The 71,515-nt window shown below is 44.5% G+C and overlaps 2 protein-coding genes across 3 annotated transcripts; both read right to left on the bottom strand.

The window, feature by feature from the left end:
* Nucleotides 1-13,553: 13,553 nt before the first annotated feature.
* Nucleotides 13,554-30,314, bottom strand: LOC150058416 (Golgi-associated RAB2 interactor protein 4-like). 2 transcript variants are annotated; one of them, XM_090341223.1, is made up of 3 exons: nucleotides 29,055-30,314; nucleotides 27,355-27,420; nucleotides 13,554-13,690 (listed from the first exon to the last, which is right to left on the bottom strand). In XM_090341223.1, exons 1-2 carry the CDS (start codon nucleotides 29,928-29,930, stop codon nucleotides 27,388-27,390), a joined length of 909 nt encoding a protein of 302 aa, XP_090197349.1. In that variant the 5' UTR covers nucleotides 29,931-30,314; the 3' UTR covers nucleotides 13,554-13,690; nucleotides 27,355-27,387. The 2 variants fall into 2 exon arrangements, with proteins under 2 accessions (XP_090197349.1, XP_090197348.1); XM_090341222.1 differs by lacking the exons at nucleotides 13,554-13,690; nucleotides 27,355-27,420 and having other exon boundaries at nucleotides 28,091-30,314.
* Nucleotides 30,315-35,799: 5,485 nt separating this feature from the next.
* Nucleotides 35,800-49,790, bottom strand: LOC150058417 (cyclic AMP-dependent transcription factor ATF-3). The gene is made up of 4 exons (XM_090341225.1): nucleotides 49,535-49,790; nucleotides 41,911-42,154; nucleotides 37,306-37,413; nucleotides 35,800-36,254 (listed from the first exon to the last, which is right to left on the bottom strand). Exons 2-4 carry the CDS (start codon nucleotides 42,148-42,150, stop codon nucleotides 36,057-36,059), a joined length of 546 nt encoding a protein of 181 aa, XP_090197351.1. The 5' UTR covers nucleotides 42,151-42,154; nucleotides 49,535-49,790; the 3' UTR covers nucleotides 35,800-36,056.
* Between the last annotated feature and the right edge of the window lie 21,725 nt (nucleotides 49,791-71,515).

Raw genomic sequence — 71,515 nt, forward strand, 5'->3', positions numbered from 1 at the left:
GTGGCATACAGGGGAAGTTTGGGGGATAATGGAAAGGTTCTGTATTTTGATTGTGATAAGTTCTATGGAAGAACAAGTTTGTCAAATTTGTCTTTCAAATATGCACCTCAAATGGGCTTAGTTTTATGTTTTAAACTATATGTCCAATCAAGTTCATTTTTGTACTTATGGAAATTGCAATACTGTAATAAAATGCTTAAACCTTATTCATTTTCTTCCACGCTGCTGTTGCTCTTCTTTCTCATCCTCTCCATCTTCTTCTTCTTCTCCAACTCATTATCTGCCTGCCTCAGACTTGTGAGTGCTAGAGTCTCAACCTGCTCCCCCTCCCCCTCCCGCCAGTCCTCTTTTACTTAGTTATCTTTACATAGTTGAAATCTGAGTTTGATTCTTATCAAACGGTAGATTATAAAATTAAGTCTCCCACCCAACTCCAGCACTTCAGATCTCTTACTTAGAAGCCATAGATAGTCCCATTTTCAGAACATGTAGGCAGCAATATGGAATGCACGTAAAGATCTGTCCTTTTCCATCTCTATACATATAGTAGATACCTCCCTTTTCACGGAAGACAACATAGCCTCTCACATTCACGCATTCCTTCTTTTTGTGCCAATATGAGGGCCTAAGCACAGAGGCTTCACTTTTTTTTTTTTTTACCGATTTAAATTATCTGAATTCATTCGCTCGTAAATTAGGCCTCTAGTATTGAGCTTAAGTGACAGACACCTGTAATCCCAGTACTCACAAGTCTAAAGCAGAAAGATGGAGAGTTTATGGCTACCTTGCTCAAGGAGAAAAAAAACACGAATCAAAATGAAAACAGCAACAACACCCCCACTAAATTAGAGCCCTAATTTGTCACAAAGGCTTAGCATTGTCCCAACTAATGACATTTCTTCAGACCTAAGGCAGTCTTGGCACTGGTATCCTGAGGCCTTTCATGCCTAAGATTTTCCCAGGCTGGACAAGTGTGCTCTCCTGAGTAAGCAGAGCTGGCCACAGCTGTTCATGATCACCTTTTTCAGCTCCCACAAGGTCAGGGAAGGGATGGGGCTTCTCAGGAGAGGGATGCTGTGGTTTGGGAAGAAAGCAGAGTAATTATTATCATTAATCAAATGAAAGTATGGACAAACCAAGTTCTTCTCCAGTATATTCAGCTTTCTAGCTACATTTCCCACTGTAAGGAAGACCTGTCTTGGACACAGCTCTACAGAGCTCAAGGTGCTACCTTGTTAGTCTTCTGCATGACTGAGTGGAATTCTTCCCACAACCACTAGCCAGAAGGCTATCAGGAGGTGGCAGATTAAGAGGTTGAATGACAGAGTAGGAGACCAGAGTCAAACTCAGTTTAAATGTCAGCCATGCAACCAGTGGTAGAACCTTGAACAAATTATTTAACAACTCTGAGCTTCTGGGTCTGGATTTGCCAAATAGAAGTACTTGAAACAAGTAGTACTTGTTTCATAGAGTCATTGTGAGAATCAAAGGAGCTAACGCATATACTTATAACAGTGTCTGATACAGAGTAAACACAACGTCTATGTAAACCATTCTAAATAGTTGAAATCTTAGAGAGTGAAATTTTGGCTTGTCACTCTGATAATTTTTTTTTTGCCAGTCCTGGGCTTGAGCTCAGGGCCTGGGCACTGTCCCTGGACTTTCTACCACTTGAGCCTCAGCACCACTTCCAGCTTTTTTTGTATGTATGGGGTACCAAGGAATCGAACCCGGTCTTCATGCATGCTAGGCAAGCACTCTACCACTAGGCCAAACTCCCAGCCCTATTTTTATTGTTATTATAAAGGTGATGTACAGAGGGGTTACAGTTGTATAAGTCAGGCAAAAAATACATAGTTTGGTTGAAAATGTCCCATGCCTTCCCTTGTTTTCTCCCAATTTTTCCCTCCCACCCCCACCCTCAAATTGAATAGTTCCTTTTCAACATAAGGTCCAGTGATTAACATTACTGCACTAATTCATCCTCGTTCCATCCATTTCTGTGCCTCCCCGTACACTCCCAAAGACATAGAAATGAGCAATAACAACAAAGGCAGGAAAAAGGGAAAGAATAATCTTGTTTTCATTTCCTGGAGTTTATTTCAATAAATATTATTTCGTATGATTAGATGCACAATGGCATCGTGCCTTTGTGTTCTTAGAGTATCCTTTGTTTCTTTTTTTTTTTTTTTGCCAGTCCTGGGCTTGAGCTCAGGGCCTGAGCACTGTCCTTGGACTTTCTCAAGGCTAGAGCTCTACCACTTGAGCCTCAGCACCACTTTCGGCTTTTTTCTATGTATGTGGTACCGAGGAATCGAACCCGGGTCTTCATGCATGCTAGGCAAGCACTTTAACCACTAGGCCAAACTCCCGGTCCCTAGAGTATCCTTTGTTTCTTGATGTTTTTAATGACAAAAACTATAACTGTGTTATCCTCATCTTTCCCCTGCTACCAGAGGGTCCCTTTTCTTTGCTTCTTGAGACATCTTTTGTGGGCCCCAACTCTAGGAGCCCTGTTTGTGTACTAACAGTCCATTCCATGGAAATGGCATTGCATTGCTTGGTGTATTGTTTTGAGGTGAAAATAGGGAAGTGAGATGGTTTCCTTTGACCTTTTGGACATTTTTATTATTTTCTTAAACATAAACCACTAATGAATGAGTATTAATTGCCGGCAGAAAAGATAAATGAACAAATGAAAGTCCTGTCCACTCTTCTATTTATTATATAAGATAAGCACATGTGAGTTGAAGCAACCAGTGGACATGAATTGCTCCTGATGGGACGGAAACAAAATTAATTCAATGTGAGTCTTTGATGTGAAATAAAGTATACAAGTAGTTTTGAGTTCTAACTATCTTCCCCCAATCAGTGAATTCATAATTCTCCATAATTCTCCATGATTTTGTTTCCATATTATGATCTCTCTCTTCATATTTAACCCTCTTTCTCCTCGAAGCCTCTTCTGATCTACCTGGTCCAGACCCTGACACACTTTGTTAAGCACAGGTTGCTCAGTAGCAGTGTGAGGGCCTGGCTCCTTGATGATGGGGCCGCTGGGAATCTGAGTCACCATTGCAGTCAGTGTTCAGTCTCCCCAAGGGCGGTGGGTACCCAATGCCTGCCACTGCTATAGTCTTTGTAATTTCCTCTGTTCTCTAACACAGTGCCTGCTTCTCAAGAATTGTAATTTATGAAGACATAAGTAGGCTTGGTATAGATGGGGTGGGGAGAGAATGACAGGAAAGGTGACAGCGATTGAGACACATTGTATTCATAAATTGACTAGTGGAATTGAAATCCCCATTGTGTAACTACTTAAAGACAATTTAAAAATAGAAATTAAAAATTATGTTATGGTGGTGTATTATGAGAAAGATAAATTTATTAGTGTTACATAATAGAAGAATTCCTTTTGACATAAAATTCCTATTTTCTTTTCAATTTAATTTTATTGTCAGGGTGATGTACAGATGGGTTAAAGTTACACACGTTAAGATAGTGAGTAAATTTATTGTTGAACGTTGTTACCCCCTCCCATTTTTTGCTCCCAAGTTTCCTCTCCCCAAATTCATGTTTTCTGCTAATTATAAAAGAAAAATAGAGCCTGTTGCTGGTAGTTGATGCCTGTAATTATAGCTACTCAAGAGGTTGAGATCTGAGAATTTCAGTTTGAAGCCAACTGAGGCAGAAAAGTCCCCATGATACTCTTATCTCCAATTAGCCACTCAAAAACCAGAAGCAGAGCTAGGTTCAAGTGGTAGAGCACTACTAGTTGAGCAAAAGCACCCAAGTACAGCACCTCAGCCCTGAGTTCAAGCCCCACAACAGAAAGAAAAGAAAAGAAAAAAAAAGAAAAAAAGAGCATGGTGGCTCACCATTATAATTCTAGCTACCTGGGGAGGCAGATACAGTATTGTCAAAACAAACAAACACAAAGGATAAATTCTTGTTGATTTCTTCTTCAAGTCTGATCCCAAAACAGACATTCTAGTTCAGAGGAAAAGGACTACAAGAAACAAATGAAAGTAAACCAAGAGCTCTTCCAAGACATAGGAGGACTCTGGCCAAACATCAATTTGGTAAGCACAGAGTAAATGAGTCAGAGACATGTGCTTTAGATTCCCTTCTCCGAGTCCCTAGAGGGAAAACAGGGAGGCAGTGCCAGTGTGCAGTGGAGCAGAGGCGAGGTCATCCCACAGCTATCTCCCACCGTCCCACCACCGTCTCCCACCATCTCCCACCATCTGGCCTCTGCTCACATCCTTTGATTGCGTCTTCCCTCAGAGAGCAGATGCCACCAGGGGGCCCAGACTGGAAGGCAGATAGTAATCAGGACTCTCCTGTCTCATATTTCATTACTGTTTACTCCTTGACCTCCAGTCCCCTCATTCCCAGCTGCATGAAAGTCGGATTTCTAAGAAAGATGGGGGTGGTTCTACTCTCTGTGGACGATGTTTTCCAGGAACTCAGCTTGTTTCCTGAGAGATATCACACCCTGGAATGCTCTCAGTGACCGGCGGGGGAACTTCGGAAGGACTCAAGTGAGAGCCAGAAGCAGGAAAGGGTGAGCTATGGTTTAAAGTCACCCCTCCTCCAAGTGTCGGAAGGCATTGGCCCCTCTCACCACCGCCAGGAAGCCTTCCTGGGTGAAACCAGAAGCACGGTCTACCCTGCATCGGCCTCACACCTCCAACGCTCATTTGCATATGTGGTTAGCTTTTTAATGACAGCCAGTGATCTGTGTACAGCTTCATCAGGGCCCTTTGAAGAATGGCATGGGTTGCACCGCCCCTTCTTTAAAGATCTGATTGAGATTCGACTTGATAAAGTCTGAGGGCCAGGAGGACTGCTCTGTAGTAAATTCCCACACGTGGCTTTATCATGCACTGTGAACAAAACCTTTGGCCGGGTCCTGGAAGCCTCAAGATGGAGAGTATGCTGAGGAGAGACCCCGGGCTGTGAGGTGAAGGCAGGAAAGGCATAAATAACTCCCCTAAGAAGTCTGGATCCAAAGCCAGGAACCGAATCATACCTGCGCCTAGCTACTCTCTCCTAGCTGAGATCTGAAGAGCGAGGTTTAAGGTCAGCCTGGGCAGAAAAGTCCCTGGGATTTTTTTTTTTCAGCCTCAAAAAAACAAAAAACAAAAAACAAGGGTTGGGAGTTTGGCCTAGTGGTTAAAGTGCTTGCCTAGCATGCATGAAGACCCGGGTTCGATTCCTCGGTACCACATACATAGAAAAAAGCCAGAAGTGGTGCTGAGGCTCAAGGCTCTAGCCTTGACAAAATCCAAGGACAGTGCTCAGGCCCTGAGCTCAAGCCCAGGACTGGCAAAAAAACAAAACAAAACAAAAAAAACAAAAAACAAAAACAAAAAACCAGAAGTGGGGGTGTGGCACAAGTGGTAGAGCACCAGCCTTGAGCAAAAAATAAAAAAGCTAAGCGACAGTGCCTGGCTCGGGTCCCAGCAGAGGCACACACACGAAAGTAGTTTGGAAACACAGATATCTGCAGAGTGACCTATCACCTGGTTCAAAGCTGCCGCCTCTGCCGGGGCACAGAAGGGAAATGCAGACACACTGTACTTGCAGATCTCTGCCCTGGAGCCAGCCCAAGAAGCAGGCAGCACTGTGGCAGAGTTTGGGGTGCAGCCGCTAGGGCTCCACTCTCATTCCCATGCACGAGGGGTGGCCGCGTGGGGACCACAAACAAACGACCCCCTTCACGGCGCCCAAAGGACCCTGGAAACACTCGTGGAGCGTTCTTCCAAACCCTAAGTGTGCGCTCCGTTCTCTCCACGACTCACGTGGCACGCTTGAGTATGGCGCTCACTTTGTGAATGGGAAAAGTAAGGTGCAAACCAGGAGGTCGAATGACCCAGCGGTCGTGGTTTTACGGGCACAGCTGCGGTTTGAAACCCACCTCCTGGCGCCGAGTCACTTGTGCGCACGCGCACTGTGAGGGATGGGTGGAGGGGGTGGGGGCAGCCCGGCTCTAACTGTCCGTTCTTCGTGATCGAAGGCAGGTAATTCCGAGGCACGTGTTTCCAAGCGGCAGGCATGCCTTCTTAGCTGTGTAACTGTGCAAACTGCACCGAGGTGGGTGGAGCGCGCGGTGGGCTGGGCCTGGCCGACCGACAGGCCGGGGAGGAGCCCGGGGGCAGGGGGAAGGGGCGGGGCCGAGAGGCGAGGTCCGGCTCCCCGGCGGGCCCAGGGCCTCCACGTCCGTCCTGGCGCGCGCCCTGGCCTCCCATCCACTGGGCCCCGAGGCCGGGGAAAGGAAAAAAGGGATTCCGTCTTTGCCTGTCCCCGGCTGGCCCTTCACTAGGCGTCAGGGTCCTCGTGGGTCCCCGGGCCTGGGTCCTCGGTCCTCGCGGGACTCGGAGTCTCCTGGGTTACGGCGCCACCTGGCGGCCGCGGGCGAGCACGTCGGGGCCCCGCGGCTCTGAGCGCTGGGCGCGTCTGCCTGCGGTGGGGTCCAGTCGGCTTTCTCCGTGGGCTCCAGGGACCCAGCCGGGAAGTAGACACCGGTACTCGGCTCAAGGCCAGGGCTGCATTGGTGTGGCTTAGAAGATTCAGCTCTCCCACACCCTCCTACAAAACGGAACCATATACTTTTGGAATAGGCCCCAGTAGGCCTCCAACTGATGAGATTCTGCGAACAGGACACCCAGTGGGGGACCTACTTCCAAGCCTAGTTTAGAACAGACCCTTCAGATGATCGGAGCTCAATCCATGGTTGGTTTACAACGGGTCTCAAATGTTAAAGGTAGATAACAGCCAGGCACTGGTGGTTCACACCTGTCAACATAGCTACTTAGGAGCAAAACCATTCAGTTATCAGAGCATGGCCGCAGTGAGCAGGAAAGGGCAGTAGAGTGGGGTCACGGAGTGTGTGTGTCTTGTGAAACTATAGGGCCAGCCACCGACTTTACACCTTATATTCCCACCACCTTAGGCCTTTGTGGAATGAATGAGGTTTTTCTGGTAGAGCATCAGCATGAACTCATTCAAATACGAGCTGCTAGGCCCTTAGCTGAAATCCTGAGATACTGCATCTAAAGTGGGGCTGAAGTATTTCATGTCTAATTTGCCCGTTGGGAGATGTAAATATAATCTGTGTAGGGACCTAACTTTCAAATGAACGAATCAAACAAACACTAAATCTTCAACAAATATCCTTCCCTAGCAAACCAAGTCAAAAGGAAGAATGAGAAGTTGCAAGGGAAGATGGACCAAATTCAGTGACGTGAAAGCTGCCACCCCAGCATCAAGCCTGTCAAAGGACAAATTCAATTCATAAATGTTGATCAAATGTCTTCTTTCCATTTCTTCCATCTACTGCTTTGAGTTGTGAGGCAATCATTGATATCATTTCTTGATTATAAACATCCTGTAATAAAGAGTGATCCCTATATTTAACAACTGAGAAGGGAGTGTTCAGGAAAGCAAGTGATTTTCTGAAAACCACAGGCCTCAGCCCTGCCTGCAATCAGCTACCTCTAAAATGACCTTACTGATGGTCTCCAGACCATCCCAGCATGCCTTGGGGCTGAAGGTCCACTGTGACACTGCCTCAAGCCTTGCCCTCTGTGGGGCTTCCATCGTGACTTCATTCCCTGCCCAAACACAGCTTCTTCACCAGCTCACCAGGCAGGCCTGGGGTCCTGTGTGGATTAGTCTCTCCTTGCCATGGCCACTACCAGTGTATCTCTTCTCATCCATTGGAGACCTGGGCCTTGCTGAGCATGGCTGTGTCCTGACCTCTGAAGGGCAGGCACTGGGCGCTCTGTAGCAGTGGTTGTCCAGCCAGTCCCGCTCACCACCTTTGAGCCTGTGCCATCTTTGCTAATTGGAAAGACCCTGTCCCAGACCACACAAGAGTGTGGGTCCACCTATTCGATTTCTCTCTTCCCTTGAGTGGTGATGCTCCCGAGCCAGGTGTGTAGAGGAGTGCAGGCCTGTGAGGGCGGGGTGCCTTATCCTCCACAAACTTGGTTGTGGTTCATTGCGTGCACAGGACCTGGGAGTAAGTAATGCTTTTGTAGGGCTCAAATCTCCCAGCAAAGATGAGATCCTCAGGGTCTGGAGTAACAGGATTCATAATCAGTAACCAAGCCCTATTCAGACCCTGCAGGTCTCAGAGCAGTGTTCATCTTCCCTATCTTGACTACAAGAGGACACACACACACACACACACACAGAGCTTTGGCCATGCCTGGATAGTGAGTTACCAGGAAGCCTGAAGGGAGCTATCTCTTGCTCCACCCAGAGCCTCCCAGTGCCTCTCTGCGGGGAAGGAGTGACACTAACTCTACATGGGCTCAGGAAGGCCAGCTTTCCCTCTCCAGAACCCAGATGGGTGTGGGATTCTATAGCTGGTGAACAAACGTGGCCTTCAGAGCAAGAAAATCTAATTTCAACTAACATCAGGTCTCTGCTACTGAAACGTTGCATGACCTTAGGAAGTCTTTTACATATTTGGAAAAATCTGCAGAGGAGGATCTGCACCCCAGATTGCTATTTGACTTGAGCGACATCTGCATTTTAGAGACAGTACTATCTTGGGAACAATGTCTTTGTCCATTCCAGCTGCTATAATAAAATACCAGAGACTGAGACTGGTCACTTACAAGCAAGAGATTTTATTCCTGTAGTTCTAGAGGATGGAAAGCCTAAGATCACAGTGTCAGAAAATTTGGAGTCAGATAAGGACCACACATTTTTTCCATGTATTTTTTATTGTAATTGTAATTGATAGAAGGGTTACATTATGTTCACCAGCTAGAAGGTGCATTACTTCACACACATTGATAGGCTTTCTTATGTCTTGGTCCCCATTTCCCTCTCCCCAACCCCACCCCTCATCTTGTTTTCCCTCTTCCCTATCGTATTTAAAATAACCCAAAACACATATGTACAATATATCAGATAACAAGGTGAAATACTGTAACAATATGAGATAACCAAGGGACAGAAAAAGAGATGAGAGATAACAGTACATTAAAGACAACAATCACTCATTATATGGCTTTTTGTTTCAATATCCTGGAGGTCCTTTCATTTAGCTTCATACTATATGGCCTTATGTATCTAGGTTTTGCTCTATTGTAAATCTCTGCTAGGAGAGCCCAAGGATTCTACTGATTATGACAAATGAGGAAAACCATTGAGCCTATGTTCCTTTGAGTCTGGCTTGCTTCATTTAATATGATCTTTTCTAAGTCTTTCCATTTCCTAACAAATGGGGCGATGTTTTTTCTGACAGCAGCACAGAATTCCATTGTGTATAAATACCACATCTTGTTGATCCACTCATCAACTGAGGGGCATCTGAGTTGCTTCAATATCTTTGCTATGCTAAGTAGTGCTGCAATGAACATTATTGTGCTAGTGAATTTAGTATAGGACCACACATTTTAAGACCCATTGCTTGGATTAATGCCTTTTAAAAAGTACTAATCTCATTTAAGAGGTCTCACCCTTAATTTCTCCAAAGCCAAACCTACTAATATGTCATCTTGGGGAAATATTTCAACGAATGGGGTGTGGAACACCAGTCTTCAGATCACATTATTAATAACTTCATTTTCCTCCGATACTAGAATAGGAACCTGTCCCTGGAGGTGTGCAGTTGGATGGACTAAAGTTCCACCTCCTGAAAGTGTCTACGCTTCCCCTTGCAGTATTTGGACCATAGAGGAAGGCCTGAGGCTGCATCCACCCAAACAGGATCCAGGATCCCCACTGGTCCCAGAGGAAACTGATTCCACACAGGCTGGGATTAAGCTTTGCCTTGGAGGTGTGGAGAGCTCTGAGCACACTGATGAACCAGCCTCGTCTCCTCTTCGTGTGGAAGGAGACACAGGCTCCTCCATCCTGTAGCCTTCATTCTTGGGCCACATTTTGTTAGAGGACTATTAATTCATTCAGTCCATAAACATTTCCCAGGAACCCGGGGTATGCCAGGCTCTGGGAAATAATGCCCAGAGTGAGGAAGAACTGAAGGCAGAATTCCTACCTTCCACCCTAGGCCCTCCCTCGTTCAGAGTAGGGATTTGGAGCTCTCCAACAAGTCTCCAAGACTCCTGCTCTTTGCCTGGGGTAGAAGGAAAGGTGAATTCGGTTGGCTGCGCTGTGTTGAAAGTGACTTCTGAATACATGAAGAGGGAGAAGTACCAACCTTGGGAGACCAGAAAGGGGTGCCACTGAGTTGACCTGGGAGGGGGGCGGTGGGGTGACTGGGTCAGGAGAATAAGTTGATTTCAGTTTAAGGGTTTTTCTTGAGTATTTCCTTCCATTTAGGAGATGAAGAGAGAGTCAAGAGATCCAGGCTCTTCCATTGTCTCTCTGCCTTTTTCAAAGCTACCATTCACATCTCTCACTGTAGCAAAATGGCTGCAGTGACACCCACCTTCCCTCTTCCTGTGACAGTTTCTCAAGCACAGGGAATAAGGGCCAGAGCCAATTTTTCAGGGCAATCTTTTCTAGAAGGTCCAGTAGCTTCCCCTTGGGTCTCTGGCCATTGGATGGATTACTAGACAAGAGGATGGATCTGTCCACTTATGATCTGTCTACTGGTCCAGGGTAGATGAATAAACAAATGAAAACTTAGGGGTGTTAGGAAGAAAAGGAAGAGGGTGTCAGGAAGAATGCTTTCAGAATCAGAAAGCCAGACTGTGCCTCGTTACAGGAAGCAAATCTTTTGAAAGGAAGGAATGGGGTGAGTCTGGAGGAAACAGGAAGGAAGCATGATGAATGCCTTTTAACCAGAACAGCCTGATTGGATTTCTCATCACTGGGACAAATTCCAGCCCCTCTAGGCTTCCAGATTTAATTCTATGCAGTCCTGGCTCATCCAGGCCTATGACCTGGATGCCTGGGTCCAGACAGGACTTGGCCATTTTAGTCTCCAAATCGCCCTTAAGATCTTACACAGGACTGGGGACATGGCTCATGCTTTGATGCCCGAGTTCAAATCTTATACAGCTCTACAGTAATTGCTTCATTTCTTATAGGATGCTGCAGACAGAGATAAGACTAGGCCAGGCACCTCCGCTATTATCCAGGAATTGGGGAAACTTGTGTTGAGCCCATGGCATAGAAAAAGCAGTCCTTGAGAAAGCTGGGGTTGGGCTTGTCTGTTGCCACCATAATGAATTATCAGGAAGCAATAGCAAAGCAATGACTGTGTGCTTCCTCTCAGCGTGTAAGACTCATTAAGCACTGAGTAAGTGCAAGGTGATTACAACATGAACTTGTTTTTGCCAGCCAAGTTTATTGCATGGTTAAGCTATTTACAATGTCAAGAAATTGTAAGGATAGAGATTAAAAAGAGAGAAAGGAAAAAAGGGGGTGAATTGGAGGGAATATTGCCTTCAGGAAGCTAGGTAGAGGAGCCCATCCTCAGACTCCTATCCCCAAGGGAGGCCTCCAGGGAAGTCTGGGACAGGAGCAGAGGCGCCTAAAAGCACTGACGACATCTCCAGTGATCTGGGCATAAGTTGAATTGGTGAAGCAAGAAAAGTAGATTGTCTTGGATCCTTCCTTCCCTCCCTTCCTCCCCCTGTCTCTTCCTTCCTTCCCCCTCTCTCTTTCATGTTGGTACTGGGGCTTGAACTCAAGACCTGACCGCTTCAGCTCAAGGTTAGCACTCTACCATTTTGAGTCACAGCTCTGCATACAGCTTTCTGTGGATAGGGATATGAGTCTCACTGACTCTTCCTGCCCAGGATGACTAAACCACAATCCTCAGGGCTCAGCCTCCTGAGTAGCTAGGATTATAGGCATGAGCACCATGGCATCCAGCTTGTCTTGGATTTTGAGCCTCAGTTGGGTTGAGGCAAAACTTTTGGTGGTCCACATATCTCTAGTTAAGACGAGCTCAGCGCTTGCTCGTAATTCCACCATATTTCCACCATCTTGGTGTCAGAGGACTAAGGAGGGGCAGGACTAGAGGATGTAATGACAGGACAGTTCTTGGCCAGTAACGCAGCACGTGCTCACACATTCACACACCTGCACATGGCCCAAACAAGTTGTGTGTGCAGAGTGCTCACTTCCTGAATGACAGCTGGGGATGGGAAGTGAGAGGACACCCAGGCCTGATGCCAGGCTCGTGAGCTCTTCTAAGCCAGCTGCTCCTGCCTATCCAAGGACAAGGCCACTAAGTCTGTTGGAATAACAGCCTGGGTTTTAATTGGTGCAAGGTGATGTCATCAGTGGAAGTTGAAGGGCACAGCCTAAGCCTTAGTGACAGGCAAGACTTCCACCAGGAAGCTGGGAGGAGCATCAAATGTCCTCACATGCAACCAGCGTAATTCAGACACTTCAGATGTTTATGTTCTCTTTGGAGTACACTCAGTCTTGACAAAGGACCTAACTGTGGCCAAGTTTCACCTAAAAGGAAAGTTTACTATTAGCCACGTGTGGTGACACAAGTCTGTAACTCCAGCACACAAGAGGCTGAGGAATGAGGGCTGTGAGTGGAAGACAGCTGAGCCGTTGCAGGCTAACATGAAGTATATAGTGGAGATTCTCCGCCAAAACAAAGCAAAAGGTTTCTTGTGTACAATATTCATCATTTTTTAAAAAAATAAGTAAGCAAACAATAGTATTTCCCCCCAGATCATCAAGTCCACTGAATAATTTCCTAAAGCAATTTCCTGAGCAAGCAATGTAGTGGCTCCTGCCAGGACTTTGAACCTTAATCCCTAGATCTCAGCCTTCTGAATTAGCTAGGACTATAGGCGAAAGTTACCAGTGCCTGGCTAAACCTCATAATTCATCTTTGGGTGGGTTGTGACGATTAGCTATTTCAGCCCAAGGAGAAGTTTATTGAGGGCCTCTAGGAAATAGACTTCCTTTCCCATCAGAGCACTCGGGAAAGCACCTTGGGTCTCTTGGTCTCTTGGAAACCTTGGGTTTCCCACAGTGACTGGACTCTAGAAGGAAGTTTGAAAGAGGGACAGCATGGAAGAGCCACCTATTTGGCAGTGCCCATTGGGTTGGGGGTGGGAACACCTTGTAGCATTTCAAGCTTGGGGCCTGGCACGCTCAGAAGCTGCTGGAAATCTGTGCAGCTATAGGGCTGGGTGAGACGTGTCAGGTCTGTGTATCATCAACAATTGTTTGGTTTATCCTTCCCTCTGTGGGGTGAGTTTGTTTCTTCTCCCCTTGATGTGGACCTCCCTTGTGGCTTTGTTTGGACCAATGGAATGTGAGAGTGACAGGAGCAGGAGCTTTAAATGTGCTTCTTGGACTTGGCTCAGTCTCCTGAGCTATATCCTAAGGAGGAGGAGAGCATGTCCCAGAATAAAGGGATCTATCGGACAGACAGGAACATGACCCGCAATCTGAAGCAGAGCCATGCCCAGCCCACGTGAAGCCCCCCCAGAGGTAAATACAATGTCCTTTGAGAACTTAGAATGTTTTTTTTTCTTTAAGCTGCACAGTGAGAGAAAATGGCAAATACAAATTCTTTTGAGAGTGAAAGAAAAATACAAGTGCTCATGACTTGAAGTGACAAGATTTAATCTGTCATGTAAAAAAAAAAAGCCAGAGGCTAAACCACTCAGGGAGTTATGAAGAGCCAACATCCTTTCACCTTTTCTGATTCATTCTCTCCAGGATGTGTTTCTCACCTCCATGATCCCAAGTAGACTAGATGCACAGTGTCCAGCCATCACGTCTGCATTCCCGCCAGCAGCAATGAGGATAGAGAGAAGAGATTAGCTCACTACATCCCTTTGAAAGAGTCTTCCCAGAGAGTGCACACCTGAAGTCATTTTCCACACTATTTTACAATCAGGAAAGCCTGTGAGTCAGCTTTCTGTTACTATAACAAACATAAGGTATGTAACTTATAAACAGAAAAGAGTTATTTTAGCCCACAACTTGGGAAGTTCAAGTCCATGAGCTGGCTCCATAGCAACAGTACGTCAGGGTGGAAGTATGCAGTATGGCAAAAATGTTCTCTCATGGCTAGGGAGCAAAAAGGGAAGAAGAGAAGCAGTGGTCCTATAACCTCCATCAAGGGGAATGTCCCAGTGATCTAAAGACCTCTCTCTAGGCCTTACCTCCTAACATTTCTACCAGCTTCTCATAGCCCTCCAGGGACAAGGACTTTCCAAGGACAATGAAAACACAAGCTATAGCGTCATGGGTATGAGGAAGTGCAAAAGGAATCAAAAATGAAGGATGAGATTGAGGTCTCTGAGAAAAAACAAAAACAAACAAAAAAAACTAGTGTAATTAAACTTCCCAGCTCGCAGGTGACCTGTGGACTGGACCTAGGAATAGGAATTTCTTACTGGCCACCTCAATAAGCATTGAAATCCCACAAGCAAATGCTGACTACTGAAAACATATTTGCAACAGGGACTTAAACTGGTTTTGCCTGGCATCTCTGCCTTCATTTTGGGTTTGTTAGCATTCTAAGCCATTCTCTCCATAGTCACTTTGCAATTTCCTTGGGTGCTTGGAAAGACAGGACTGATCAATAATACCTTTATGATAAAGGACTACCCCTTAAGGAAAAGCAGAGCCTTGCAGGATAGGTCACCCCCAAATGAAGATAATCACCAACAATGACCAAGCTGCACCTTCGAGCTGGGGGAACCATGTCATGGGAGCCAGATAGCTTTCCTCTAGTGATAGAGATGCCAACGGCTCCACGATTCCGGAGAACCTAAACTGAGACGACCACCAGCCAGAACACACCTGTGACTAGGAATCTTAAATCAGGCATAACTCTGTCCCCTTTCCCTAATTCTTCCTCTAATCAAACCTTATACTCATCCCTGTACTGTGAGGATGGTCAGAGAGTAGCTCAAGTGCCATCTTCCCACGATATCACATCATACAATCTCCTTTCTCTACCATATTCCTTTCCAAATAAGATTGCCTATCACTTTGTGTCTTGCCTGAATCCTTCTCCTGCCAGTCATAAAGATTTAGGACAGGCCAAGGTGTTGCCAGAGCAACACACTCACCCTCATTTGGCTCCCCTAGGTCTCAGCACAGTAAGGCAACAAGCTTCATCCCAGCCGCTCCAGATGCTCCAGGGAGAGAGAGCACTGCAGAGTGAGCACCAAATCCACCCAAGCAGGAAATTAGTGCATTCTCTATTTGGACAGGCTTTTTATCTGTGGTGAATTTATACATGGGGCTGGAGATACCATTTTACCTTTCCCTTTTTCTTTTTTATTTCCTCTTTTATTTCCCCCCCTTCATTTTTGGACAGGATTACATTAATGTAGCCCAGGCTGACTTCAGACTCAAGATGTGCTCACTACAATTTCCTGAGTCCTGGCTGGTAGTACAGGTGTGTATTACATTCCTGGCTTGGAGACACTGAAAATTAATCTTGCAAGATCTCCCAGCTCAACAAAAAATTATATAATTCTCCATCCCCTTTCTTTCTTTTCTGCAAGTCAGAGCAAGAATTCCTTTTAGTATGACAGGAGAAAGTAAGGAGATATGGGGTGAAAAAAATCATTTCCTGCTCCCCATGCAAGAAAAGGAAGTTAAAGACTCCAACTGACAGCTCCTATCTGTAGTTTCTATACTTTCTGGACTAAGCAAATACATGTGCTTCTTTTCCCTTCCTATAGATAATTCTTGCATTCTCTTTGACAAGTCACCTGATTCTATCATGCCCTAACTCCAGGCTAATCTTAGCTTACAGCTGGTAGGATGGCAGCTGTGGGATCTTGAACAAATGACTTTATAGCTCTTACGTAGCCTTCATTCCTCACAATTATATACATGTAATGGGACCACTGTGGAACTTAATGGAGCAGACATACACAACATGCTTCATACACTGTATGCCCTTCCCATTTAAATATACAAAAGAGTACTGCTTCCTACCTCCAGACAGCCTCAAATACTGAGTGCTTAACCTTGGTGCTTGACAACCTTTCCTTTAGGTCAGAAGAACAGACCAGCACCCACACCACCTCCATTGCTTTTGAGAGGAAGGTTTGAGCTATCTTTCAAGGAAGTTGGCAGGTAATCCCTAAGTCTTGGAAATTTGACATAAGGTCCTTCCACTGCACACATTAAAAGTTTGTTTGCAGATTGTCTTAATAGGAGCAGCTGTTTTCTAGTTACTGGAAAGGAAGTATCAGAATAAAATGATTGCCATGGTAGCACCACACATTTGTGTTAATATAAGCAAAAACTTTCTGATGGAACCAACAGGCTGTTGAAAACATTCTGGAAGAATCTGCTCTTCCCTTGAGATCTTTAACAAAAGCTCAGTTTCTACCTTTTGTGGTTAATTCAGCATCTCTCTGTTATTAGGGTCAGAAGAATGGTGTGTGACTTCTGGGATCACCTGACTTTCTCCTGTCCTTTCTTGCAACCAATCCTTCATTTCCAGCTTCAAGAACTTAAGTGCTTAACCGTTTGCAACTAAGTTGATCTGCTCAGAAATGGTTTCTGAGAACTTCTTTATAGATACATCCGGAGCATTCACAGTCCTGGTTCCAGAACCTTCTGTTCACTTGGTCACCCACACCCAGTGAGGGCCAAGTACAAGAGGGTTAGTGTAGGCAATGAAAGGGAAAAGGGAGTACCTGAGTGTCATCATGGGAGCTAGGATGTAACTGTAACACCCTATTTTCAAGGAGACAGGAATGTTGGTTGCTCTACTTCTTCATGAGCACTGTTGGGTAGATGTGAAAGGCTTTGCAGCTGAAGCCAGAACCAGAATCAGGAGAGGAGAATAAGGTAAGGCTTGGCAACCAAAGGCTTTTTCCTCTTCTGTTTTTTGTTGGATAGTTTAGAGACAGACATGGAACTCAAGTGTGTGGGCCTTCCTCTAATATTCAGCCTCCCAGCTGAAAGCTACTCTATTTTAAATTTTTCTTGGGAAGTAGATTCCAAAATTTCCCTAAATCTTCCTGGCATGGGAACCTCTGATTTCCAGTAAATTCCGGGTCACATAGATTTCTCTGTTCATTTGCATAAATTAGCATGCCACTAAGTCCTAGAGTCTGAGTCAAGACAAGGCAGGGAATGAATGCAAATAAGCTCAAGCTCTGTGGCCCTGAGAAGTGGCCCAGGAAGCAGCCTCAGAGACAGCTATAGCCCTTGACTTGTCAACAAGAGTTTCTTCATCCCTTTGGCCTGTGGGTTCTCTCCAGGGGTCTGCTAGGAAGCCAGCTAGGGAGGATCTGTTATCTGGGCTCTGAGGCTTCAACCCCAAGGTGTTTCAACCTTAACAGAGGGACTCACGTGGTGGGTGGGTATAAGCTGTGTTTGGTGGGACAGGAATTGGTAGGAAGAAGAATCTTCAGATCTGATCTGAAGTCATGGGAAAAGAAAAGATCAAGAAAGTGTAATAAAGAAGCTGAGTGCAGTAGCTCACGCCTGTAACCCTAGCTACTCAGGAGGCTGAGATTTGAGGATCGTGGTTCAAAGCCAGCCTGGGCACTAAAGACCATGAGACTCTTATCTCCAATTAACCACTAGAAAATGGGGAAGTGGGGCTATGGCTCCAGGACTAGGACAGTAGCCTTGAACTGAAGAGCTCAGGGGCAGCATCCAGGCCCAGAGTCCAAGCCCCATGAACGACCAAAAGAAAAAGAAAAAGACGAAAAAGAAACAGTGTGGAAGAAAGGGAAAGAGCTGGGGACAGAGGTGAGAACAGATGTGCAAAGAGGGAGAAAAAATGTTTGATGTTAGGAGAGGAGCTCTGGACTAGGAGACTAGAGAGGCAAAAAGATGCAAGTGTGGGGGTATTAGAGGCAAGATCAGGTGGGAAAGCATTGCATGACTGCTTGAGAATAGTTGTCTAGGAAGCTAATAAAGTTAGAGTGTGTGTGGCAAGCTGTTTTCCCCACTGGCTATTCTCATCCTCTCTTGCCAAAATAGTGTTTGGGATTTCTTACTGGGGCCTGGAAAGTCAACTACTGGGTTCTGAGACCATCTGTGGTTGTTTAGAAGTAGCAGAAGACAGCAGATGAGACTGTGGTGGGCTTTCCAGAAGGAACACACTGTTCCATCCACAAATGCAACTCACCTTTCAGTACATTCCATGTACATGCTTAAATGCAGGACAGAGCCTATGGCAAAAGTTGAGTGACTCTCCTAGCCAAGGAAGAAAGTGGTCTAGTATGGCATCCAGGGCTCAGAGCTAGGGCATTTATCCATGGCTAGGCCAGCCACCTGGTCCCAAGAAGGACTCTGACTCCTCTCTATAAAATCAGTCATGTCTTGGGCAGTCCTTTGAGACTTCATGCTGGCTTTACCACTGGTGATGTTGGGGAATGTTTTAAAACTCTTTAATGCCTTTGCTTTCTCATCTGGAAAGGGGGGAATAATAACGCCTACTTCACAGAGTTATCTTGATGGAATTGGTAGAGGAGTGGCTGACCAAGGGGAAGAATTCAACAGATGCTCCAGTTATTACACTCAGCAGTCCCGAATACGATGTGATGAAAAACTTACAGAGCTTGAAGAGAAACACAGATGGGGATCCCCATTTCTTGGCCCTGGGCCCAGTACGGCAGCTGTTCTTACCATTTCAGCTTATGTTGCTGAAGCCACAGCGGCAGTTAGTGTGGATGGGGCCAGGCACAGGCTCTGGTCAACCACAGATTGGGAAATGACAGTATGCACTGATGATATTTTTTCTAATGTAATGGTTTTTCTTCCCTTTAGAAAATTTTTCCTCTCTCTCTCTCTCCCTCCCCCTCTTGGCTTCTCCCTTCCCTTTCCCCCTCCCCTTCCTCTCTCTCTTAGGAAGAGAAGGAAACTGACAGGAAAGGCTGCAAGGAAGGACCCTAGTAAAAGACATAGGGCTCTCCATGACTGAATTTCCACCTCTCTATAGAGGGCATCTGGGGATGGGAGAATGAAAAATTCTTAGCAGTATCTCTGCATGTTCTGGGCCTCCTCACTGGTTAGAAATGGTAGAGAGGGTGCATGGAAGAATGGACCATAGCAGAGCTTAGATTCCCTCAAGTAGGTTTTCGCAACACACGTTTATAGGACCCCTAATATGTAATGTGTGCCAAAGTCTGACTTAGACTGGAGGGGCCCCAGAAACAAGAAGACATGGCACTCTAGGAGTTGACAGCAGCATTTCTTATGCACTGAGTCTCAGCTAAAACTAATTCTCCGAGCTGCTTTTTGGTCTGTGGCTGGAAGCAAAGAGCTGATGAGAACTAGGAGTTTGGCCTAGTGTTAGAGTGCTTGCCTAGCATGCACGAAGACCTAGGTTCAATTCCTCAGTACCGCATACATAGAAAAAGTTTGAAGTGGTGCTGTGGTTCAAGTGGTAGAGTCCCACTCCCCACTGTGGGCCTACCTTGTCCCTGTTTGCGGGGATTGTCACAGGAGACAGACTAGCGTAACAGAATTCCCGTCTCTTGGCTAAGACACAGAATTAGGTCCTCATCCCAGATTTTTCCTCAGCCAGCTTCACTCATTATGAACAAAATTTGCCATTCCTGGATATCTAGAAATGTTCAATATCTGCTCTGTAGACTGCTAATTAAAACTGAAGAGTTCAGAGACTCTTTGGACACTAGAATCACAACAAAAACAATAGCTTCACTGGGGACCATGGGTGCCTCGAGGACTGGTTCCTCACCCACTCCGTCTACAATCACTATCCATCCATCCACAATCACCACCCACCCCATCCACAATCACCACCCACCCCATCCACAAGCACCACCCACCCCATCCACAAGCACTACCCACTGCATCTATTTCTGGAAACCAGGACAGGGAAGGAGAGTGGGACAGGCCTGCTGGGCAGAAATTCCAGCTGGCCTCGGTACCACTCCTTGACCAAGAGGTTAAGGATACTGAAATGGTGAGGCAATGACTATGAAACTGAAACAAGTGGGTTTAGTTCCAGGCAGTCAGAAATGGAAAGGAAGCTGTGAATGTTCTTTGCAATACACGATTGGCTATTTTCTTATGCTTTGTTAGCCAAAACTCTGCTACTTACTTGCAGTAGGACTCCGGGAAAGTCCCTTCTCTAGCCTCAGCTTCCTCATATGTAAAAGTGCATTTGGGATTACTTGAGGCTCTTTCGGGCATGACATGCTATGGTCTAGGTATCCATGTAATCTAACACCAGGGACAAGCAGGGAGGGGACCAAGAAGGAAAAGGAGATGAAGAGAAAGGGACTATGAAATTTCTAGGAGTTTCCCTGGCTGTCAGCACCTTTTGAGTACATGAGACACAGAGAGGTCCACCAAGACTAAGTGAGCAAATTTGCTTGAATGATTTTACTCATTAAAATTTTAGTGTATGTGTGGGTCCTGGGCCTTGAGCATAGGACCTGGGAAATGTCCCTGAGCTTTTTAACTCAAGGCTAGAAAAACATTTATAAACGTAGATCAAAGAAATTCCCAACAGGGGGAGGTGGCTCACTCCTGTAATCCTAGCTACTCAGGAGGCTGAGATCTGAGGATCAAAGTTCAAAGTCAGCCCGGACACAAAAGGACCTTTAGAAAACAGGAAGTGGGGCCTGGCTCAAGGGTAGAGCAGTAGCCTTGAGCTGAAAAGCTCAGGGACAGTGCCCAGGCTGAGTTCAAACCCCATGACTCACCAAAAAAAAAGAAAGAAAGAAAGAAAGAAAGAAAGAAAGAAAGAAAGAAAGAAAGAAAGAAAGAAAGAAAGAAAGAAAGAAATTCATTCTTGGGGCTGGGAATTTGGCCTAGTGGTAGAGTGCTTGCCTAGCATGCACGAAGACCTGGGTTTGATTCCTAGGTACCACATACAAGTAAAAAAGCTGGAAGTGGTACTATGGCTCAAGTGCTAGAGCTCTAGCCTTGAGAAAACCCAAGTCCCAGGACTGGCCAAAAAAAGAAAAAGAAAAGAAAGAAATTTCCTGTGGGAGTTCTTGTGAGTTTAAGATACCTGGAGGGGTAAAGGAAAGAGAGCGGAGTGATGAGATACAGTGAAAAGATAAATACAAGAAAGGGGCTGCATGCCGGTGGCTCACATCTGCAATCCCCGCTATTCAGGAGATCTGAGGATCTGAGAATCTGAGGATCCTGGTTGGAAGCCAGCCCGGGCAAGAGTGTCTGTAAGACTCATCTCCAGAAGTGGTGCTGTGGCAAGGAGGCTCAGGGATAGTGCCCATGTCTGGAATTCAAGCCTCAGGACCAGAAAAAAAAAGTACAAGCAAAGGAGATAGGGACAGGGAAAGTACAAAAGATATAGTCCTCATAATGGGCTCCGCATTCTTCGGGTACATCCTGTCCTGGTTTTGTTAGGGATTTTTTTTCTTGGGATAGCATCCGTAACTGGAGGTATGGTAAGTTTTCCAGAGTCACAATCTTCGCCAATCCCTGTCTCTTCTTCAGTGTGGCCTATGAGAAGGGCCCAGTCCAGCCTCTCTCCCTGTATATTGGACGCAGCCTTATGACTTGAATAACCAACCTATTCCACATGATTCTGTCTTGGTCAGAAGCGGCTCCTCTTCATTACACCTTGAGACACATGTCTGGAGAGAAGCCAGACTGACCACCAAGACCAGCGTGCTGGAGAGACCACATGGGGACATTTCCAGTGACAGTCCTAGCTAAGCTCCCTTCTACACATTTCTTTCAAGGTATCAGGTGTACATGAAACTCTCTTGGACCCACCAGACGGGGGGTAGATGGGCCTCTTACTACGGTGTAGGTCAGATACCTCTGAAGACCAACGCCTTCAATGGAGTCAGCCCATGGTGGGGCCAGGAGTGTGAGATTCAGTGTCAGCCCCTTGGTATTGATTCCTGGCCCCAGCACACCAAGGCCTTGGGTAAATCCTTCTAACTCTCTTGTGCCTTTCTTTCCTCATTTATGAAATAGGAGCCTTAATACTTACTTCACAGAGCGGTGGTGAAAGAACTAAACACCATTATCTCTGTAGATTGCTTAGAGAAGTGGCTAGCAGACAGGAAGCACGGAGCAGCAACTACTATTATCTGCTAGATACTACTCGCCAATCTTGCACTCCACTCCAGACAATAGCTGAACCCTGCCTAAATAGCTGATATAAGAAAATCATTGTTGTTTAAAGTTATAAAGGTTTGGGGACATATTTAAATAAAATAAAAGGCACGGTTTCTTAAATCCTTTGTCTCACATAGTAAAGAAAATTCCTTAGAATGTACTTTCCAAAACAATTTTAAAGCCAGGGATTAGTGACTCATGCTTATAATTCTAGCTACTCAGGAAGCTGAGATCTGAGAAATGCAGTTTGAACCCAGCCTAGGGCAGGTTCTATAAGATACTTATTTCCAATTAACCAGCAAAAAGCCAGCAGTAGAACTGTGGTTCTAATGTTAGAGTGCCAGCCTTAAGCAAAAAAGCCAAGCAAGAACATGAGACCCTGAGTTCAAGCCCTAAGCACCAGTACCAAAAAAAGGAAAAAAAAATGCAAACCAACTTCTAATTTTTCCAATAAAAAATATAACAAAGTCACCTTCTTCTTCTATAGATTACTATATTAAATATGTATTATTTATCTACATTTATACATACTGGTGTTTAAAACTAAACCCAACATCCTAAACATGTGGTCCTTTTGACAAAATGGATAAAAAGTCAGTACTTCTGCTAGTTGTAGGTCTATATGCAAAGCACATATGGCAGAGAGAGAGAGAGAGACAGGAAGAGAGAGAGAAAGAGAGAGAAAGAGGTCACTGCCTTCCACCATAACAGCTAAAATGAAAGAGATGAACGACACCTAACTTTGGAAAGGATATGGACATTCAGAACTCTCATAAATCTTTTTTTTAAGTGGGTTTAATTCCTTTATCTAGAACAAACTTCTCCCTACTATCATTCTACTATCTCATACATTCTGGTGTAAAACAGTACAAACACTTTGGAAACCAGCTTATCAGTATCTACTAAATCTAAAAATAGAATGCATATATTTAATTCCATTCCTAAGTATATGCTTGAAGGAAAGTTACAACATCTTTAACATTTTATAAAACATTTTCAGAGCAGTATTAGTCTAATAACCCCAAATTGGAAATGATCCAAGTTCCCGTCAAAAGCAGAATGAATTGTAGTGTGTTCACACAATCAAATACTGTGTAGGGATGAACATGAGTGAACTACAGCCAGAAGAATTGTGGATCCATCTCATCAACATGGTGTTGAGGGAAAGAAAGCCAAGACAAAAGTGCATTTGCTTTGGGTTGGGAGTTTGGCCTAGTGGTAGAGTGCTTGCGTAGCATGTACGAAGACCTGAGTTCCATTCTTGGTACCACATACATAGAAAAAGCCAGAAGTGGTGCTGTGGTTCAAGTGATAGAGCCCTAGCCTTGAGAAATTCCAAGGACAGTGCTCAAGCCTTGAGTTCAAGCCCCAGGACTGGCAAAAAAAAAAGTGTATTTGCTTTGCAATTTCAATTACTTAAAGTTGGGAAGGAAGCAATCTTAACTAATAGTGTTAGAACTTAAAAAAAAACACATGTCAGCTATAAAAGAACTCGAGGGCTGTTTCTGAAGGCAGTTCTGATGTTTGGTTCTTTCTGTAGGTGCTTGTTGTATGGGATTGCTCACTTGGTAAAGTGCCATTTGATGAGATACTTGTGATCTGCCCACTTTTCTGTGCATAAACTATGCTACAAAATAAAAATATTAACATTTAATCTTACTAAAAGTTTTATGAAAAAGTTACTACATGTGCTCTTTCTTGCAGTCCTTTTTGGGCCAATGTCATTTGCAGTGTGGCAATGTGACAATGCCTATAGGAAAAGAAAATTGGGCGATAGGATCAGTGACAAACATCCCTGTGTGTGTGCCTAGACTTTAGCAATCCATGGCCCATATGGAACAAGCTAGCCTCAGAATGACACACTGGTACCAGCTGAGGTTCCTGGCAGCTAGCAGCCTTGTCCACAAACAATGCTAAGGATGAAAGGTATCGATACTTCCGCACTCCTATGTGGAAAGACATGGACCTCCATTATACTTTTCAAATTCTCTAAGTTGGCAAGGTGGAAGAGCCCATGCTTACTTTGCCCTTTGGTTCCTGGAGAATCCAGCTGTGTAGACAGCTCGCGTGCGGATCCCCTCTGGACTCATGAAGATGGGGAAGTTTTAGGGAGATGTGTGGTGTTCTGGGCCTCTCCTCAGTATCATGGCCTTACTTCTTCTAGCCTAGTTTTCCATCAGATCTCATTCCTCTCATTCCTCTCCCCACAGCATGTACTCTGAGTGTCATATGCATTGTGCTGGACCTTCTGGGCTTGTCTATCATCTGTGAACATGCCCAGGCCGCCTTTCTCTGTGCTATGTCACTGTCTCTACAAAGAGGGTCAAGCTGGTCACTCCTGCTCAATCTTTCCTCTCTTATAAATGCGTCAGGTGTGGTGGCTCACACCTGTAATCCTTGCTACTCAGGAGGCTGAGATCTGAGGATCAAAGTTCAAAGCCAGCCTGGACACAAAAGGACCTGAGACTCTTATCTCCAATTAACCTCTAGAAAATGGGAAGTGGGGCTTGGCTCAAGGGTAGGGCGGTATAGCCTTCAGCTGAAGAGCTCAGAGACAGTGCTTAGGCACAGAGTTCAAGCCCCACGACTGACAAAAAAAAAAACAACAACTGTCTTCTTCTATACATATTCTGAGAGAGCTACCACTGTCCTTTGTGTTTTGGGTAGTGTGTGTGTGTGGGGGGGGTGTGTGTGTGTTGGGGATAACTATCAATGTCTTGATTATGCTAAGCACTCTACCACAAACCAAGATAGGTTTGTACTACTACTGTGTGTGTGAGAGAGAAAGAGAGAGTCTCTTTTCTGTAGTCCCTGATTTTCTGTCTTGCCCATAGTATGTGCTCAACAATTATTTTAGTGACTTCCAGGCTTCTAGGCTATAGATAAACTCTAACAAGAACCCAATATCCTGGTTTCCATGGCTACTCATTTCTCGCTTGTGATGGACTCTGGCTTCTCAGGGGATCTGTCTGGTGGTTTTTCCACACTTCACCATCTACTAGCCATACAACAGCTTAGATAAGTTCATGTCCTTTTTGCCACCTCCCATCTCTGGCTTCTACCTGTTGCACCCACTAAATGGGGGAGGGGGGTGATTATCAGTGGTGTGACAAAGGGAAAAGTGACTGTGACTCAGTCCTGACTCATCTCAGTCAAGCCAGTGCAAAACTGTAGTAGCAGTATGTGGCCAACATGGGGCTCGTCTGGGTCGGGGCCAGTCCAGTCCAGTCAGGCAGAGAACTGGAACTTCCCTCCCTGTTCCAGGCACATTAACAAGAAAACCATGGAAGCAGTGGGGGGAGAGGGGTCTTTCAGATTTTCTTAAAAGGTTTGGTATGCTGAGCCTGCCATATGACTCTTCTTGCCTGTACGGAACTTTAGTACTTTAATACATTTCTCTTTGCCTTCTGATGTATTTTAAGTTCTTGCTGTTGCCTTCATAGACCAAGATCTCCGGAAACCGTCCTGTCTCATATCTTTGACATCTCCTGAGGACTCTTTTTTGTCCCCCATGATCAACTGGGCCCTGGGCTCCCTGTTTCTGGTCAGAACTCCTGAAGGATCCCCCTGCCTCCAGGGAGCCCCCAGCCCATCACCCCTCCCATACCAGGCACCAGCCTTCAGTGACTCCACTGAGCTACTGCCACAGCCCATTTTGTTCCTATTCAGTTTCCTGATTGCTGGCTTCCTGCCCTCCTCTCCTCTTGCCAGCCACCTAGCAAAACTGAAATACTTGTAACTGCTCAATGCACTGTGATGTTTCAAGCCTTTGTGCTTTGCACATATTTCTTACTCCCTACCCCTCCTTCATCACCTCTCCTGCCCTCAGCCTTGCTCCGGGGTACTTACCTGGCAGGGCCCTCATTCATTCTTCCAAAAATGTCAGCATCTCTGAAGACTTTTCTGACCCTCTCCTTGCTGTGCTCCAGAATCCCACCTCGGAACCTGTCCAGTTCCTGAACACGCATCTCTCCTAGAAAGGTTGCCCTGAACAGTTGCACTCGCTCACATGCCTGCCTGGTCTGCTCTGCTGGACTGGGATCACGTGAGGCGCTCCAGTGCTCAGGTCTACACCTAGAGCAAATCCTTTAAATGCTTCCAACCTCAGTTTGTCGATGTGCCAAGTGGAAAGATGTAAGAATCCAAAGAGACCTGTGTGCTGTGCAAATGTTCTACTTCTCCTTGTCTGTGTAGAAATCCTCACATGAAAGATGTGATCTTTTTGTGATTTCCCCACTTTTCCAGTCAAAGGAAAGGCTAGTCAGAAATAAACCATTAATTTGTCTCCCAGGAGATCCCTCCCAGCTTTCATCTGCAGTTCTAAGTTAATGATTCTGAGGTTGTTTTCTTCACTGGTCTCATTGGTATCTAATCTTGGACATGTTTCCTCCTTTCTTCAGGATACTTGACTCACTCCAGTAACTCCTTATCCTGGGATCAGGAACCTGGTCTGGCTGGTGAAAATGGTGGGTGTGGGTAGATCTTGGTCTGGCTTTCTCAACAGGTCCTCCCTCCCCCATATCTACCATGCTCTCTCCATTCACCAGAGGATGTCCAAGTCCCCCAAAACAGATTTAGGAATTAACTGCAGAGGTCCAAGCACAAAGACACTGTGACCCAAGTTATCACCTCCTTCATGTGAGGTTTGAGGACTGGCTTAGAGGATTTTGGGATGGAGAAAGAGTTCTGGGTCCTATCTTTCAAAAGTTTAGTCAGTGGCTGTGGGGAGGAGTGAGAAAAGCCTGGAATTCCAAGGTCTGTTTATAACTATAGTGTAAGCAAGCCAAGGCTGAGGAGAAAAGCCCAGGAGCCAGGCACAGATTAAGGGACGATCTGAGCAATCTCCAGATAAGGCCAGGATTCTGAGCTCACTGGAGTTCAAAAACCATCCCATGAGGGCTCCCAGGAGTCTCTCCAACCCCCAATCCCTGTCTTCTCCTAATCCTGTAGATTTAGTGTGCATCTCTATAGAGCTCTGGTTGTGGGTTTTTGTAATGCCTCGTCCTATGCCCTGGAGAGGCCTCTACATATCTTAGCTAGGAGTGCATGAAGCTATGGTAACTGGGGTAAGTACTTTCTGAGCCTATATCCTCATGGGTAAACTTAGGGTAAACTTAGGACTGCATAAAGTTATGGTAACAGGGCAGGTACTTTTTGAGCCTCAGTGTCCACATCTGTACAAGGGGATAGCATTCTTGTTAATAGTCAACCATAGATTCTTGTACATACATAATATTTAAAAGGAATACACTGACTTAAGTCTGTGACAATCTGTGCCATCACAATCACAAACCATCCTGATTTCATAGAACTTAACATGGATAAACTAACACAAATCACTAACACCCATATACTCCCTTGCTTAATAAACACAATTCTTACCAGACACAGGTTGCTGACGCCTGTAATTTCTATTCAGGAGGCAGAGATCAGATGGTTCAGGAGAGCCTATCATAAAAAATAACCAGAGCAAAAAAAAGAGCTGGAGGTGTACCCTGAGTATTTCCCACTCTCCCCCCCAAAATACCTCTGAAAATCTTGGGACCATCTATTGTTCTCATCTCCAGCTTTTCCCTGAAATTTTCCCTTGTTTTTGTCTGGCTTCATCTTGTTTATGAACTCTCTATATGTGGAATGGTATATGAGTGAAATACATCTATGTAATTGCTGACTGCTTTGAATATCTCACTCCATGCCTCACTATAATAGCACTTCTTCTGTTGGTGGAAATGTTGACTGTTTCCAGTGTTTTGGTCAATATTCTCATAACTGTCACCTATTCTCATAACCATCTCCTAGAACATCTGGGTTGTAGTGTATCCCTCTAGACTTCCTAAGGCTAGATAAGGACGCCCCCCTCCTCAAATTGCCAGCAAACAGTGCTGCCTCTCCTTCTGTATGGACTATGGGCCTTTAGTGGAGGAAAAGCTCAGGGCAAAGTAGAGGTAAAACTCAGCACTCAGACTTTGGATCTCAAAAGTCAAGAAGGGGCTGAGTCCTCACACTGGCTCTGTTGAGCTGAGCCTCGGGCACAATCCCAGGCACAGTTGACATCACAAAAGGCACTGTGACATCACCCCTGAGCTATGGGACATTTCAAACAGCATGCGGCAAGCCATTCCCAGGTTGAATTGTTCTTTATTTAAACTGCAGTCAAGGAAGATGGAATAGGCTTCTCTCTGGGTACTCCCTGGAGCCAGGGACCCCTTTGTAGCTTAAGGGACTGGCTTCTATTTAATGCTTTCAAAGGCCATTGTCTCGATATCAGATGTCACAGAAGTAATGATCTCCAGTCCCTGGCCTTGCTCTGTTGTCTCCATGATGGCCTCCATGTTGGTCCTCTCTACTGTCTTAGCCACGATGTCGTCGTCACGTGATGAGGCGAGGCCTCGCGGTGAGGCTAAGGCTTTTGTAGCAAGGTTGGATCTGATGTTCCTCAAGAAAGAGCTGATCCGGCCAAGTCTCTTGTTTGTAGAAGCTGAACTTGCAGTGGAAAAGCTCCTCCCGGACTTGTGGGAGGTCCTTGACTCTTTTGAGATGGGGATATGGCTACTGCCCTTGTGGGAAATGCTGTGCCTATTTTCCCAGGTGCCATCTGGGCCTTTTTCCTTCTTATCATCTCTAGTGGCTCTGTGACTTAATGGTTTGCGGGTTATCTTGTCCCCCCCTGTCTTGCGAAGACCTTCCCCGGTCCTGGTTTGATGATGTCCTCCTCTGGCCTTTACTCTCTGCTCCCTTCTTGCCCTCCTTTCTTTGCGGGCCGTGTTTGGAGAGGTTCTCTGCTGGCCAGCCTGTCTGCCCCTGTGGCTTTCATTCAGCAAGGGAGAGCTGAGCAACTCGATTGCTAGGTCCTCCTCTAGGTCAACCTTCTTATGAGTCATATCTACTCTCGTTATTCCCACGCTGCCTTCTGGGCTGTGGCTGATGGCTGTTTTGGAACTGTGCTCTATGGATTTGCTTGCTGCCCCTGCCATGGCAACCCTAAAACTCTTTGGGGATGTCTTGACAGTGCCTGAGATAGCCAGGTGGCTTTTGCTTCCTCTTGCACCCATGGCTACCCCTCCTGGATTGGCTGCGCTTACCTGCCCCGAGCTTGCAGACTTGGTTGCTGCCATGGCTACTGCCCCTGCTCTAGCTGCCGACTCCTTGTCAGGGATGGTAGGTTTTCTTTTGGGGGTCGATGCATCAGGCAAGGCGGTGGGTTTGTGGGAGTCGTACTTGGTTCTCTCCCCACCAGCATAGGCGGCAGAGGTGACCCCGTGCACCTCGTGGACCAAATGGAGGCTTCTGATGCTGACTTGGTCCTGATCTCCTTTCCCTTGGAACTCAGCAGCTGTCAGACTGGTCCTGTCGTCCTCCTCAAACGAGGGCATGCAGATGGTGTCCTCCGCTGGGATGGCGTAGGTACTGCTGTTACTGTCCACGGGTGGTCGCAGGAGGTAAATTAGTTTTTCCCAGTAGGCAAAGAGATCTTCCCGTGCCTCCAGAGGGGGACACAGCTGCAGGTAGCAAGAACGGCCGGTGGCAAACTTTAGGCGAAGCTGTTGTTTCCCACGATCATGAACAGAGATCCTTACAAACTTCAGTGGAAGGAGCCTGGTGAGCTCCAACGGCCTTGTAGCCCTGCGCTTTCTTCCCCGGTTGAGGCCTCGTCCAGCCTGGTCTTCAGTGCCCGTGGCTGGTCGAGCCAGGAGCATGACATCTGGGAGTGGGAGAATGGGGCTAGTGCTTGCAATCCCCACCGTCACCATCCGGACACGGTTGTGCACGTCGATCACTTCTCCCCTTTTGGTGATCTGGATAAAGTCACTCTCGAATATTGGTGCATACTTGAAAATATCATACTCTCCCTTATACAGTTGCTTCTGTAGTTTTCCCATGGCAGTATTGAACAGGCCCACGCCCGAGGCACTTTGGGCGGTGTAATAGGGCAACACACACTCACTTTTCACGGACATCTTGTCCCAGGACAGGAACTCTGGCAAGGCAAATCCCTGTGGTCTTTCTTGGTCTTGTTGGCAGAGCTGTGTTCCTGGGTCACAGAGATTGCACTACAGCTGGTCTCTCAGCCCCACCCCACCCCGCAGGGCCCCCAGGTTGCCTCAGGGCCCCCCAGAGGCCGGGCTGCGGTCAGGAGCACAGATGATTGACAAGGGGGCACTGTAGGATGCTTGGTCCCCACACTGAATCCCATCAAAGGTGTAGAGATGCAGGTGGGTTCCGGCGAAGTTTTCTTCTGGGTCTAACCCCTTCACCTCCACCTTGTGATATATATATTTTTTAAATCTCTGTGAGAGTCTATAAACTGCAGTCCTAGTGGGAGAAGTGGCCACCCTTTTGGCCTCAAGCCTCTACACAGCCATATTTAACCTTGCTGTCCTTTGTGACCTATCACTGTCACATACCCCTTTGTTCTCATACTTCAGCTGTCCCCACAGAGGACAGGACCCTCCTTCCCACCTTCCCCCGCCCCCCCAGCCAGGGATTCAGGTAGGTAACAAAACATTCACATGGGAAGTTTTTAAAGGAATGCTTCCCTCCCTCATGCAAATTGAAAAGATTCGACAATTCTTGGCAGTCTGTAGAAGCACAAGATGACAGAATATACTTGAACCATATTATGGTTTAATTTTATTGAGTCATCTATAATTGCTAGCCTTGGTCCTCAGCACATCCTTTCATCAAATCTCAGTAAATGTTAACACAATGATCTTTCACAAAATTCTGATCTTCAATAATTAGTTTAATGTAACAAGTTGCATCTTCTAGGCATTGTTCTATATGTTTTGCATGTGTGTGTGCGAGTGAGTATGAGAATTGGAGCTTGAACTTGAGCCTTGTACTCTTGCTTAGCTCTTTAGCTCAAAGCTTGGCACTCTACAGCTTATGCTATACCTCTACTTCTGGCTTTTTTTGGGGGGGGGGCTGTAGTGGGTCATGGGGCTAGAACTCTGGATCTGAGCTCTGACCCTGAACATTTCAGCTCAGCTCAAGGCTAGAACTCCATCACTTGAGCCACAGCACCACTTCCAGTTTTCTGATGGTTAATTGGAGATAAGAATCTCACAGACTTTAGTACCCAGGCTGGCTTTGAACCTCGATCCTTAGATCTCAGCCTCCTGGGTAGCTAGGATTACAGACATGAGCCGCCAGGACTCATCCTCTTCTGGCTTTTTGCTGATCGATTGGGATTTTTTCCGGCTTTGAACCATTTCAGGAGATTTCAGCCTCCTAAGGAGCTAGGTTACAAGGATGAGCCATTGGTGAGCTGTATTTTGCGGATCGTTGTAAAAACTCCTTGAGCTTGGGACTATTGTAACTATTATTATTATTTTTTTTTTTTTTGCCAGTCCTTGACTTAGGCTCAGGGCCTGAGCACTGTCCTTGGATTTTTCTCAAGGCTAGAGCTCTACCACTTGAGCCTCAGCACCACTTCCGGCTTTTTCTAAGTATGTGGTACCAAGGAATTGAACCCGGGTCTTCGTGCATGCTAGGCAAGCACTTTAACCACTAGGGCAAACTCCTGGCCAAGTATTCTCATTTTAAATGGAAAGACAATGAGGGCATATCTTTTGCCTACATTTACAGTTTCATAATATTATTTGAATCCAGGTCTAGCTGGTCCCAAATCTTTATTCTAAATCACTACAGCTATTGCCTTACCCTCCCCCCGCCACAAAAAAAAAGCTTGAGCTAGTCTATTTTCAAATTAGACTAGCATATTTGCCTTCCAGACCACAAACATGGTATATTATGGGAAGTTACACAATGAATTGTGGTGTGTGTATTTATACATGCACAAGAGAAAGAAAAAGAAACACAGGACAACTATAGTGGGTGGGTGGATTAGCAGGAATTACATTTTGCAGTGGGCTATAGTTTCTTTCCTCTGTTTAGCTTGTACAAACACCTTGTATAGGGAATCCAATTATGCTTTTTTTTTTTTTCTTTTTTGCCAGTCGTGGGGCTTGAACTCAGGGCCTAAGTGCTGTCCTTGGGCTTTCTCAAGGTGAGAGCTCTATTTGAGCCACAATACCACTTCCAGCTTTTTCTATGTATGTGGTCTTTGTGCATGCTAGGCAAGCACTCTTACCACTAGGCCATACTCTTGGCTTCCAAGTATGCTTTTAAGGCTCCCAATTTTGTTCCTGTCTCTCTCATCTCCTCAGTAAAACACCATGTTTTGGGGAGCACCTATTCACCTGCCTTGTTCCTGTTCAGATATAGGCACGGACTAATTTCCAAATTAGTCCCCTGTTCCTATTTCTGCTAAAACTGCTTATACTTTTTTTTGGTGCTGATCTTAGTGCTTAAACTCTAAACCCCAGGTGCTATCCTGAGCTTTTTTTTTTTTGCTCAAGGCTAGTGCTCTAACACTTCAGCCACAGCTCCATTTCCCGTGTGTGTGTGTGTGTGTGTGTGTGTGTGTGTGTGTGTGTGTGTGTGTGTGTAACTGGCATAAAGTCACATGGACTTTCCTACATGGGCTAGCTTTGAACCATGATCCTCAGATTTCAGCATCCTAAGTATCTAAGATTCCAGGCCTGAGCCACCAGCACGCAGCTTGCTTTCTCATTTTAAAATTATTTATCATAGATCAACAGATGGATTGATACATAAAACACAGACTATCCATACAATGAAATTTTTTTCTAGCAATAAATACCCTTGTTTCAATGCATGACATTATGCTAAGGAAAAGAAGCCAGACATGGACTGTATGAGTTCACTTCTACGATGCCTTCAGAAGGCAGCTTAGGGGGCCTGAGCTGTCACCAAGTGTTTGATTATTGTGAAGACAGCCTGTTGTTAACATTATTCTTTCATGCCCCCAAATTTCCTTTCTCTTCAAATTTGAAACAAGATGAACCAAATGACCTGAGGTAAATACACACTCACCCTTTTCTTTATGAAACTATCAAAACAAACTTGGTTATAGGAAACAGAACTATCTTTCATGCCTTTGTTGAAAGGACTTCATAGTCACACTAACCACATCCAGTGCTTTTCTCAGATCAGTTTTCCTGGCCATAGGCATCCCTTCTCCCTTCCTCTGTAGCTCTTTTCTGTCCATAGCAGTTCTGTTATGATGGGATGACACCTCTACTTCCAACCAGAGGGTAGATGCAGGAAATTTACATCCATTCACTGAGCTACAGAACACATACTCCAGTGATAATGTCTGCATACTGATTAGGAACCACCAGAGGTGCAATTAAAGCAAAATTGATGCCTGGATCCTAAGTGATAGTTTAAAGGCAGCACCACAGGTGAGATCAAAGAGGCAGGCCCACCATTCATGTGCACAATAGTAACATTTAATACATTTAATGAAAATGGCAGAGGGATCAGTTTTTGTCTCTAGCCTGTGAGTGTCACATGTATATACCAGTAGAGAAAGCTTGATTCTATTCCAGGCCTAAAGAATCACAGGTCCTGAGCCTGGCACGGTGGCTTCATGCCTGTATTCCTAGCTACTCAGGAGGCTGAGATCTAAGGATCAAGGTTCAAAGGTAGCCCAGGCACCAAAGGACCTGAGATTCTTATCACCAATGAGCCTCTAAAAAATGGGAAGTGGGGCTTGGCTCAAGGGTAAGGAGGTAGTCTTGAGCTGAAGAGCTCAGGGATAGCGCCCAGGATGAGTTCAAGCCCCAGGACCCACAAAAAAAAAAAAATCACAGTCCCTGGAAATTCCAGAAAATTAGGAATACTTGTCTCTGAAGTATGGAATCTGTATACTTCATTATACACAATTTGTCCAAAACTATTTTCTTTCTTCCTCTCCTTTTCTCATTCTTTCCTGATAGCTGGAATACATTCTTGTAATACTGAGGTACAAATTAACATGCTACAACAGCTGTAATTAAAATGCATAATCCTTTAAGGTATGAAGGAAAAGTTAAGAATAGAAGTGCAATTTAGGCATATGTACATGAAGATAGTCTGCAATTTAGATTTACTATCAAAATTCTATCTTAGCACCAATAGGCAACTGGACAACTCTCCCTGCCAGATACTAGTAGTTTACACCTGTAATTCCAGCTAGTCAGGAGGCTGAGATCTGAGGCCCTCAGTTTAAAATCAGTTTAAGCAGGAAAGTCTATGTGACACTTATCTCCAATGAAGCACCAAAAACAACATAAATGGCCCAACTGGTAGAGTGGTAGCCTTGAGTAAAAAAAAGTTTAGGGACAGCACCCAGATCCTGAATTCAAGCCCCAGTTCCAGCACTCACAAAAAATAATTCCTACCATGAACAGAATATTCAAGACTAATCACTCTCTCCCCATGTTATAAGAACCCCCAAGAACCACTGGAGTCATAATGAGAGAAAGAAAAATAATTGTCTCAGAAAGGCAGAATGGTGGGCCATCAGTCAAACATCTGGCAAGCAAGCACACAGGACAGGCAGGCAGCTCTATTATCCCTAATGCAGCAGGCCCTGAGCCTCGTCTCAGATTGGTTGAGTGCAGGTTCACGGTCTGCTGATGACTGGCTAGTCTGAATAGACTAAAATGTGTTTACATAAGGAGACTCTGAAATAAGATTAACAGCCTACATGTAATCTCAAAATATACCTCTGCACCCTCTGCTATTTCTTGAACCATCAGAGGTTTGTCTTCATTCCATCTAGAAAAGAAACCAGTTTAAGACAAAACCTTACATTTCAAAAATCCTCCCTTATTCCAAAGCACTTCCCCTTTTCCTTAACCAGAGCCTAGGCACCAGGTCAAAGGAGGAACTTTTAAGCAACACACTTTGGTAGAAAAGGCAGTTTCTCTCATACCCCATAATAGGGAAGTAAGAGTCACTAGATTTCAACAGCCAATGGATTTAAAAGAAGAGAAACCAGCACAACTCTTACATTTATCATATCTTGGTTCCAATATTTATTTATATTGACATGAATACTGGGATAAATAATACCTTCTCTTACAGAAAATTGTAATGATACTATTGAGTAGGATTAAACACTCTGAGGATTTCACAGAAACATCAGAATTTTAACAGACAGTAGTAGCCAGAGTCCTGTGGCCAATGTGAGGGATTTCTCACAGCTACTCATGCTCTGGGCCAGATTTCTTAAAACAGCTACCTGACAGAAACAATACTATCTGACACCAATATAATGGCATGCCCTGGGCATCACCTGGCTTCGAACATATGTCTCCATGGACACATGTTGTGACCACAGGAAAGGAAAACGGAATCTTCTTTGGCTCTGCTGGCCTCAACATAACTGTTGACCTGAGTCACTGAGTGGAGAGTCCTAACCCTTTGGAAGTTGGACTTTCTTTCTGCTTTCTTTTCTGCGACACTGTAACTGAGTTTACAACAGAAGATCTACTATCCTGCCTACAGACTCTTCATTAACTCTTGGGTAATGAGAGAGTGGTGTCCTCTGTTGATAATCTGTTAGCATCTGCTATCAAGAAAGATGATTTTTATTCTTCTTTCGTGAAACTCTGCCTGTGGTGAGAGGACCTCCACACCCCCAAACTCTCAGAAACCAAATCTGAAGAAAGTCACAGAGAGGGAAGTCACATTGGCAATGTGTGAAACAAACATGAAAACAGCACAGTGCCTAATTTTGAAACGAATGCCTTGCACACAGTAATTCCAGGACATAACAGCATATTTGCTAGAAAAGCCCAACCCTGGCCATTGCACAAATTCAAGAAATGTATTCACTCCAAGTCCCTTATGAGTGATGGTGGCAGCTGCAGCAGAGGTGATCCCAGCCTACCCACCCATCCAAAATACAGACGCTTCTGTAATGATTCCCATTGGTAGGCATCTTGGTTCTGAAGGAGCCCAGATGAAAAGTGGGCAGGACCCTAGCCAGGGGACACCCGGAACATCTATGAATAGCCAGTGTATGAAGGACCAAATCCTGAAGATGTGGCACAAGTGGCCACAAAGGTCGCCCTGGTCCAAAGTTCATTCTGTGGCAGAGTGGGAGGACCCAGCAGAGTGAGTGACTGAGAGCCCTCCTGCCTCAATGGCTCTTAGCTTCTGGGATGCTAGGTGTGCACAGGAAGTTGGCTTTCCAATGGCTTCAGTTGTCCCCAGGCCATGGGTGTTTAGCTCTGCAGTGTTCCTTCTTTTATCTGTTGGATAAAGAGGTTTCTCTCATCTTCTGGAGTCCTCCCATTCTGAGCCCGGACAATACACGTGGGCCGATGCAGGTTAAGCATGTATATCAAATGCTGTTTCTCATTCTTCAGCTCCTCAATTTGGGCCTTCAGTTCAGCATTTACACTCTCCAGCTTCTCTGATTCCTAGAGGCCAGGCAACAGAGGCATGGTTAAGAAGGGAATGGAGGCTAGGGAGAAGGATACATCAAGGGCAGTTACACCGTGGGGCTTGTCTGAGAGAGAGTTATTGGGGCAATCACTCTCGCACAGAGATGGGAGAACAGTTCTACAAAGGGAGAACCAAGATAGATGGTGACGTGGCTAAGCTAAAGTTGCAAGTGAACTCACAGTTCAGGGATAACCTCTCCTTCAGTCCAGTGGCCCATACGTAGGGTGTTGGGACTGGAATGGATCTTAGGAAACTGGAAGGAAATCCAGGCATTCATGTTGCTTAGTCTTTAGTGTCCTGATGTCTGCCTACCTCTCTTCATAGGGGAAAAAGCTGCCTGTCAAAACACAAAACACCCTAATTCCCACTGACCCTTAAAGCAATCATCAAGAGGCCTCAGAGACTGTGGTTACCTGGCTTAAAACTCTGCATGGGGAGCAGACATAGCCATTGGAAAGGCTGCAAGCACTGTGGCCTGCCCAGGCATGCTGTCTTCCTGGTTATTCTCAAGCGGTACTAGCCCAATGCAGCCAGGAACCGAGAGCCCAAAGAATGGAGGCAGAGCTCAGATCCAGACAGGAAAGCAAAGAAACTATAAGCACTGCTTGCAGATAAGGAAATCACTTGTTTGAAGAGATGAATTAGAGGCTTTTCATAATGAATCCAACAACAGCTAGCAATTTCTTTTTGGGGAAATTGGGTAAGTGAAACCTCTTTAACTGGTCTGGTGTCATCTGCAGCCTGGAAGCTTCGGGATAAGTGGATAAGCACAGACTTAACCGAGGTTGCTGGAAGTCTGTGTGTCTCACATGTTTAAATCCATATACCTGCCTTTTCAGTACTCAGAGTTCCACCCATGAAGAATCTATGCCATTCTACACACTAGCATATCTGCGGCCAACAACAAGTCCCTTCTTAGGAAAACATGACCAAATGACTTGTAGACTCTGCATCTAATAACAAGAAGAGGCTACTGGGAGACAGGTGTGAGCAGAAAAGAGGTGGAGCAGGCTGGAAGGCACTCACTTTCTGCAGACACTCTGTCTTCTCCTTCTTCTTGTTTCGACACTTGGCAGCAGCAATCTTATTTCTTTCCCGCCTCCTCTTTTTTCTTTCATCTTCTTCCGGGGCTACCTATGAAATCAAAGGGGCATATATTTATCATCACCACAAAATATACTCGATATACTGTGGTCAGTGACCTACAAAAGCAACCAGGGCTAGCCTAATGCTAAACTGACTCAGAAAAAAAAAAAAAAAGCACTTCAGTGCAAAACCATTTCACTCCTCTCCCCTCCTCCCCACATACATACTTAAGAATGAACTTTTGGCTTGGCTTGGCACCAGTGGCTCACACCTGTAATCCTAGCTATTTAGGAGGCTGGGATCTGAGGCTCATCATTTGAAACAAGCCAAGGCAGCAAGACTTATCTCCAATTAGCCACTAATAGGCTGGAAGCTGAGCTGCAATTCAGAGTGATAGAGCATTAGCTTTGAGCCAAAAAACTCAGGGACAGTGCCCAGGCCCCAGTTCAAGCTCTAAGACTGGCACTGAAGGAGGAGCAAAAAGAAAATGAAAAAAGAAAGAACCTTTTGATGAAAAGGTCCATGATGCATTGTACTCAGAAGATGGTAAGTTGAATGGTAACCCCCTTTGAACAACTACTTAAATAATAAAAATGTTTTAAAAAAGAGAATGAACCTTTATCCACTGAGCTAATAAATCATCTCCCATACCCCTGAGCCAGCCCTCGAACTCAGTGCAGAACAAAATGGTGTTGCCCTGCTTTGAGAGGTGGTCCTCCATGGGAATTCACCCAGACCTCACTTTGTGAGATGATAAGGAATTAGCAGCATCTTGCCACTGAACTTGGCATAAAGAAACTACAGTCCATCTGGGATGAAGCAATTTGGTGAACTGAGAGAGTGGCAATTTAGGCTGCCAATGTCAGAAAAGGAGTGGGAACTCACATGTGTACTCTCATAGCTCCTGGCATGCCATTAATCTCCTCCTCCCGTCCAACATTTCTCTATTATTTTGAACTAGATGGCTCTGAGTCTGCTGTGTCACAGATGGAAGACACTGCAGTCCAGAGAAACAGAGTCCAAGGAGAAATATGGTAAGAGGAATTTCCACTTCATCTTTTCCTCTTAGATTCTAGAACCACATAGGCATACAAATGGGCTTTAAGCTAATGTAGTTTGGAATCTCAGTATCCCCATTTATCAGTGGTGAGACTATAGGCACTGAGGCTCTCCTGAGCCTCAGTTTCCTTATTGGAAACTGGAAGCAATAGCATCACTTGCCTTAGTATCATCATTATGAAGATTAAGGAAACTAATACATGGGAAATGCTTTGCTTATTATCTAGTAAGTGCTATATAAACTTCGGTTACTAAGTTTTATCTTTTTATTATTGCCCTCATCATCAAGATAAATCCTTTCCTCAAGACACTGCATCTCTACAGATACTTCCTTTGCAACCCTATAGATGTTTTGGATATGTGGCAGAAGACTCAGATTTGCTCATATGAGGAAGAACAGAGTAAATCCTGAGTTCCCCACTGTCCTGGAGAGGAAAGGCTTTCTAAAAGATCATTTTGTTCAGCTCTCTTGTTTTACTGATAAAGAAATGGAAGCACAGGAAAGTCAGTCAAAACGTTCTCAGGAAGGTCCCAGGAATCCACCCCATAGGCTACGAAACCTAGATGTAAACCCAGGGATTTTGTTGCCTTCCTGCATCATCTCCTGACCTTAGCTGCCTTGTTCAACTATGTCACCTTCCCAGAGGGGACAGAGATCTAAGCAACAGGTTCATGCTGTCCAGACCCACAGGATAATGCTGATTTTCACAGGTTCAGTATCTTATCTAAAGATCAAAATTCTAACTACCCAAAGGACCAGTTATTCAACTAGATCTACTGGTGCTTCCTCTTTCAGAACACAGGTAAAACTACTTGTTGCCCTGACTGATGATTAGGAGGTCAGTCAATTCGGTGAATACAAAAAAAAGATGACTTGTATGACTTTCAAGAGTGTTCCCATGAGGGAGACTGCTGATTTCTTCCTCTGGAGAATCGTCCAGCTATCTTTTCAAAGTCTTCCTTCCTTCCTTCCTTCCTTCCTTCCTTCCTTCCTTCCTTCCTTCCTTCCTTTCTTCCTTCCTCCCTCCCTCCCCCCCTCCCTCCCTTGCTCCCTCTCTCCATCCTTCCCTCCCTCCTTTCCTTCCTTTCCCTCCTTCTCTCTCTCCCTCCCTCTTCTACCTCCTTCCTCTATGTCTCTACATCCTTCCCTTTCTCTCTCATTGCATTTTGTTATCTGGAAAAAAAAAATCTCACACTGGACAACATTGGAACAACAGCAAACGTTCTGCTGTTCCCTCTGTGCTCTCCTCTGAGGGGAGCCCAGATAATGCCTGTCATCATGCCTAATGGCATAGCAGCACAGGCCCGGCAACTCTCCATTGAAGGCTATGAGACAAGCCCTCTTCTAGAGTTTTTGCAAATGTCTTAACCCTTCGATCAAATTAGGCAGGGGTAAGGACAGAATATAAGAGTGATGTTGATGGTGATTTTATATTGACAGTGATGGGGATCAAACCCAAAGCCTTACACGTTCCAGGCAAGTGCTCTGTGCTCTGTATCACTACTCCACAACCCCAATCCTCAGCCTCCTCTGGAACCAGTCCTTCCGAGCCAGAACTGCAATCACCAGCCAGTTAGGTAATTCTGAAATGCTCCCATCTTGCAACTATGACAGCAAGGCCAAGAACATGACAAGATCTTGGCTCTGATGTTCTTGAGCCATCACCATCAACCATGTCTCAAATGTACCACCATACCTATTACTCCAGGTGTCTTATGAAAGTGCAAATCACAGCAAGTGTCTCGGCCAGAAGTGTACTTGGAGCAGACATGTGGTACCAAGTCTGTGAGCATCACCATAAGCAATGGCTGCCTGGTCCTCGCTGTCCTGTCTAAGCAATTGTGTTCTGGAGATGATGAAGATAATTATCACACTCCTTGCTTCCTCAGAAAGACTCAACATGAAAGGTGACCTCACCCCAATTCATCATGGTTTTAAATACCATCAATACATCCCTGACTTCTATCTATCTCTATATTTCTAGTAGATTCTCTTCTGGACTCTTGGTATATGTCTGTTAGACATGTTTATGGACTCCCTAGCTCTTGTGCCACTCAATCTTCTGCAGCTCCAACTCCAGCAGCAAATGAATACTCCCATCTCCCAGCTGTGTCAGTCTGAATATTTAATGTCACCCTGAGCTCTTCTTCCACACCCACATTCCATCAGCCAAGCAGCTTTCCCTTCAAGTCACATCCAGAGCCAGCTACTTCTCTGCACCTGCACTGAGCCAGACCCTCTTTCGCTTACCTGGATGGTTCCATAATCTCATTTCTACACACACTGTCATGCCCTTATTGCTCATTCCTGGCCAGAATAATCATATACAAGTATGTCAGAGCATGGCACTGATCTGCTCAGAGACCCCCCCAATGGTTTCCCATAGTTATATACATACATATATACATACACCTGTGTGTATATATATATACATATAGATATAAAATGGTTATATTTATAAAATTGTTCATAAGACCCTGTGTTCTCTGTCCCTCGTTCACTCCCACCCCTACAATCCACCCTACCCACACCCCACTTTACACCAACCATGCTCCTCCCTTGGCACTCTAATCCTCTCTTGCCAGTTTTCCACATGGCTTCTACCTGTTCTTTCAAGTCCCTCTTCACAATTCCCTATCAGTAAAGCCTTCCTTGACCTCAAGCAGCCCCAGCCTTTTCCTCTCTCGCTGTTCCCTTTCTTGCTTTTCTCCTTGAACTTGTCTCTCATGCTAGCCCTTCACTGATTCTTTTTGTTTCTGTTGTTTGCCAGATCTGGGACTTGAACTCAAGTCCTGGGCACTGTCCTTGAACACATTTTTTTGCTCAAGGCTAATGCTCTGCCACTTGAGCCACAGCACCATTTCTGGCTTTTTCTGTGTACATAGTACTGGGGAATCAAACCCAGGGCTTCATGCATGCTAGGCAAGCATTTTACCTCTAGGCTACCCTCTTAGCCCCTTTTTGTTGTTCTAAGACCCAGCCTCACAACATAGCCCAGGCTAGCCTTGAACTTGAGATCCTGCTGCCTTTGTCTCCTGAGTGCTAGGGTGACAGGCATCATCTGGCCTGCTCACTTACTTATTCTATATATTGTCTTTAGACAATAGAGGTAAGCACCAAGGTAGAAGATAAACCTCCTGAGGGCAGTTCTTTTGTCGGTTGATTCCTATAAAACAAGCTTCCAGCCAGAGGTTGGTGACTCATTCCTATAATGCTAGCTACTCAGGAGCCTGAGATCTGAGGATCAGAGTTCGAGGCCAACCCAGACAGAAAAGTCCATGAGACTCTAATAAATGACTCAGAAAAGGCTGGAAGTGGCATTGTGGCTGAAGTAGTAGAGCACAAGTCTTGAGCAGAAGTTCAGGGACAGTGCCCAGGCCCTGAGTTCAAGCTCCAAGACAACAAACAAAAACACATGTGCCTATGTGGTAAGTGTGATTTTTAAAAAATATGTTCAAGTAATGAAAATATGTGGTGGAACCCACCTCTGCTTTTGTGACTGTCATCTCCAGGGGTCTGTTGCTGACGGTTACTGACTCCAGTGCAGAGGACATCCGATGACAGAGGTGCTTGTTCTGGATGGCAAACCTCAGTTCTTCCTTGACAAAGGGTGTCAGGTTAGCAAAATCCTCAAACACCAGTGACCCAGGAGGGGACAGGCAAGGGACGATGGCAGAGGCACTGACTTCCGAGGCAGAGACCTGGCCTGGGTGCTGAAGCATCATTTTGCTGAAAGACATATTGAAACCCAAACTGCTTCAGGGGTTCTGGGGCATGGGGTTAAGTCACCTCCCCGTGCTTGAGCACTACCCAACCCAGAGGACAGTCCCATCAGTCCCTGGGCTCCTGACTTGTTTTCATGGCATTCCATCCTCATCTTAAGTAAAACAGGCTTAAAATACACAGCTCAGTGATGCAGAAAGTTTATAAGCGTTGACATTTCAGGTTATTCTGAACTCTTGTATAAAGAGCTGTTAGTTTTAGCCATTGGGCAGATATGCAAATGTTATGTCAATCTCAAAGAGGAAGAATGTTTTTATTTAAAAAAAAATCTGATCAGGTGGGGGGTGTGGGGGGGGGAGGGAAATGGGTACCAAGACATGTGAAAGGGTATCAATGTATGTGAATTAATGCACCTTCTATCTGGCAAATATCATGTAACCCTTTTACTAATTACAATAAAAAAATTAAGTTGCTTCAAAAAAAATCTGATCATTGTGCAATCCCATTTTCAGTCTCTTTCTCAAAAAGAAGTCTACAAGGTACTTGGAATCAAGAATCAGTGAGTAGACATAAAAGCAAAAGACAGAGACCCTTGCTCAGCCTTGACTTTAGCAACTAAATCTCTGAGGCTTCTCGTCCAGGAAGTTGTTTGCAAGTAATGGGGATGAGGAAGGTAACAGTAGCTGGGTGTGCTTTGTTGCCCAGTCCTTGGCAGAGGATGGCAATGGCAGGGATTCAGGTCATGTGGGGAACATAGAGCCCCTTCTTAAGCTGGCCAAGCAGAAGACCTCAGGGTAAGGAAAAGTCAGGAGCACAGATCTGGACATTAGCCCTAAGGTACAAGAAGAATCTTAGGCTAAGGGCAGAGTAAGGTGCAAGGACAGGTGACTTGGGCTAGCTGCCAGCTCTTTGACACCTGGTGTTTAGCTGGTCAATGAGCAAGAACTCCTCCAGTGCATGAAGGGAATCTCTGCCATTATTCTATCCTGAAGCCTGGCAACATTTGGTTCACAATGTCTGCTGGCCCTTTGGACAGACACTGCCCAACCTAATAAATAAACTGGGGGCTGAGTGCTGGTAGTTCACATCTGTGATACTAGCTACTCCGAAGGATGAGATCTGAGGATCACAGTTCAAAGCCAGGCCAAGTAGGAAAGTTTATGAGACTCTTGTCTTTAATTAACCAGCAAAAAAGCCAGAATGGAGCTGTGGCTCCAGTGACTGAGTGATAGTTATAGGCTCCAGCTATACAGTAATAGCCTTGAGCAAAAAAGCTATGGGACAGTGCCCAGGCCCCAAATTCAAGACCTGATATGGCACTAAAATAATAAAATAAATGAAATGAGGATGGAAGAGTTAAAGCAAATGACTCAAGTTTTATTATTCACTTGTTTTTTTGTTGGGTTTTTTTTTTTTTTTTTTTGCCAGTCCTGGGCTTGAGCTCAGGGCCTGAGCACTGTCCTTGGACTTTCTCAAGGCTAGAGCTTCTGATCCCTGAAGTTGTCTCTCATGAAACAACTTAGTGTGTACACCATCTGGCACATGGTGAGTTGTATCATCCTTCTCAATTCAGTGACCTGTGGTCATTAGCCAAGTACAGTCAAACAGGATGTCCTCTGGAAAATCTCTAAGATGTACACTATCTCATTTAATTCTTGTGAGAAGGCCGTGAGTTATGACCAGTTAACTGAGTCTTAGACAAACTAAGCCATTTCTCCAGAATCATGTTAACATGGGACACTGTGAGAATTTAGAATTCGGTTTGATTATAGAACTTAAGCCCTTATAAGTTGAAAAACCACTGAAAAACAAAATATTATTCTATATTGCAAAAACGAACAAAAACCCAGAGTAGTGTCTTTAGGGTTGAGGCTTGGGGGCTTGTAGAAGGTAGAGAACAGAAATAATGAAAAGGGGGGAAAAACTAAGAAAACACTCACAGAAGAAATCTTGAGCTCTGACTAATGAACTATTGGTCTATATATCTCAGGATACACACCTGTCTGATGCCCATAATCAGGAAGTATATTTAAATGAGCTTTCTAGCCCCAAAATTCTCACAGGGATCTGAAAAATGAAGATCGGAAGACCACTCAATCACATGTCTTCACTGTACTTCCCAGGGGCTTCTATTTCCCTAGAAGTCACATGAGGAGTTGTGAATGCTGGGTGGTAAGCCTTGTCAACTAGGGCCTAAATTATCACCAGGTCTCCCAAAGACCTGTCCTGTGGAGGGCTGGCTCTTTCCCAGAGGCTCTGCAGGGTTCAAGCGGATGTCCAGGGATGCCCTGGCCTCTTCATCCCAATGGACATCCAATATCCACCGATGAAGGCAAGAATTCCAGGCTAACTAATGCTGCCCTTCACAAGACATTAGGACCCAGGAAATGTATGGAATCCTCATCCAACGCTTCATAAAGCAGAACTTGAATTATTCTCTCAACTTAATCCTGTAATCGTAGGATGCCAGGGAAAGACTTGCATCAAATGATAAACTTTAGGCTTCTGAAGCCTTAAGTCTGAGATTCTCCCTGGCAACTGTTTCTCCTTCTTTTCCAGCTTTATTTAAAAATCTAACAGTTCAGGGATAGAAGTGGAGCTACAATTGGACTGGCTTTGTCTGGAGGACTGGATAGCTTTCTTGTAGTTTGAATTCCATTGTGACTGTATCCTTGCCATGAAGCTATGTGTATTAATGAGCTCTTGAGGGTTGAGTTCTGCTGTTTGAAACTTTTTATGTTTACTCCTTCCTAGTGTAAGGTCATCAGTCCTAATGAAAGAAAATGAAAAATGAACCAGGTATTGGAGGTTCATGCCTCTAATTCTAGCTACTCGGGAGGCTGAGATCTGAGGATCATGGTTCAAAGCCAGCCCAGGCAATAAAGAACCTAAGACTCTTGTCTCCAATTAATCACTAGAAAACTAAAAGTAGTGCTGTGGCTCAAGGGGTAAGGCAGTAACCTTGAGCTGAAGAGCTCAGGGACAGTGCCCATGCCCAGAGGTCAAGTCCCATGACCAAAAAAAAAAAAAAAAAGTCCCTGTGAGAGTCTACAACTGAAAAAAAGAAAATGAAGAATGTCAGTGGTATGGACTATTTTCATGAAAAGCATCAAATGGGCTTCCTTGGGGACATGACACTGTTAAGAGCCTTTTTCATAATAAAGGAATTGTATCTGTGGAAATTTGATCTTTCTCTGTACAAGGCTGAAGCTGAGCCTCTTGGTACTTTCTAGTTTGTCCTTTACTTGATCTCCTATGATATGATTCAGCCTAGATCCAGGCTGTGTTCCCACAAGGAAAATGAAACTAAACTTTCATTGTTATTATTTATTTATTTTTATTAGATTCATGTATATTATTATCATTTATTTGAAAGTTGAGCTCTTAGGGATGGATGGATGACTAACACTTGCAATCCTAGCTACTCAGGAGGCTAAGATCTGAGGATCATGGTTGGAAGCCAGCCCAGGAAGGAAACATGACACTGATTTTCAAAAACCTAAACATGGAGCTGTGTCTATAGTGAAACCAATCTTAAATTAAAAAAAAAAAAAAAAGAGCCGGGCATTGTGGCTCACACCTGTAATCCTAGCTACTCAAGAGGCTGAGATCTGAGAATCAAGGTTCAAAGCCAGCCTGGGCACAAAAGAACCTGAGACCTTTATCTCCAATTAACCTTTAGAAAATGGGAAGTGGGGTGTGGCTCCAGTGTAGGGAGATAGCCTTGAGCTGAAGAACTCAGGAACAGCGTCTAGGCAAAGTTCAAGCTCCACGACCTCCCCCCCGCCCCCCCCCCCCCACACAATTGAAATAGCCTTTGTTGGACAGAAAGAAAGATGGGGAAGGAGAACACTTTAGATCTGAGATGACTTTCTTCATTGATCATGAATTTGTTCAGAACTGCTACCCAAAGAACCTGCATTTTGCTGCTGCATCATTTCCAATCAGATATCATGTCATGTCACTGGCAGTTTCATCATTTTCAAGAAAGTGAAACTTCACTCATTATTTCTTTAACTGGAAATTCAGTGCCTAGATTTTTATTTCCAAGCAGTTACAATGTCACTGAATTTTCACTTTTAATTTCATCTCTTTCCACTGAGTACTACTCACTAACCAATCTAGAGTACTACAAAGTCAATACTGAGTTTCTCTAACTCTCCACATCTATTTGGTCTTTTGTCCCAGCCTGTTTGAGAGAGAGCTTAGAAGTGTAAGGCTGGACTTCATGATCATAAAAGCACTACCTCCAAAAAACTATCTTTACCATTCACATCTTGTGTATGCACCATTAGTCTTCTCATCTGTAAAATGGAATAATGACAGTACAATTCCCTTTATTCACTATTCTTTCTCTCATACACATACACATACACATACACATTGACGGTGATTCCAGTTTTCCCACTTCAGGATAAATGTGTTGTCAATCCAGTTTAGGAATTAACTAGAACTTTCAAGAATTTCAGATCAGTCAGTCACAGGCTCCTATGTACTTTGATTAACCCCTGGGCTCCTAAGACGTTACGTAAATTCCACCCTGCTGTTTGCTGACACTAGCATTTTTTCCACTACGGCTACATTCTTAAAAGATCACCAGTTACATAAAAAACCATTTCTCTCTCAAAAAGTTTCTGTGGGGGACTGGGAGTACGGCTCAGTGGTAGAGTGCTCACCTAGCATGCATGAAGCCCTGTGTTTATTTCCCGGTACCATGTATACAGAATGAGCTGGAAGTGGTGCTATGGCTCAATAGGTAGAGCGCTAGCCTTGAGAAAACTCAAGGATAGTGCCTAGGACCTAAGTTCAAGCCCCAGGACTGGCAAAAACAAACAAACAAACAAAAACCCACACACCAAAAAAAAAAAAAAAGTTTCTGTGGTGTCCTGGCTATGCCTGGCTATGTTCTCACTCCTTCTCTGTAACATTCAGAACCACTGACCTTGTTCCAAGCACAAACAATTTTAACAAGGAGGAAGTGTCCAAGGTGGCTCACGCCTGTAATCCTCACTACTTAGGAGGTTGAGATCTGATGATTGCGGTTCAGAGTCACTCAGGGCAGAGAAGTCCATGAGACTCATTGCCAATTAACCACCAAAAAACCTGGCTCAAAAGTGGTAGAGCACTAGCCTTGAGCTGAAGAGCTTTGGGACAGGCCCTGAGTTCAAGCTCCATGACCAACCAAAAAAAAAAAAAAAAAAGGAGGAAATCATATAGTTGGTCTAGTAGAAATCATGGATTACCCACTACTAGAAATACTTAAGCCAGATCCTCATTTTACAATTATGTAAATTTAGGCCCAAGACGAGTAAATGACTTATCCAAGATCATTAACTTGTCTCACTCCCAAGCTGTTGACACCCACCCCACTGTTCATTTTTGCCCCACAACAAAGATCCATCACTTGGTAGTATCAACCAATAAAGCAACTGGATGCCAGAGTTATTAACGAGGTAGACAGAGGTCAATAGACCTTCCACCTTGGTACCCATGACAGAGGGGACTTTGACAGAAGACAGGGAGGGGTTACAGAAGGAAAAGGTCATGAGGAAGAAGGAATCAGAAGATGACTAAAATGACTAAAGCCATACCCATCACAGGTTCTTCTCCAAACAGTAGGCCTGGACAGCTCTCCTGTTTCCTCAAAACCTCCATTAACAGTAAAGGGCATCCTCATCCCTACTCATTCAGGATATTCTCAAAGCAAGAGCCTGCACAGTTTCAGCATTATTCTAATAACAAATGCTATATGCCAAACTAGGGGAGAAGAAAGTGAATGTTTCCTCCCCTTAAGCTGGGGAATAAAAGTCCCAAACAAAAGATTGCATATACCAACGACACTTGAAACAGATACACTGGGAGAACACCCAGATTTTCTAGTCCCCAATTGTTTCTAGCTCTATTAAGGATTTGGCAACTCCTTTATTTATAAGCAACTATCTGCCATCTACATGGAGAAATTAAGAAGGATGCTGTGCTACATGTGCAATCCCAGAGGCAGCGGATTGCAGGTTTGAAATCAGCCAGGGGCTACATAGCAAGACCCTATTTAAAAAAAAATCAAAAAAAAAGGGAAAGAAATAAAGAAAAGAGAAAGAGAGGGGAAGAGGGGAAGGGTAAGGAGAAGCTGGATGAGGAGAAGAGGAGGGAGAGACTGGGAGACAGGGAGGGAGGCAGGAAGGAAGGGAGGAAGGAAGGAAGATAGTTGGAAGATAAAGTAGATGGAAGATGAAAACGGAAATGTGGTGGGAATAGAGTAGAACTAGCCCAAGGAGAACAAAGTGGGGGTACAGTGGACAGAGATGCCCCACAGAGAACTCCCCTCAATGACATTGGGCGAGGTTCTCTCATTCAAGTCCCGGCAGTGGATCTTTTTTTTTTTTTAAGTTACACTATTCCAAAGTCTAAAATGATCTTCAGCCCAAAGGATTGCCTGCACCAACTCTGCGCACCACCACCTATTGCCTCCCTCCGCGAGGAGGCTGGAGGACGCGAAACGCCGTCTAAGCTCTCAGGGTCCGCTCTGGAGCACGGAACTCTTCTCTCGCACAGACCTGTGCTACGGGCTCCGCATCTTCGCTCCCTACCCCCCTCCCACCGCGGGTCTCCCTGGGCACAAAGTAAGAACGGCAGCTTTCTGCGGGAGGGAGAAGCCGGGGTGCGAAGCGCAGAGCCGGGAGACAGAAGAGCGCAGGGATGGCCGGGGCCGGAGCCGAGCGCTCCGCTCCGGGGCGGCGCGACTCCAGCCGTCACCGCCTCCGAACGGCCCCCGCTAACTTTCATTTGGGGCTTCCTACCCTCTTCTCCTGCGGGGGAAGGCTCCGGGGAGAGCAGGGGCGCAAGGCGGCCTCCAGAGGCTGCGATCCCCGCCCTCTCAACCCCCCCACCCCCGTCTGGATCCCGGCTCGTCCGTCGGCGCCCCATTCATTTCTCCGGGTGCCCGGGGCGGCGTTGCGAAGAGCCCTCGGGCCACCGCACCCCTCCGCCGACTTGGGGAGGGTCTCCTTGGAAGTGGTTTGGCGGAGACACCCGAACACGAGGTGAGGGGATGGGACGCGGCGCGGGGACGGCGCGCCGGACAGCCTGGGACGCCCCCTCGGGCCACCCCTCGCCCACCCGCCCGCCGCCCGCGGACGGCCCGCTCCGAGCTCCGCGACCCAGCGGGCGCCCCGTCCCCTCCGCCTCTAGGCATGGTTCGCGCCCCGAAAATCCAAAGAAAATGTTCTTTCACTTTGTTAGAAAACTTTCTCCGCGCGCGCGGAGGAGCCGCAGTGGCTGGGAGAAAGTCGGCCCGAAGTTTCCCGGCAGGGAGAGGCCGGGCCGGGGCGCGGGGTCCCGGAGACCGGTTACGACCAAGCGAGCCGCTCCCGCCGCGCTCGCACTCACCTCCAGTCTCCGCTCGGGGCGGCCAGGGTCCAGAGGGCGGGCAGGGTTGGGTTGTTTGTGGGTCCGGCGGCCGCAGCGGGCGGGCTCGGAGGACTCTCTCAGCCGGAGCGCGGGCGGGCCGGGCGGCTGGGGCGGCGGGGCGGGCGCGGGGAGAGCGCCGTCCGGTGCGCGCCTCGCGGAGTGCGGCTGTGGCTGGCAGCGCGTTGCATCACCCCTTTTATAACTCCGCGTCTGGCCGGGCCCCGGCTCTCTCCGGGTTATCAGTCCCAGGCTGACGTAATGCTATTAATAGCTTCCCGGGAGAACCGGCCCGAGCGCCGGGAGGCGGGGTGGAGGAGGGACGGAGGCGGGGCGAGGGGCGGGCGGATGGCGGGTGTGCGTTGGGGGGCGGGGGTGGCTGGTGATGCAAGCTCCGGGAGGAGCCGGCCTGGGGCTCGGCGTCTCCTCCCCGCCTGGCGTGTTTGGGCCGCACGGCCGCCCGCCCTCTCTCTCCATATCAGGACTGGAGCCGCCTGGGCGAGCCGCCAGATGTGCGTACTCGCCGCTGCGTGTTCCAGGCATGAGCCAATGATGCCCAAGCCAGAGGCATGACTCCACCGCGTTGGCATCTCTCCCTCCGCTAGGTTCGGGGGAGGGGGGCGGAGAGGCGGATCCCTGCCCCTGGCCCAGACTAGGTGAAATCTGGGAAGCGGGCACGACCTTTCTCTAAAATGCGTGGTCATTTTCTAGACCATCAGACAGGCACAGGTTCTTTTTCTTTTTTCTTTTTTTTTCTTATTAGCCGCCCCTTTCTCAAGGAGGGGGCGGGGTCGGGTGGGAGGGAAGAGGGACCCGAAGTTACCCTACCGTGACTTCACAGGGGTCTCCTTGGTGGAGACCGAGAGAAATTGGACGGATACACAAATACGAAGGTGGGGTGAGGGGAGCGCTGGCCCGAATCGTGCCCCTGAGCCGCACTGCACGCCCCACTCGAGCGCACACCCCACCCGGGCGCGCGCACGCGTGCCGGGCTGCCTGGGACCGGGAGGGGCGCGTGGTAGCCCCCCCCCCCCCGTCAGTTCCGCTCTTTGTTGGTGTTGTTTTAACAAACCACAGAGCACTTGAAACGTGTGACACCACGAGGCATTCTTAGGGAGAGGAGAGATCCTCTGAGACGTCGAGACTTGAGGCCAGCTGCAAAGGAGAACCAGGAAAGACGTGTGTGGAGGGGGCTAACCAGATTGGATGGCCTGGTTCTCTGGCGGTATGTGGAGAAAACCATCTTGGGTTTCCACGTACTTTGCTGCGCCCGGAGCGAACAGAAGCGGGACGGAACTCCGAGTGCCCCCAGCTAGATCACAGGCGGCGTGGAGACCCGACAGAACGAACCGGGCCGGGCGGGCCAAGTGCGGTCCCGCGGCCGGAGTTTCCGCCTCAGCGGGACTGGGTTTGAACCTTAAGAACGATTTCCCGGTTCCCGTTGCCCGGTTTCACCGCGGCGGCAGTCCTTCCAGACTGGACGACGCGGCGGGGAGGCGAGCGCAGCCCGAGGCTTTCCCCCGCGCCCGGGGACCTGCGCGCGCCGGCCCGCGGCTAGGGTGCGGGGAGCGGGGGCGAGGGCAGAGACACCCCTACACTCCTGCCCTCCCTCGACAGCAAGGCGATCCAAGGTACATTCGGGATGAGAATTAGAGATGCCCCGGGACGATCGGTCCACAGCATCCGCCACTGTGGCGGGGGAGACTCAGAGTTCTCCGCAGCCGGGCTCCACGCCCCCGAAGTCAGAGTCCCACCTGACCCAGCCCCTTCCCTTCCAGCCTGGGGCAGTCCTCCCCGCTGGGCTGGGGAACCCGGGAGGTGGTTCCATCACGGGATCCCGGTGATCCTGCCCTGGATCTGACCGGATTTCGGCAGCGTCTCGCGGGAAACACGGGGAGAGTGTTTTGCTTTGCTTTTCACCCTGGTAACGGCGGTCCCGGCCCCACCCTCCATCTCCCACGCCCACACCCGGCTCCACACCTCCCCGATCCGCCCTACGCGGCCAGGTAAACCCCGGGCGTGTCAGCACAACCTCTAGAAAGCCAGTGTACGTGTCAATAAAAGTCACCTGGGACTTCCACTTATCTATGGTACCTTCTTATAGACTGCCCCAGAATAAATAGCACCATTATGCAATGAAAGGAGACGCGCATTTCCACTCGCCTCCCTAACCCCCAATATTTTGCCACTTTACAGATTAAAACTAATTCCATTAATACACCCAAGGCAGATTTGTGAAGGTTTGGCCCGGTCCGTGGAGGAAATTCAACTAAATAAGCAGCCAAATAAACATGCCGGAAACAGTGTTAAACGAAGGGAATTGTTGACAGTGACATCTACCGTGTCCGATGTGTTTGTGGCTGCAATTTATCTTGTTTCCTTCCAATAATTTCTTAATTTTAAATCTCCAAGTCGCACCTGGATAGAAAACGCTGTCAGCATTTACAAAAGTCTGAGCTTGACATTTATTCTCTTGTCCCTGCACTCTCCTACTGAAACTCTGGAAGTCACGATAAGAATCTTGACTGAGAAGAAAGTCCACTCCCACATGAATGAAACTCTCTTTTCCAAGGAAAACAAAAAGTTCTTCCTGCCTGCCTCCCTTCCCTCGGCTCCTGGGAGAATTGGAGAATGCTTGAAGGGTTGGAGAGACTGGAAAGAGCAATAAAAGGGGAAAGCCCCCAAGGTCTGTGTCAGGATGGCATCAGTATCTGAGTCCCTTACATCCTCATTTCATGACTTAATGTCACCAGTGTCTAGAACCCTCTCTCACCACACACAAAGGCAGAAGGAGGCAAGAAAACTCCCTGCACTAAAAGTGCTTCTTTAAACAAAGGCAAAGAATGTCTCTCTCCCAGAAAGAAACCCCAAAGGGTGACTTCAGGGGTTAATCCTCAATGAAAGAGGGTTAAGCAGAGACTTGAATTGTGCTGAGGTTTTATGGCCCAGGAACTGTCTGGGGGAAATCTACATCAACTTTGGTGTGTTTTGCTGAGTGAGATAAGAAGTGGAGCTTTCATGCTGCGGCATGTACATAAGGAAGAGAGAAAAAAATCAAAAAGGGAGGGGAAAAAAAAAACAAAGCATCTAAAAACAGTCTATTCGTGGCAACCAAATCTAAATACAAAACATTGTGGGGAGCCAAAAAGAAGAAGAAGGAGAAAGAGAAGGAGGAGAAGGGGAGGAGAGGGAGGAGGAGAAGGAGGAAGAAGAGGAGGAGGAGAGGAAGAAGAGGAAGAAGGAGAAGGAGAAGAAGGAGAAGGAGAAGAGAGGAAATTTCAAGAGATATTTAACAGTTTCTTAGTTCAGTGCAGAGCCCAGTCCCTCATTACTTTGGTCTCCAGATTCCAAAATTCTATTTGCACACAGTGCTGAAAAGCACAAGTTAAGTGCAAGGTAAAAACCAGTCTGGAAAGCATCAGGGCACTAGCCCAGTCCACCTGACTCAACCCACTTCTTCCCCTCAGAAAGGAAGTGGGGTGGATTGTTTTCTTCTTTAGTCCACTTCCTGCCCACATTGCCTACAAAATGAGTTTGAATGTGGGGGTTACTAATTTAAGAGTCTCCAAAGTACTTATCCTCTGGAAACCAAGGCAGCACTCCCCAGGGACATGTGAAAGGCACTTGGATTTAGGACCCAGCACTTCATAGCTAGCTGCGTTCCATTAGGTAAATCATTTCACTTTCCAGGCTTAAATGTTCTCACCTGAAAAATGGCACTAACAGTTAAGCACTGGATGCACATCCATTGAGGATGAGGCACAAAGTTAACCCTCAGTGAGAAATATCCTTAGCTAAGAATAAGGGTGCGCTTTCTAAGATACCCCTGAGTCTACCCCCCAATGCTAGCCTGATCATCAGTGGCAAGACATGGGTGGAGTCATCAATACAAGAATGACAATCTTGAAGAGAGAAGAGATGGAACCAATGAGCAAATATGAGGACAATCCAGTTCTCAACCTACAGCAACCCTATGACAAGACTGCCCTTAGTACTGGGGCTGGAGGAAAGTACCTGGGAGACGAACAGGATTTGAGTTCTGATGTGGTCTGGCTTTGGTATTCATGAGCAAGGCATGCCCTTTCTGAGGCTCTGATGTTTTTTTTTAAGTGAGGAGTCCTGGGCTAAGCTCTGAGGGTCCTGAATGAAAACTCTTTGCCAAAGTCATCCTGTGAGCCCCTGGTAAGCTCTGAACGAGCCAGAGGGAGAAAAGTTTCGGAAAGTTTTGAAGGCATAAGAACAGACTCAGTTCTCCAAAATCTAGAGCTGAGAAATATTGACAGATGTGATTCTCAGACATAGCTTGTCTTCCCTTTCCCTCCTTCTGTGTCAATATTTCCAAGAATTTTTACCCACAAGAACCTGATACCTTGCCAGAGAAGAGGGTAACAGGACACTCAAGGCTGGGATTGTATCTCTGGGGACATCTTTGGTATACTCTGTCATCAAGGGCCATAGACACCCAACTTGAACCACAGAGTCAAATCTAGATAGCAACAATTTCCTTAAATGGAAATCTTAACTGAGAGCAGATCCTGAAGACCAAGAACTGTGATGATGTCCTGGAAGCCAGGGTACTAATAAGACTCAGGAGATGTGTGACCTCTAGCCAATTGAGTGACTTAGTGACATAGGCATACTGTTTCGGTTTTCCAGTTTACAAAAAAGAATTACTTCACATGAATTCCCCCTCAAATGAAATAATAGATGTGCAAGTGATTTGAAAATATATATTTTTTAATCGCACTTTTAAAGATTCTTGGCTGGGCACAGTGGTTCATGCATGTAACAGCCAACATTTGGGAAGCTGATCTGAGGATTACAAATCCGAGGACAACCTGAGGACTGTATAGAGAGATCCTGTGCCCTTTGGGGAGAACTTTTTTTTTATAATTATGTTTTATCATTTTGAAAACCAGGGAAACAGGCAAGAAGAAAAATACTATCATTTCAACACAACTAACATTTTGACATTTCCTTCTGGACATTTTTTCTCATGCATTTGGTTAAATATATAGTTACAACTTTAGATTGCATATAACTTTAAAATAGCTCTTCTGCTTATGACTGATGTGCTCATTACCACAATTTCCCTCTCAATAATATATTCATTATATTGTAAGATACAGTATACATATGAATGACCGCATAGAATATATATTATGTAGCATATAGCACATTATATATTTTACAAATTATAAAACATACAGTGTAAACCTACCACCCAGGTTAAAAAGTAGACTATGCCCTGCAGTAATCAGAAACTCATGCACGCCCAATCCTGCCTCTCTGCCTCCCAGAGCTAACTACCACTCTAACTCTTACTACCATAGTTTGCAACTCAGTTGGTTCCCTACTTTTAGTAATAAGGTGCTGCCAATATTTTTGTTAGGGTGCTATGCAAATTTAAATGTTTTTCTATGGAAGAAAGGTATCACATACTGGTCAGATTGCTTAAATGGAGTTAGAGGTCTTGATTTCTGTCTTCAAGTGTTACACAGGGTATAGTGGAGGATGGAAGGACTCCCAGAGGTTTTGACTATCTGTGAATCTTCCTGTTTTTGTTAATATCCACTCTATCCTCCTCCAAAACCAAAAAACAAAACAAAACAAAACAAAATCCCTGCAGGTGTTCTTGGCTATTCCTTATATCTCTCCCCTGTCTCTATGTCTCACAGACTTTCCTGCTGGTTTCAAACTGCAATCAGATCTTAGCCTCCTGAGTAGCCAGGATTACAGGCATAAAGCCATCAGTGCTTGCTTTCCCTTTTCTATTTTCCTACTTGATTTATTTCCTGTTTGTCCACTGTGGAACAGGAAATCCAGTTTGTAGACTGGAACACTGGGGGATATTTCTGCTTGGGCCTTTGGGCAAGAAGCGCACTCTGGTTCTGATAGGTCCCAGCTCTGGCATGTCTATGCCATTTCAGTGCCTCCAGGTAGGTAGCCATCACAGTCTGTACCAAGAATTCTAAGATAAGAGTCAAAAGAATCCTAGAACCAGTGTACTTCCATCTTTTCCAAGCTGGAATTAGGCATGCCAATGGGTGAGGGGATGTGTTACTGTGTGTACCAGAGCCACAAAATAAACACAGATCTTGCTTATGCATCTGCCTTAAATATAAGTGTTCAATATATTGTTTGATATTAAACAAGTAGATATATGTTAAGTGTGAATTTAAGTTACACAAAGATTTTTTTTTGGTCATTGGGCTTGAACTCTGGGCCTGGGCACTATACCTGAACTCTTCAGCTCAAAGCTATAGCTCTACCACTTGAGCCACAGGGGCACTTTGGTTTTCTAATGGTTAACTGGAGATAAGAGTCTCACAGAGTTTCATGCCTGGGCTGGCTTTGAACTGCAATTCTCAGATCTCAGCCTCCCTGAGTAGCCACCAATGCCTGCTACACAAAGATTTTTAAGGGAAGAGAGAATATATAAAATACATGCTGATCTTCCCATGAACCATTGAAAATTGTACTTCAAGGACCCTGAGGAGAGTAATTCTTGTCTTCCATTAAGTGCAAGACAATATAAGAAAGTGCCATTATTAGCACCCACTGGGTACAGGTAATGAGCAAAGTCCTTTACATGCACTTATTGAGTTTAATCCTCCTTAGGACCCTTGGAGGTAATTGCTGCAAGCATATACATTTTACAGACAAGAAAACCGAGGCACTAAGGGTAAATAATTTAGGAGAAATTATTTACCTAGTGAGAAGCAGTGCAGGAACAAGCCCAGGCATTCTGGTTCTAGGTGAGGATATTTACACATAATTCTAATTACTCTTGGCAAGCACTCATGGGAAAACATGGTGGGGGGAGAATTCTAATGCACTTAAGTGTCCTCATTTGATGGATAAGGAAACTGAACTCAGAGAAGGAAAGCCACTCTTCAAGTCTCTGAATCTTCCATTCTCATGCCTAAAAGGCCCTTAGCAGCCATTGGATTATTGAGCCCTTTTTATCCTATGCCAGGGGAGATGCTCAGTTTGCCAAGACTTGGGTGAAGAAAAGCTGGGGCTTATGTTTGTTTGGTTTTGGTTTTTGCTAGTCATAGGGCTTGAACTCAGGACCTGGGTGCTGTCCCTGAGCTTTTTTGCTTAAGGTTAGTGTTTTACCACTTGAGCCACAGCTCCACTTCCAGCTTTTTGGTGGTTAATTGGAGAAGAGAGTCTCATGAACTTTCCTGCCTGGGCTGGCTTTGAAACAAAATCCTCAGATCTCATCCTCCTGAGTAGCTAGGATTACAAGCATGAGCCACCATGGCCCAGCTGAGAACAATAATATTTATTTTACCACTGTACCTTGAAAGCATCTCCACAGGAGAAAAACCATTTTCTTTTTCCTCTTCTTCATATATTAGTCACACAGACTCTTGAAATAACATAAATGTCTAGACTTTAGTGGAAATTTGCATCTCTCATGTTGATTTACTGATTTGAAAACAATTTTTAAAAAATCAATATGTGGCCATGTCCCATTTAGTAATTACTATTTACGAAGGACTTGCAACATGCCAGGTACAGTGCTGAGGGTCTTATTTCACCCTCAGACACCTCTTGTGGATTTTCCTAGTTTTACAGATGAGGAAATAAACACCCAGAAAGGTTAAGAACATTGCTAAATAAGCAATTGATTCAAACACAGATCTGACTTCTGTGAAACTTTCATTGGGCTAGATTATCCTTCCGATCTGGAAGAGACTCACTGAGGCTTCTTTTTCTAACACGTTGTCACTCTTGTTGAAATAGGTACCTGTGTCTTACCACGTCTTGGTAGATGGAAGGATCCTTCTGGAACTGACCTTACAAGAAAACTCTTACTCCTGAAGTCCCAGAAGACTCATGCTTTTGGCAAATTCCAGATTCCTGTTCCTTCTGTGAAATTGGCTCCTCTGCCAAATTTGCCATTATTCCCTAATTTGCTTTAACCACAAACATAAGCCCCGCTATTGACTGAGTAAACTGAGTAAGGCTTTTTAGACTTTTATTCTGTTTCCCAAAATACAATGAACTGAAATCATCTGATGATGAACTTTTACTTGAAACTGGAGTGGCTGAGTATGGTGTGAGTCATTCCGGTGAGTTTTTACCTCTCCAACAGTTCATCAGAGCATATCCAATTGCCAGATATTGCTCTGGGCAGCATACCAAAATACCTTACAAGGACAGCAGGGGCACACTCCTTGGCCAGGAGGATTTAAGACATCTTTAGGCCAGAACCTGTGGCTGATGCTTCTCCCAGTTACTCAGGAGGCTCAGATCTAAGAATCATGATTCAAAGTCCACATATGCAGGAAAGTCCATGAGACTCTTATCTCCAATTAACCACTAAAAGGATGGAAGTAGAGCTGTGGCTGTACTTGAGTGGAAAAGCTCAAGACAGTGCCCAGGCCTTGAGTTCAGGCCCTGAACTGGCAAAATAAAAATAAAAGGTCTTTTAACACACACACACACACACACACACACACACACACACACACACACACACACAACTTCAACATGTAGCATCCATTTAGCTCATAAACATTTTTTGTTTTATTAAGGTATTTTGTTGTACTATATAAAGTTGTTGGTTTTGCAAAATCCTTTTTACCAATGAAAGTTGCAGTTTCACTGGGGAAAGTAATAATTTGAAAAACTGTTATCCAACATGGGAAAAAGAAAAGTCTCATTGCAATGATTCTTCCCCATCCCTACCCCTTATGTAGACAGGATTTGTAACTAGTGGTTCTGTTGCTAGCAGAACACAGTAGTTCATAAACATTTTACCAGACATCTACTATATGCTGGCTTTGTGACCAAACATCCCAGCTTTCCAGACACTCTTGTCTCATGGGGAGACAGACTTGACAACAGATGGTGACATCCCCATGTAATGTGGCTAAAATGGGACAGAAAGGTAGTGTCCAGGAGAGCCAGCAAAGGCTTTTGGGCATGACTTTTGAGCTGAGCATTTTTCTAGACAGAGGAGGCAGGTTGGTAGGCCAGATGTAGACAGAGGTGTATACAAAGACCATGCGTTCTAAGAAGTCAGATGCTTTTCCCCGTTTGCCTCGGTGTTTACTCTCACTTCATTGTATAGTTCCTGTCATGTGCAAAACCTACAACCAATCTGTGGTCACTGAATGAAAGTATGAAGTTGTGAAAACATGGAGTACATGTAGAGAATGGCAACACAGTTGTGGGGCACTGTGCCAGGGAAGGAGGTGGAGCTGGGGAAGGGTGTGTGTGTAGTTGGAAGGAAGAGACCATCGTAGGCTTTGAAGGTTTTGATTATCAATTAGACTATGTCCCCAGAGATGGAGTGGGGGGCGGGGCAAGGTGTCATAGGGCCTTTCAGTGGTAGATGTACACAAGTAGACGTTTTTCAGGAAGATTGATGGACTGTGGGTTAGGTGGATGAGGTACACTGGGCAGGTGAGGCAATCACAGGCCAGTGAACTGAAAGGCGATGACATCCTTACCTTCACAAACCCTTCACTCAGTACACATTTCCACAGAACACAATGCTCTTAGGGATGATGAAATTAAAGTGGCATATATACGTATATATATGTTTATGTTTTGAGAAGAGCTCAATACTTGGAATATAACCGATTATTATAAAATAGCTTCTGTTACTATAAATTCTGAAACTTTTTATACTGCTTCAATTCTACAATTTTAAGCTTAGTATGTATAGTCAGTGCTAATGATGAAGAGTAGCATGACATATGATGCTTTGCTTTAAAAAGCCATTTTCTAGCTGGATACAATGGCTCATGCTTGTAACCCTAGCTACTCAGGAGGCTAAGATCTGAGGATTACAGTTCAAAGCCAGCCCAGGCATGAACACGAGACTCTTATCTCCAATTCACCACCAGAATACCCTAAGTGGCACTGTGGCTCAAGGGGTAGGGCAGTAGCCTTGAGCTGAAGAGTTCAGGGCCAGAGCTCAGGTCCAGAGCTCAGGCCCAGAGCTCAAGTCCCACAACCAGAAAAAAAAAATTCTTTTAAAAGAAGCTATTTTCTCTTATCATCATTCCCTATAGAACAAGAGAATGACAAGAAACACATACCTGGTCACATAAAAGTCACTAGGGCTGGTCCATGGTATGTCTATGTTAAACATACCACCCTGAACGTATCATCTCTTTCAATTTCCAATGCTTTGTTTCCTCATCTGAAACATTACCATAGCCACACAGAATTGCTGGGAAGAATAAATGCATCCAGGAATGATGGGAGTACCTGCTACATACCAAGCATTGTTCCTGACTCTAGGATTACAAGAATGAACAAGCAGATCTACACCTGGCACTTAGCAGGCATTAATTTCTCCTTTTATGTTTAAGCCAAAATAAGGCTGAAGTGGCAATTCAAAGAGAGTATCAATTTAGAAAACCCAGAGTTGTCTCATCAGGATTCTTTCATAGAATTTGAAGACAAAGTATTGATGATTATTAGTCATGGTGTTAGAGGGAAATTGCCATTTCCTTCACTTTGCCCTTTTTTTTGGGGGGGGGTTAATTGTGGGGCTTGAACTCTGGACCTGGGTGCTGTCCCTGAGTTCTTCAGCTCAAGGCCACCATCCTACCCCACTTTGCCCTTTTATGTTAAACTTGAAAATGGAGAGACTGGTTAAAAAAGGATCCTGTGCTTTCTTTCCCACATACAAACCTTAGTTAACTTTCACCTTCCCTGTGGCACACTTCTGTTTCATGACATGCTCTGGCATGTAGAAGCAAAGGAAACACAAAATGAAAATGAAACAAATGTTCCACCTGAGTCACCAGCCTGTGTTCCTAGTTTATCACCAAAGCAAGAACTCCCACACGATTGAGCCCTGCTCTATTTAGGTTTTAGGACGTCATCATTGTAATTAAAGCACCCTATTATTGTGGTGAAGTAAACAATGAGAAAACACTTTCTTAGAAACATCACACTGATTCGTAAATATTTGGATGGTGAAATCACAGAGGTGGAATGCTAACTTTGCTAACTTGTTGGTGATAAGGATCACTGATTGCTAATATTACCCAGTGAGGAATTAGCCTTAGTCTGAAGTACAAAAGTGGGGTGGAGAGGAAGGAAATCAAGTGGTTATTTTATAATGGTTGTTGGGAATAATCTAGATTTAAAAATAGACTCGTTTCCTAACTTGGTTATAATCCTTTTGGTGTGTATTTATTCATTCCTTCAAGAAATATTTATTGACTTTCTCTAGCCCTGCCCTTTCTGCTCAGGGGGTAACTACACCCTACAAATTACTTTGAGCTACAACTACCTGGGGAGCTCCTGGCTTCTGCTTCTCATTAAATCTTCCTCATCCCATGCTTTTTCCCATGCTATCTTCTCTGCTTGCACTTGTTGTTTGCTTTTTATGTTTTTGTTTTTGTTTTTGCCAGTCCAGGGGCTTGAACTCAGAGCCTAAGCACTTGGGCTTTCTGAAGGTCCAGTGCTCTACCACTTAAGCCACAGCACCACTACTGGGTTGTTTTATGTATATGCTGCCAAGGAATCGAACCTAGGTCTTCGTGCATGCCAGGCAAGCACTCTTAGCACTAGGCCAAACTCTCAGTCCTGCACTTTCTTCTTTCTCCAACCCAACACCCAATCATTTTCTTGTGTTTTTTTTTCTTTTATCTTACAAATTCTAATTCCAAAGTCACTTCTTCCTGTAGGTAATGTAAAGTAAGTCTGGTTCAGGATTAGCTATGGTTTTGGCAGGGCTCATGACAAAATAAATAGTTTTGAGAATTTCAAACAGCTCACAGCTCCCCTGTGTTCCTGTCATTCTTAGCTGATACGATGGCTTTTTACTTATTTACTCCTATTGAAGTAATGGCTTCCCAATTTTCCTCAATTTCCCATCTCTGGGTATTGGCTCAGTGTAAGTCACGGCAGGGGTCACTGTGAATGACCCAGAAGGAAGCTTGGTTTCCACACAGAGTTGGACACTGCTGGCAACTCTGGTCTGGGGCTCACACATTTTCCTGCTGGATTTGAACATGAGGAACTGCAAGCCTAGATTGCCTCATGTAGCTTGAGGGAAAAAAATGCAGAGAGATGAGAGGTTTGGAACAGGGCTGGGCTGGCAACCATATTTCCCAAAGTGTTTTCAGTTATGAGAGTCCACAGATCCACTCTCCTCCCTCCCTGAAGCCATTTTGAACTGGTTTTTCTGATACTTGCTAGCAGAAGTGCAAGAGGTAAGTGCTAGAACACTAAATATACATATGAGGCTCACATCTAAATATTATACATATGAGGCTCACATTTTATTTCTTTGGGATGGCGGATCCAGAGCCTCGCATCCTGACTTGCGCTGTTTCCCGGTGGACTCAAGCTCTCCTCTTCTTTCCTGACACACTCATCTGAGCCTCTCATGCCTTCTGGTCTCTGCTTGGTCTTCTTCCTCCTTGCTCCTTGCGTTTTCCATCCCCACAATTCAAGTTTATATAAAGTAGACTGACTGTGAACCTGCTAATTCTAGATCTGTGCTAATTTATGAGGGCATAAAATAAACACATCTTCAGTTTCCAACTCTGAAATCCTGGAAAAATGGTCAGTTTTTGTTGTTGATGATGTTGTTTTTGTTGATTGATTATGGGGCTTGAACTCTGGGCCTGGACATTATAGCGCCACTTTTAGCTTTCTAGTGGTTAAATGGAGATGAGTCTCATGGACTTTAGTGCTCAAGCTGGCTTCGAACTGCGAACCTCAGATCTTAGCCCCCTGAGTAGCTGAGATTATAGACGTGAGCCATCTCACAGGGCTTACATAATATATTTCTCATATTTCAAAAAAGAGTGGGGGTTGTTGGGCTTGGTGGCTCATACCTGTAATCCTAACTACTCAGGAGGCTGAGATCTGAGGATCATGGTTGAAAGCCAGTCCAGGGCACTCAAGTCTGTGAGACTCTTATCTCCAATTAAACACCAGAAAACCAGAAGTGGCCTATGGCTCAAGGGGTAGGGTGGTAGCCTTGAGCTGAAAAGCTCAAGGACAACACCCAGGCTCAGAGTTCAGAATTCAAGTCCCATGACCAACCAAAAAAAAAAAGTTGGGGGGCTATTGCCCAAGAGTGAATGAAGGTGACTGAAATGTAGCATCACTTTGATCTCGAAAGGATTACATGGATAATCTTATTTTGTTACGAGAACAAGATCCAAATTGTAGAAGCAAACAAAATTTAAAAAAACAAGAAAATCAGCAATATATTCACATTATTTATAAACATGGAGAAGGAACAACTGCAGGAACTGAAAGTCATTGCTTTGAGAGCAGAAATCAGGGCTGATGGGAGTGACTGAGCAGGGAGGTTTGTTTTCTCTTAATAGTGTTATCTTTTCTTTGATATTTTGATGTTGGATTTTTCTTTAAATCAGTCTAGCCTAGACTATCCCAGAACTCATGAGCTTCCTGCTTCAGTCTCCTGAACACTGGTATTATAGATGTGTTTAACACTGGACATAAACATTTGCACATGGTAGCCTGGTACCCAGGCCTCACACCTGTAATCCTAACGACTCAGGAGGTTGAGATTTGAGGATCACAGTTCAAAGCCAGCCCGGGCACTAAAGAACAGGAGACTCTTATCTCCAATTAATCACCAGAAAACTGGAAGTGGTGTGGTGACTCCAAGTGGTAGAGCACTAGTCTCCAGCGAAAAATCTCAGGGATAGCATCAAGTTTCATGACTGACAACCAAAAAAAACCCCAACATATAGCTGTTCAAAACTAATTAAAAATTACATTTGAAAAAAGTAAATGTCTCTCATCTCACCTGCAAAAGAATCACTGTGGACCCTATTTGGTAAATAAGAATGAGTTACTAGCTAGAGTTACGGTTCTCTAGTAGAGTGCCAGCCTAACAGGCATGAGTTCCTGAGTAACCTAGTAAAACACACACACACCATTTTAGGATGATGAGACGTTGCTGAAGTATGGATGTTAAAGATCTCCAAAAAGAGAATCTTTTCATATGCACAGCCTTGATCCCCAGCTTGGCAGAATTGGAAGGCACCGTGGATGTTTTTAAAATCTAGTAGTGTGAGATCCGTAGGCCATTGGAAAGCATATCATATAAAATAATATTTCTCAAAAGGAATCCCAGAAAATGGAAAGCAGAGGCTTTTTCCTTGTTGTTTTTGTTTTCTTTTTGTCTTGTTTGTTCATTTGACTGTCTTTGGGAAGGTCAGGTGGGCACAGAAATAGAGGGACCAAAGGGTGAACAAATGTAGCAGTGCTACTCACGAACAACCATGTTGAAAATATTGTGGGTAAATATCTGCTTTGGGACTGGCTAATTCTTAAACTTCCCTGTTAGGGATTAGTGACATCATTACTGCTTTAGTGCTACTGGTGAACAGGCTGAGAAGGGAATCTGCATGTCCCCAAGTTCAGAACGTACAATTCCACTTCATTTCCTTATTTTTCAACCAACTCCACACCCAGACAGGAATCATCAAGACAGAAGCTCCTCTTAAACCAGGCTTTTCCAGATAGGAGGGGCAGCCACCTTGCTGCAGCAGGTAGGGGAAGCTACTGAGGCACTCTCCCCACTTGGATTCCGCCTCTCCCTTGTGCTCATCTGCAATCACTCATGCTCATATGACGAGGCTCACAGGACACAGAGGAACTGCACCTCCTAAATAGGCATCCTGCTTGCATGTTCCCTCTGCTTTGCTAAATTAACTGTGGCCCACCCCACATTTTCCCTATTACCACAATTCTGGTACCATCTCTTGTCTTGTGGTTATCCACCCTCCTGTCTTTTCTCTGAGTTAATACATTAAAAAGAAATCCTTTCAGTGTTACTTTCAAAGGACTCAAGCAGACAGAAGGTAGACATGAATGGATGTATGCATGAATGAATAATGCTTCATTATAATTGAAGTTGCAAATGACTTTAAGGGCAATGGCAAGGTTGGCTTTTTATCTGCCATTTCCTGTCTTGTATAGAGAGTTCACCTTCTGTGGTATTTCCCTGTTTGCAATACTTTGTCTCTTGGCCAGTGGCTATTTACCTCAGCTCAGTCTATGGGCTTCTACACACGTGGGTTAGTCACAAGAGGTCTAGGCTAGAGATGATAGTTTGCGTCATGCAACCCACTACTATGACAACAACCCCAACTTCTGCAAAAGTCCACTTCTAAATCAGTCGGTTTGGATTGCAAAACAATTCCCAAAGAAACGCTATAATGGAGGGTATTTTAAGTCCTATGTCTACTTAACTCAAACAAAGTTCCTGAATATAAATATTCTTTATTTATTTATTGATGTGTTCATCCTCAAACATTTATTGGACACTAACTTCATGTGATTGGGGAGTGATTATTATGTGTGTGTGTGTGTGTGTGTGTGTGTGTGTGTGTATTGCTTTTCTCAATTTTTTTTTTTTTTTTTTTTTTTTGCCAGTCCTGGGCTTGATCTCAGGGCTTGAGCACTGTCCTTGGACTTTCTCAAGGCTAGCACTCTACCACTTGAGCCACAGCACCGCTTCTGGCTTTTTTCTAAGTATGTGGTACCGAGGAATCGAACCCGGGTCTTCGTGCATGCTAGGCAAGCACTCTACCACTAGGCCAAACTCCCGGTCCCAGCTTTTCTCAATTTTTATCTTTCATTATTTTTAACTTCCAATGCTCAGCTCTTTTTCAAACATAATTATCTTTTTTCCTTTGTCCTACCTAACTCAATAATCCTATCATGGGGGAAAAAAGGCAAAGTTTGTGTCATAACTTGTAAAAATGTTTATTTGTGAGAGACAAAGCTCTTCTTTCCCCCAGGACATTTGACTATGCCCAGAGGGCACTTCTGCCCTTTAAAGGTTCCTGGCTCAGGGTCACTATGGGCCAGGAAATGTTGCATTTTCTTCAGGCTGCTGCAAGGACTTGAATAATATTGGAAATTAGATCTTCATCAACTAACTAACTTTGGGATATAATATAGGGTGATAGCTTTTTTGCTCATGGCTAAAAAAAAAAAAAGTGAAGGTTTACCAGTAAGGTAAATTGGCCTTTATTTATTGTTGTTATTTCTTGTGTTTTCAGATCATTCAAAGAGAGCATGTTAACCATCTGGACACTTTGCATGTTTACTTCTGCTGTAGATCAATTTACACCCAGCTTGCAGAGGAACTTTGTGGTCATCTTAAACTCTCTCAACAAATTTTGTTCTTTGGTATGTTCTCTAAGGGTGGTTCAGAACAGGAATGTCATCTAAGATGATAAACTCATGCTGAGGGTCATTCATTAATTCATTCTCAGCTTTCATGGTAAAGCCTGAACACTGCCTGAAATCACTCCGTCTTGATTGAAAAACTGCTGCCCAACCTCTATGCAAGAAGAGATATTTCAGCTCAAGAGAGAAAGGCTTTTCCCCCCAAGCCCTCTTTCAGGGGTTCAAATGTATGGATTCTCTTGTGACATGGCAAAAGATGAAGGTCATGAGTCACCTGTGCTTTTGTCCAGCTTACAGCAAATGCCTAAGACCGAAATAGAGCTTTCTCAGGGAGAGGTACTTGGCGGCCTTGCTCTTGAAGAAGTTCTGAAGTCTTCCCTGCTTGTTGTAGGTTCAGTAAGCATGAGAATTATTAGTTAATGAACCTCTCTCTCAACTCTCACTCCCTCTTAATGTTGTGGGGTGTGTGTGTGTGTGTGTGTGTGTGTGTGTGTGTATGTGTGTGTATTGCTGGGGACTGAACCTAAAACCTTAGCATATTAAGCAAGTGCTCTAACACTCAGTGACAACCTCAGCCCCCTAGTTCCCTTATAAACTTCAGCATATAAGTGAAAATAACCCTATAAGTGGGGTTTAGAGCACAGGCTGGCCAGATTTTTTTCTAAAGGATGATACAAAATTAAAGTTATTACAGTAGATGGTAAAAATTGCCAGTCATATAGGACTCCCAGGTAAGAATGAATTTGAGACCAAGAAGAAATGTTTTTTGTTTGTTTTTGTTTTTAGGAGGTACCAGTAGCCCACACTTGTAACCCTCAGGGGGGCTGAGATCTGGGGATCACAATTCCATTCAGCCTGGGCAGCCATGAGACTCTCCAATTAATTAGTGTGTTAGCCTTGAGCAAAAGAAGCTCAAGAACAGATAAAGCTCTGAGTTCAAGCCCTAGGACTGGCATAATAGATAGAATTTTAGCACAAGCATATCCCAGAAGTCTTTAGGATATACTTATAGAAAAAAATTCTTATTTTTTAGCCACGCAAAACAAAGTAGTTGTTGGGGCTGGGAGTTTGGCCTAGTGGTTAAAGTGCTTGCCTAGCATGCGCGAAGACCCAGGTTCGATTCCTTGGTACCATATACATACAAAAAAAAGCTGGAAGCGGTGCTGAGGCTCAAGTGGTAGAGCTCTAGCCTTGAGAAAGACCAAGGACGGTGCTCAGGCCCTGAGCTCAAGCCCAGGACTGGCAAGAAAAAAAAAACAAAAAACAAAGTAGTTGGCCAGGTGCTGGTGTCTCATGCCTATAATCCTAGCTACTAAGAAGGCTGAGATCAAAGGGTTGTAGCTAGAAGTCAGTCTGGACAGGAAAGTCTGAAAGACCCTCATCTCCAAACAACTACCAAAACACCACCAACTGGAGCTATGGCTCAAGTGGTAGAAGGCCAGCCTTAAGAACAAAACTCAGGGACAGTACCCACATGTTAAGTTTAAACTCCATGACTGGTGCGCGCACACACACACACACACACACACACACACAGAGTTGATTTACATTTACCAAGACATTGTGTACTATTTTTTCTGTGAGTTAAATCCGACAGCCCCATAAGAGAGACTTTTCATTGACTTAAGAAAACATTATTCACAAGTAGCACTTGTACATTTTGGAAACTCCATTTTCTGTTATGCCTTTTATAATGTTTTTATTGTATTTATAAAAAGAAGACTCTAACATCCTGTTAACTGAGTTCTTACATCTATGTTCTAGGAAATAATAAAATTCTATTTCCGGGGGCCAGGAGTTTGGCCTAGTGGCAGAGTGCTTGACTAGCATGCACAAAGACTCGGGTTCGATTCCTTTGTACCCCACATACATAGCAAAAAGCCGGAAGTGGTGCTGAGGCTCAAGTGGTAGAGCTCTAGCCTTGAGAAAGTCCAAGGACAGTGCTCAAGCCCTGAGCCCAAGCCCAGGACTGGCCAAAAAAAAAAAAAATTCTCTTTCCATCAGAATATATCATTATTAGGCCAAGGATGTAGCTCAGTGTTAGATCACTTGCCTAGGATACATAAGGCGCTCGTTTCAATCCCCAGCAATGCAAAGAATAAAATGAAACAAAAAAAATCCACAGGTGTGGGGCCGGGAGTTTGGCCTAGTGGTAGAGTGCTTGCCTAGCATGCAGGAAGACGCGGATTCAATTCCTAGGTACCACATATATATATATAAAAAAAAGCCAGAAGTGGTGTTGAGGCTCAAGTGGTAGAGCTCTAGCCTTGAGAAAGTCCAAGGACAGTGCTCAGGCCCTGAGCTCAAGCCCAGGACTGGCAAAAAACCAAAAAATCCATAGGTGTATTATATAGTTATGAACTATGTATCTAGCAATTTCAAACATTAAATCACTGCCAAACTTCATTGTACAGGCATATAAAATAATCTATATAATATATATACAATATATATTATTCTTTCATTGGCCTGATTTTTGATAATGCAGACAATATTTTATTATTTTAACCATTAATAAATGTTCTATAAGGTATAATTTTATAGCAGCTTCAATGTGTAAGAGATCATAATTCCTTTTTGCATTTTTAAACTGAACAAATCATTCATCCACTGGCAAAAACATAATAAGCACCAAACAAAACTATTCTAACACCCATAAAAGATGTTATGGGGTTCTTCTAGCTTATGCAGTGCACTGCTGAACTGTTCTTAGATACTTAGTCAAACCTGATTCTTTTAGCCACTGATCTGAGTTCTTTGTATGCTTCTATTCCAAGGAGGGCAGTGGAGACACACTAAGAAGATTGCAGAGAAACCCACTGTAAACACACATACATACATGCGAAGAGAAGAAAGCAGCATAAGACTTGCAGTTATGCAGTCGAGGTGCATCACGAGCAGGAGGAACTCCTGTAGGGGCCAGCAAGCCTCGTAGTTGCAGATTCCAACACTCTGGTTGGCAGTACTATATTATCAAGGTCTGTAACAATGTCACATGTCCTCACAGAAAATTTAAATTACATACACGTGAATTTTAAAAATATTTCTATCCCTTTCCAAAAAGAACACTATACATTTTAAGTATATTATTGTAGTTTTAATGATTCAAGAACCTAAGAAATTATTAAAAACAAAACAGGTAGATTCAATACCAGTTGTGGACAAGAGACTAGCTAAAGATGTCAGAAATTAATGATATAAACACTGGAATGAAAACCTATGTAAGGCTCAGTGGGACAGCATATGCTTAGCAGTCATAAGGCCTTGTTTCAGGGTTCCATGTTCAAAGAAAGAAGAAAAGGGAAGGATTCTGACCTGAGTAAATTGAAGCACGCATTAGTAAAAAGGAAGAAAGTGGTAAGAAACACAGCAGAACTGTAAGTACACGGATGCACTGAAAGACACAGAAGACCAACTAATAGATACAGTCATCTAATAGGAATTCTGAAAAAAGCAGAGAATGGCAATGACAGTGAAACATTAAAAGTTATGGAGAATTTTTCCAGAAGGAAGACTCTAAATCTGCATTCGGGTATGAAGCTTGAAAATAAGAAGCTCAGAAACATAGCAACAAAATTAAAGAATGAAAAGAATAAAGGGATTTTTTTTCCCTGATCAAGCTGCAAATTTTATTTTTTACACAGGGGTTTATATGCCTCTTCAGGAGTAAAGGGATTTTTTTAACAGAAAAAAAGATGGCTTACTTACAATGGGATGAAAATTAGTCTGACAGCAGACTTCTCACCAACAACAGTACATTCTAGAACATAAAGGTAGTATGATGTTCCAAGCATGGGGGTAAATAATTGTCAATCTAGAATCCTAACCTCAGACATTTCAAACATTTAGAGAGTAAGAATTTGTCAACCTCAGACTATCACTTGAAGAACTACTATTGTATTTTAATGAACATGATTTAACTATTGACTATGTTTTTTAAAAAATTTAATATTTGAAAGGTAAAGCTATAACTTTAGAACAAAAATAAGATGCAGAGTGTGGTTAAACATGTAACTCAGAAGTGATGGAATCCTTGTTATCCAGTTCAGAGAACCATTAAAGAAACATATTCAGTTGAAACAAACTTAAGGGCCAAATAAAACAACAACAAATAGTGTTCAACTTAAGAAACTAAACAAAGAACAACAGTGAAATGTAACAGAAAAAATGAAAGAAACTGAATTTGGAAAGATAAATAAAACAAAAGACTTCTTTAAAAAACTAACTTTCAGAAATAAACTCTAAGCACAAGTAAGAAGAGGGAGAAGGAGAAGGAGAAGAAGAGGAAGAGGAGGAGGAGAAAGAAGAAAACATAGGAATAAAAATGGATAGGGAAATATTAAAATATATAAATGAAATGTGTAAACTTTAGCCTAATAAAAATGAGCTCAGACAAAAGGATAATTTCCAAGGAAGAAATAAAAATTTGCAACTTAACTCAGATAAAATCAGCAGAAAGCCTTCATCTTTGAAGAAAGTCAAAAATTCCCATTTGTAAGAAAAGTAGGCCCACATTTTACCAAATCTTCAAAATGTAGTTAGAGCTTGTTTTAACACAAAATTTGTTTCAGAGAATGAAGAAAAAAGATGGCCCAATTTATTTTTTTGAATTACTAAAGCTAGACAGGGATAGTACTAATAAAGAGAATAATAATCTCCTTTTCATTTAGATATGCAAACTTTTAAAAATATTATGATCAAAGGTATTTAATATCAAGTCTTCATATCAAAATAAGATTCAAAAATTAAATTAAAAAATTAAAGTCTTCATATTTTATCTTTTTAGTATCTTCTCAAAATAATACAGAAAAGACATTTTATAGCATACACTACTACTTTAAAAAAACAACAACAACAACTGAAAGCTTAGCAACAGGGTTAGAAAAAAATCTTGTAGAGACCACATGTAAAACTGAACACACAAATGTGATACTATCCAGTGATATTTGAAAGACAATTCCATGAATGTCAGGAATAACCGAAGACTATTAGTTATCAGCACCAATTCAGCATTATACTGAAGATCTTAGGTGGTGCAATATAAGCACGGTGTGAAGAAAGAGAAGAAATTGGAGTAGAGATTGGAAAGAAAAGAAAGCTACTATTGTATGCAGAAAATGTGATTTTTTATACATAACTCAAGAAAACAGAGAACTAGAAGGTGTTTGTCAGGGTGCTAGATACAAAATCAACAGTATTCCTAACCCAATAGTCATAATGAGAAATATAATAGAAAAAAAATAACCTATTTACAGTCATGAGAAATGATGAGATACTTAAGAATAAATTAATTAAAAGATAGGCAAGGCCAGGAGTTTGGCCTAGTGGTAGAATGTGTCCTAGCATGCATGAAGACCTGGGTTCAATTCCTCGGTACCACATATATATAGAAAAAGCCAGAAGTGTTGCTGTGGTTCAAGTGACAGAAACATTAGCCTTGAGAAAGCCCTAGGACAGTGCTCAGGCCCTGAGTACAAGCCCCAGGACTGGTTAAAAAAATAATAAATAATAAAATAAATAAATAAATAAATAATAAATAAATAAAAATAAAGGTTGGCAGGTTTTCATAAACCTGAAAATGAGACAAAATATATAGTCTCTGGAAATAAACTATCAAATTGGAAGTATAAAACCTGAAATAAAAACTGAAGAAACTAAGCAACAGCAAAAAAAAAAAAAAAAAAAAAAAAAACAACATAGAAAGGAAAAGATATCCTTACAGGAAAAATAGTGCTATGGCCTAGAAAACTTCATAGCAAATCTCTGAACTCCTAAGGGACATGGAGTTATTAT

This window comes from Megascapheus bottae, chromosome 10 (assembly GCF_031878675.1).
Source record: "Megascapheus bottae isolate mThoBot1 chromosome 10, mThoBot2.hap1, whole genome shotgun sequence".
NCBI classification, from domain to species: Eukaryota; Metazoa; Chordata; class Mammalia; order Rodentia; family Geomyidae; genus Megascapheus; species Megascapheus bottae.

Coding starts and splice junctions, on each gene's coding strand:
- LOC150058417 (XM_090341225.1), bottom strand. CDS start 42,150: ATGATGCTTCAGCACCCAGGCCAGGTCTCTGCCTCGGAAGTCAGTGCC. Junction 37,414..41,910: donor TGACAGTCACAAAAGCAGAG/GTGGGTTCCACC, acceptor TTGATTTCATAG/GTAGCCCCGGAAGAAGATGA. Junction 36,255..37,305: donor AGACAGAGTGTCTGCAGAAA/GTGAGTGCCTTC, acceptor CCTGGCCTCTAG/GAATCAGAGAAGCTGGAGAG.
- LOC150058416 (XM_090341222.1), bottom strand. CDS start 29,930: ATGTCCGTGAAAAGTGAGTGTGTGTTGCCCTATTACACCGCCCAAAGT.